General features: G+C 41.5%; 1 protein-coding gene across 1 annotated transcript; it reads left to right on the top strand.

Moving 5' to 3' along the window:
• Window positions 1–21,495: 21,495 nt before the first annotated feature.
• Window positions 21,496–53,504, top strand: LOC308363664 (LIM/homeobox protein Lhx8-like; the record flags this gene model as incomplete). The annotated part of the gene is made up of 7 exons (XM_080836489.1): window positions 21,496–21,619; window positions 21,803–21,924; window positions 22,135–22,355; window positions 22,622–22,725; window positions 44,324–44,419; window positions 46,192–46,375; window positions 53,425–53,504. The coding sequence occupies exons 1-7, from the start codon at window positions 21,554–21,556 to the stop codon at window positions 53,502–53,504; spliced, it is 873 nt and encodes a 290-aa protein (XP_080692615.1). The 5' UTR covers window positions 21,496–21,553.
• Window positions 53,505–72,089: the final 18,585 nt, after the last annotated feature.

The raw sequence follows: 72,089 nt of genomic DNA, 5'->3' as shown, positions 1-72,089 counted from the left end.
TCCATCAACGCAAAAGTTCTCATAATTCCCGGCATAACATCCCTGCCAAATTTGGTGAGTTTTCAATGGAATATCATGAAGAACGAGTCGTAAAAGTTTGAGGGTCTGCCACGCCCACACCTTTGAGAAATTAAAAAATTTGGTAATACAATTTCATCCCCCATGGCTGAAGAGTATCCTGACCAAGTTTGAAGTCATTCCCATTAAATCTGTAGGAGGAGTTCGATCAGATGCGAGGTGTGGGAACAGAGTAATGATTCCAACCACCAACAGGTGGCGCTATAGGCGTGTGGCACTATAGGCATATGTCTGCGTTCAGGCCGGGTCCAGCTATAACCCTGTGACGTTTGGTCAGGATCAGACAATGCAGGCTGGAGTTATAAGTGACTTTGCGTTTTGTGGCGAGCATCGGCGAGTCGTAAAAGTTTGAGGGACTGCCACGCCCACACCTTTGAGAAATTCAAAAATCTGGTAATACAATTTCATCCCCCATGGCTGAAGAGTATCCTGACCAAGTTTGAAGTCATTCCCATGAAATCTGTAGGAGGAGTTCGATCAGATGCGAGGTGTGAAACGGGCCAAAAACTGGTAAAAACGCACGTTCCGCTCAAAATTGCCAACTTCCTGTTGAACTGCCACCATTTTGTCAATACACTTTTTGGTGCGTCTGGGCATGACAAAAAAGTTGGCAGATTTCATTTTTTGCTGTGCCAAATTAACCCCAATGCATAGGGGTATTTGCAGTGTTGTAGGGGGTTGTAGGGGGCGCTACAGAGCCATTTTGCCCCGCCCGAAAATTCTTTGAACGCAAAAGATCTTAGAATTCCTGTCATTTTGTCGCTGCCAAATTCGGTGAGTTTTCCATGGAATAAGCGCAAGAAGAGAAAGAATAATTAAAACTGCAAGCAGTGATGAGCGGGCCTGAGCACGGCGCTGGTCGATGGCAGACGTGCACCGCACAGCCGTCCGTCAAGCGTGGAGTGAGCCGTGAGAATGCCACGTACGTCGGCACATCACAACAATACAGCGCAAAGAATAAAGAAAGCGACGTTCATACCACCAACAGGTGGCGCTATAGGCGATTGACATTATGGGCATATATCTGAGTTCAGAACGGGTCCAGCGTCCACCCTATGAAGTTTGGTCAGGATCGGAGAATGTGCAATGTTTCCATCCACCAGCAGGTGGCGCTATAGGTGAGTGGCATTATGGGCATATTTATGCGTTCAGGCCGGGTCCAGCGTCCACCCTATGAAGTTTGGTCAGGATCAGAAAATGTGCAATGTTTCCAACCACCAACAGGTGGCGCTATAGGGGAGTGGCCTTATGGGCATATGTATGCGTTCAGGCCGGGTCCAGCGTCCACCCTATGAAGTTTGGTCAGGATTGGACAATGTGCAATGTTTCCAACCACCAACAGGTGGCGCTATAGGGGAGTGGCCTTATGGGCATATGTATGCGTTCAGGCCGGGTCCAGCGTCCACCCTATGCAATTTGGTGAGGATCGGACAATGCAGGTAGGATTTAGAAGTGACTTTGTGGTTTGGCGAGCACTGGCGAGTCGTAAAAGTTTGAGGGTCTGCCACGCCCACACCTTTGAGAAATTCAAAAATCTGGTAATACAATTTAATCCCCCATGGCTGAAGAGTATCCTGACCAAGTTTGAAGTCATTCCCATTAAATCTGTAGGAGGAGTTCGATCAGATGCGAGGTGTGGGAACAGAGTAACGATTCCAACCACCAACAGGTGGCGCTATAGGCGTGTGGCATTATGGGCATATGTCTGCGTTCAGGCCGGGTCCAGCTATAACCCTATGACGTTTGGTCAGAATCGGTCAATGCAGGCTGGAGTTATAAGTGATTTTGCGTTTTGTGGCGAGCATCGGCGAGTCGCAAAAGTTTGAGGGACTGCCACGCCCACACCTTTGAGAAATTAAAAAATCTGGTAATACAAATTCATCCCCCATGGCTGAAGAGTATCCTCACCAAGTTTGAAGTCATTCCCATTAAATCTGTAGGAGGAGTTCGATCAGATGCGAGGTGCGAAAAGGGCCAAAAACAGGTAAAAACGCACGTTCACCTCAAAATTGCCAACTTCCTGTTGACCTGCCAACATTTCGTCAATACACTTTTTGGTGCGTCTGGGCATGACAAAAAAGTTTGCTGAATTATTTTTTTGCTATGCCAAACTAACCCCAATGCATAGGGGTATTTGCAATGTTGTAGGGGGCGCTATAGAGCCATTTTGCCCCGCCCAAAAATTCCATCAACGCAAAAGTTCTTATAATTCCCGGCATAACATCCCTGCCAAATTTGGTGAGTTTTTTCATGGAATATCATGAAGAACGAGTTGTAAAAGTTTGAGGGTCTGCCACGCCCACAGCTTTGAGAAATTAAAAAATTTGGTAATACAATTTCATCCCCCATGGCTGAAGAGTATCCTGACCAAGTTTGAAGTCATTCCCATGAAATCTGTAGGAGGAGTTCGATCAGATGCGAGGTGTGGGAACAGAGTAACGATTCCAACCACCAACAGGTGGCGCTATAGGCGTGTGGCACTATAGGCATATGTCTGCGTTCAGGCCGGGTCCAGCTATAACCCTGTGACGTTTGGTCAGGATCGGACAATGCAGGCTGGAGTTATAAGTGACTTTGCGTTTTGTGGCGAGCATCGGCGAGTCGTAAAAGTTTGAGGGACTGCCACGCCCACACCTTTGAGAAATTCAAAAATCTGGTAATACAATTTCATTCCCCATGGCTGAAGAGTATCCTCACCAAGTTTGAAGTCATTCCCATTAAATCTGTAGGAGGAGTTCGATCAGATGCGAGGTGTGAAAAGGGCCAAAAACAGGTAAAAACGCCACTTCCACTCAAAATTGCCGACTTCCTGTTGACCTGCCACCATTTCGTCAATACACTTTTTGGTGCGTCTGGGCATGACAAAAAAGTTTGCAGATTCCTTTTTTTGCTTTGCCAAACTAACCCCAATGCATAGGGGTATTTGCAGTGTTCTAGGGGGCGCTACAGAGCCATTTTGCCCCGCCCAAAAATTCCAACAACGCAAAAGTTCTTAGAAATCGTGTCATTCTGTTCATTCGAAATTCGGTGAGTTTTCCATGGAATATCGTCAAGAATAAAAAGAATAATAAACTATAGAATAACAATAGGTCTTCGCTGCCTACAGCAGCTCAGGCCCTAATTAAAACTGCAAGCAGTGATGAGCGGGCCTGAGCACGGCGCTGGTCGATGGCAGACGTGCACCGCACAGCCGTTCGTCAAGCGTGGAGCGAGCCGTGAGAATGCCACGTACATCGGCACATCACAACAATACAGCGCAAAGAATAAAGAAAGTGACGTTCATACCACCAACAGGTGGCGCTATAGGCGATTGACATTATGGGCATATATCTGAGTTCAGAACGGGTCCAGCGTCCACCCTATGAAGTTTGGTCAGGATCGGAGAATGTGCAATGTTTCCATCCACCAGCAGGTGGCGCTATAGGCGAGTGGCATTATGGGCATATGTATGCGTTCAGGCCGGGTCCAGCGTCCACCCTATGAAGTTTGGTCAGGATCAGAAAATGTGCAATGTTTCCAACCACCAACAGGTGGCGCTATAGGGGAGTGGCCTTATGGGCATATGTATGCGTTCAGGCCGGGTCCAGCGTCCACCCTATGAAGTTTGGTCAGGATTGGACAATGCAGGTAGGATTTATAAGTGACTTTGTGGTTTTGGCGGGCACTGGCGAATCGTAAAACTTTGAGGGTCTGCCACGCCCACACCTTTGAGAAATTCAAAAATCTGGTAATACAATTTCATCCCCCATGGCTGAAGAGTATCCTGACCAAGTTTGAAGTCATTCCCATTAAATCTGTAGGAGGAGTTCGATCAGATGCGAGGTGTGGGAACAGAGTAACGATTCCAACCACCAACAGGTGGCGCTATAGGCGTGTGGCATTATGGGCATATGTCTGCGTTCAGGCCGGGTCCAGCTTCAACCCTATGATGTTTGGTGAGGATCGGACAATGCAGGCTGGAATTATAAGTGACTTTGCGTTTTGTGGCGAGCATCGGCGAGTCGTAAAAGTTTGAGGGTCTGCCACGCCCACATCTTTGATAAATTCAAAAATCTGGTAATACAATTTCATCCCCCATGGCTGAAGAGTATCCTGACCAAGTTTGAAGTCATTCCCATGAAATCTGTAGGAGGAGTTCGATCAGATGCGAGGTCTGAAAAGGGCCAAAAACAGGTAAAAACGCACGTTCCGCTCAAAATTGCCAACTTCCTGTCGACCTGCCACCATTTTGTCAATACACTTTTTGGTGCGTCTGGGCATGACAAAAAAGTTTGCAGAATCATTTTTTTGCTATGCCAAACTAACCCCAATGCATAGGGGTATTTGCAGTGCTCTAGGGGGTTCTAGGGGGCGCTACAGAGCCATTTTGCCCCGCCCAAAAATTCCATCAACGCAAAAGTTCTCATAATTCCCGGCATAACATCCCTGCCAAATTTGGTGAGTTTTCCATGGAATATCATGAAGAACGAGTCGTAAAAGTTTGACGGTCTGCCACGCCCACACCTTTGAGAAATTTAAAAATTTGGTAATACAATTTCATCCCCCATGGCTGAAGAGTATCCTGACCAAGTTTGAAGTCATTCCCATTAAATCTGTAGGAGGAGTTCGATCAGATGCGAGGTGTGGGAACAGAGTAACGATTCCAACCACCAACAGGTGGCGCTATAGGCGTGTGGCACTATAGGCATATGTCTGCGTTCAGGCCGGGTCCAGCTATAACCCTGTGACGTTTGGTCAGGATCGGACAATGCAGGCTGGAGTTATAAGTGACTTTGTGTTTTGTGGCGAGCATCTGCGAGTCGTAAAAGTTTGAGGGACTGCCACGCCCACACCTTTGAGAAATTCAAAAATCTGGTAATACAATTTCATCCCCCATGGCTGAAGAGTATCCTGACCAAGTTTGAAGTCATTCCCATGAAATCTGTAGGAGGAGTTCGATCAGATGCGAGGTGTGAAATGGGCCAAAAACAGGTAAAAACGCACGTTCCGCTCAAAATTGCCAACTTCCTGTTGACCTGCCACCATTTTGTCAAGAGACTTTTTGGTGCGTCTTGGCATGACAAAAAAGTTTGCAGATTCATTTTTTTCCTATGCCAAACTAACCCCAATGCATAGGGGTATTTGCAGTGTTGTAGGGGGTTCTAGGGGGCGCTACAGAGCCATTTTGCCCCGCCCCGAAATTCTTTGAACGCAAAAGATCTTAGAATTCCTGTAGTTATGTCCCTGCCAAATTTGGTGAGTTTTCCAGGAGGTTTCGCAAAGAATAAAAAGAATTAAAACTGCAAGCAGTGATGAGAGGGCCATCGCCACACCGACACATCACCTTTGACAAACATAATGGGCATATATGCGAGTTCAGAACGGGTCCAGCGTCCAGCCTATGAAGTTTGGGCAGGATGAAAGAATCTGCAATATTTCCAACCACCAACAGGTGGCGCTATAGGCGAGTGGCATGATGGGCATATGTAAGCCTTCAGGCTGGGTCCAGCGTCCACCCTATGCAGTTTGGTCAGGATCGGAGAATGTGTAATGTTTCCAACCACCAACAGGTGGCGCTATAGGCGAGTGGCCTTATGGGCATATGTAAGCGTTCAGGCCGGGTCAAGCGTCCACCCTATGCAGTTTGGGGAGGATCGGACAATGCAGGTAGGATTTATAAGTGACTTTGTGGTTTTGGCGAGCACTGGCGAGTCGTAAAAGTTTGAGGGTCTGCCACGCGCACACCTTTGAGAAATTCAAAAATCTGGTAATACAATTTCATCCCCCATGGCTGAAGAGTATCCTGACCAAGTTTGAAGTCATTCCCATAAAATCTGTAGGAGGAGTTCGATCAGATGCGAGGTGTGGGAACAGAGTGACGATTCCAACCACCAACAGGTGGCGCTATAGGCGTGTGGCGATATAGGCATATGTCTGCGTTCAGGCCGGGTCCAGCTTCCACCCTATGATGTTTGGTCAGGATCGGACAATGCAGGCTGGAGTTATAAGTGACTTTGCGTTTTGTGGCGAGCATCGGCGAGTCGTAAAAGTTTGAGGGTCTGCCACGCCCACACCTTTGAGAAATTCAAAAATTTGGTAATACAATTTCATCCCCCATGGCTGAAGAGTATCCTGACCAAGTTTGAAGTCATTCCCATTAAATCTGTAGGAGGAGTTCGATCAGATGAAAGGTGCGAAAAGGGCCAAAAACAGGTAAAAACGCACGTTCCACTCAAAATTGCCAACTTCCTGTTGACCTGCCACCATTTCGTCAATAGACTTTTTGGTGCGTCTAGGCATGATAAAGGTGTGTACCGAATTTCGTCTAGCTGTGCCAAAGTAACCCCAATGCATAGGGGTATTTGCAATGGTGTAGGGGGCGCTATAGAGCCATTTTGCCCCGCCCTGTTATATCCTTTCCGCCAAAGTTCTTAGGATTCGTGTAATTATGTCCCTGCCAATTTTGGTGAGTTTTCCATGGAATATCGTACAGAACAAAAAAAAGAATAACCAGAAACAGTAGAATTACAATAGGTCTTCGCTGCTTAAGCAGCTCAGGCCCTAATTAAAACTGCAAGCAGTGATGAGCGGGCCTGAGCACGGCGCTGGTCGATGGCAGACGTGCACCGCACAGCCGTCTGTCAAGCTTGGAGCGAGCCGTGAGAATGCCACGTACGTCGGCACATCACAACAATACAGCGCAAAGAATAAAGAAAGTGACGTTCATACCACCAACAGGTGGCGCTATAGGCGATTGACATTACGGGCATATATCTGAGTTCAGAAGGGGTCCAGCGTCCAGCCTATGAAGTTTGGTCAGGATTGGAGAATGTGCAATGTTTCCATCCACCAGCAGGTGGCGCTATAGGCGAGTGGCATTATGGGCATATGTATGCGTTCAGGCCGGGTCCAGCGTCCACCCTATGAAGTTTGGTCAGGATCGGAAAATGTGCAATGTTTCCAACCACCAACAGGTGGTGCTATAGGGGAGTGGCCTTATGGGCATATGTATGCGTTCAGGCCGGGTCCAGCGTCCACCCTATGAAGTTTGGTCAGGATCGGACAATGTGCAATGTTTCCAACCACCAACAGGTGGCGCTATAGGGGAGTGGCATAATGGGCATATGTATGCGTTCAGGCCGGGTCCAGCGTCCACCCTATGAAGTTTGGTCAGGATTGGACAATGCAGGCAGGATTTTGAAGTGAGTTTGTGGTTTTGGCGAGTAGTGGCGAGTCGATGTTTGAGGGTCTGCCACGCCCACACCTTTCAGATTTTGGACAATCCCTCTATACAATTTCATCCCCCATGGCTGATGAGTATCCTGACCAAGTTTGAAGGCGTTTACATTAAATCTGTAGGAGGAGTTCAATCAGATGCGACGTGTGTAAATGGCGAGCACTGGCGAGTCGTAAAAGTTTGAGGGTCTGCCACGCCCACACCTTTGAGAAATTCAAAAATCTGGTAATACAATTTCATCCCCCATGGCTGAAGAGTATCCTGACCAAGTTTGAAGTCATTCCCATTAAATCTGTAGGAGGAGTTCGATCAGATGCGAGGTGTGGGAACAGAGTGACGATTCCAACCACCAACAGGTGGCGCTATAGGCGTGTGGCATTATGGGCATATGTCTGCGTTCAGGCCGGGTCCAGCTTCAACCCTATAATGTTTGGTGAGGATCGGACAATGCAGGCTGGAATTATGAGTGACTTTGCGTTTTGTGGCGAGCATCGGCGAGTCGTAAAAGTTTGAGGGACTGCCACGCCCACACCTTTGAGAAATTCAAAAATCTGGTAATACAAATTCATCCCCCATGGCTGAAGAGTATCCTCACCAAGTTTGAAGTCATTCCCATTAAATCTGTAGGAGGAGTTCGATCAGATGCGAGGTGCGAAAAGGGCCAAAAACAGGTAAAAACGCACGTTCCGCTCAAAATTGCCAACTTCCTGTTGACCTGCCAACATTTCGTCAATACACTTTTTGGTGCGTCTGGGCATGACAAAAAAGTTGGCTGAATTATTTTTTTGCTATGGCAAACTAACCCCAATGCATAGGGGTATTTGCAATGTTGTAGGGGGCGCTATAGAGCCATTTTGCCCCGCCCAAAAATTCCATCAACGCAAAAGTTCTTATAATTCCCGGCATAACATCCCTGCCAAATTTGGTGAGTTTTTTCATGGAATATCATTAAGAACGAGTCGTAAAAGTTTGAGGGTCTGCCACGCCCACACCTTTGAGAAATTCAAAAATCTGGTAATACAATTTCATCCCCCATGGCTGAAGAGTATCCTGACCAAGTTTGAAGTCATTCCCATTAAATCTGTAGGAGGAGTTCGATCAGATGCGAGGTCTGGAAACAGAGTGACAATTCCAACCACCAACAGGTGGCGCTATAGGCGTGTGGCTTTATAGGCATATGTCTGCGTTCAGGCCGGGTCCAGCTATAACCCTATGACGTTTGGTCAGGATTGGACAATGCAGGCTGGAATTATAAGTGACTTTGCGTTTTGTGGCGAGCGTCGGCGAGTCGTAAAAGTTTGAGGGTCTGCCACGCCCACACCTTTGAGAAATTCAAAAATCTGGTGGTACAATTTCATCCCCCATGGCTGAAGAGTATCCTGACCAAGTTTGAAGGCATTCCCATTAAATCTGTAGGAGGAGTTCGATCAGATGCGAGGTGCGAAAAGGACCAAAAACAGGTAAAAACGCACGTTCCACTCAAAATTGCCAACTTCCTGTTGACCTGCCACCATTTCGTCAATACACTTTTTGGTGCGTCTGGGCATGATAAAGGTGTGTACCGAATTTCGTCGAGCTGTGCCAAAGTAACCCCAATGCAAAGGGGTATTTGCAATGTTGTAGGGGGCGCTATAGAGCCATTTTGCCCCGCCCCGTTATATCCTTTCCGCCAAAGTTCTTAGAATTCCCTGCATAAAGTTCGTGCCAAATTCGGTGAGTTTTCCATGGAATAACCGCAAGAATAAAAATAATTAAAACTGCAAGCAGTGATGAGCGGGCCTGAGCACGGCGCTGGTCGATGGCAGACGTGCACCGCACAGCCGTCCGTCAAGCGTGGAGCGAGCCGTGAGAATGCCACGTACATCGGCACATCACAACAATACAGCGCAAAGAATAAAGAAAGTGATGTTTCATACCACCAACAGGTGGCGCTATAGGCGATTGACATTATGGGCATATATCTGAGTTCAGAAGAGGTCCAGCGTCCACCCTATGAAGTTTGGTCAGGATCGGAGAATGTGCAATGTTTCCATCCACCAGCAGGTGGCGCTATAGGTGAGTGGCATTATGGGCATATGTATGCGTTCAGGCCGGGTCCAGCGTCCACCCTATGAAGTTTGGTCAGGATCAGAAAATGTGCAATGTTTCCAACCACCAACAGGTGGCGCTATAGGGGAGTGGCCTTATGCGCATATGTATGCGTTCAGGCCGGGTCCAGCGTCCACCCTATGAAGTTTGGTCAGGATCGGACAATGTGCAATGTTTCCAACCACCAACAGGTGGCGCTATAGGGGAGTGGCATAATGGGCATATGTAAGCGTTCAGGCCGGGTCCAGCGTCCACTCTATGCAGTTTGGAGAGGATCGGACAATGCAGGTAGGATTTATAAGTGACTTTGTGGTTTTGGCGGGCACTGGCGAGTCGTAAAAGTTTGAGGGTCTGCCACGCCCACACCTTTAAGAAATTCAAAAATCTGGTAATACAATTTCATCCCCCATGGCTGAAGAGTATCCTGACCAAGTTTGAAGTCATTCCCATTAAATCTGTAGGAGGAGTTCGATCAGATGCGAGGTGTGGGAACAGAGTAACGAGTCGAACCACCAACAGGTGGCGCTATAGGCGTGTGGCACTATAGGCATATGTCTGCGTTCAGGCCGGGTCCAGCTTCAACCCTATGATGTTTGGTCAGGATCGGACAATGCAGGCTGGAATTATAAGTGATTTTGCGTTTTGTGGCGAGCAACGGCGAGTCGTAAAACTTTGAGGGTCTGCCACGCCCACACCTTTGAGAAATTCAAAAATCTGGTAATACAATTTCATCCCCCATGGCTGAAGAGTATCCTGACCAAGTTTGAAGTCATTCCCATGAAATCTGTAGGAGGAGTTCGATCAGATGCGAGGTGTGGGAACAGAGTAACGAGTCGAACCACCAACAGGTGGCGCTATAGGCGTGTGGCACTATAGGCATATGTCTGCGTTCAGGCCGGGTCCAGCTTCAACCCTATGATGTTTGGTCAGGATCGGACAATGCAGGCTGGAATTATAAGTGATTTTGCGTTTTGTGGCGAGCAACGGCGAGTCGTAAAACTTTGAGGGTCTGCCACGCCCACACCTTTGAGAAATTCAAAAATCTGGTAATACAATTTCATCCCCCATGGCTGAAGAGTATCCTGACCAAGTTTGAAGTCATTCCCATGAAATCTGTAGGAGGAGTTCGATCAGATGCGAGGTGTGAAAAGGGCCAAAAACAGGTAAAAACGCCACTTCCACTCAAAATTGCCGACTTCCTGTTGACCTGCCACCATTTTGTCAATACACTTTTTGGTGCGTCTGGGCATGACAAAAAAGTTTGCAAATTCCTTTTTTTGCTATGCCAAACTAACCCCAATGCATAGGGGTATTTGCAGTGTTGTAGGGGGTTGTAGGGGGCGCTACAGAGCCATTTTGCCCCGCCCCGAAATTCTTTGAACGCAAAAGATCTTAGAATTCCTGTTTTTATGTCCCTGCCAAATTTGGTGAGTTTTCCCGGAGGTTTCGCACAGAACAAAAAGAATAATAAACCTTACAATTCCAATAGGTCTTCGCTGCCTACAGCAGCTCAGGCCCTAATAATAAACCTTAGGAAAACAATAGGTCTTCGCTGCCTACAGCAGCTCAGGCCCTAATAATAAACCATACAATAACAATAGGTCTTCGCTGCCTACAGCAGCTCAGGCCCTAATAAACCTTAGGAAAACAATAGGTCTTCGCTGCCTACAGCAGCTCAGGCCCTAATAAACCATTGTTTTCTTGGGGGTGCTATGGGGGTGCTATGGCCAATCTAGGGGGTGCTCTAGCACCCCCTAGCCCCCCCCCTGGCGCCGCCACTGCGCGCAAGGGGCACGCAAGGGGCTTGCGCGGCCTCTTGCGCTTGCGCTTACGCTTACGTAACCGAGCATAAATCAGCCTTTAAGTGGAGTTACCCAGAGGAAATACCCCCTAATATGTTCAAACAGTTTGGCCAAGTAAGATGAACATCTCTCATACATCTGTAATTGCAGTTGCGAATGGGTAAGTATGATGTAGCATTGTGTTATCAGAGAAAAAAGCCACAAATTGTGTAATTGGCTACACCATTGTACTGTGGCAAACAAATTTACTTGTCAGCATCACCTTCACATAAATCATTTTTTGTCTGGTCTTGGTAGATTTTAGGTTTGCCATTTTTGAAAATGTACCTTCCCTGTTCAAATCTAGAGGAAACTGTCTGGACATGAAGTACCTACATAATGTACGCTGTTTCTGAGACATACCAGGAAACACTGTTGAGTGTGTGGCTGGAGATTTCATGAAGGAATCATCATGTGGGTTTTAGAGGAAAAGCTTGTTTGTTAAGTTTTCAGATTTGCTTTAGTCTTGCCTCAATGAAATAAATGAGTTCTCTTCAGGCTGAATCCTCGTCTCAAAGAACCAAAGTAATCGCTGCTCCTGCAAGAAAATATGTGTGTTATCCATAATCACCTAATTTGGCCCAGTAAAAAGCTCTGGTTTTAAGTTCTCACTCTGCAGACAAGGTGAATTACTCTCAACATTGCAGTAATTCTTAACTGGTACCTTCCATCATTATTGTTGTTACTGCAACCTGTCTAGATGTGGTTTCAAATATACCCAAGAAGATGTGACAACTGTGGTTTTCATTGAAATAAAATCTTTATTTTCAATTAAATTTGTTTAATATTCTTTCACTTCAATAAAATCCAGAATTTCCATAAAGCCGTTTCAAATGTGTTACTATCCTTGCCCGTCAGTTACCCAGACTGTTGTTTTCACTTTTCTAACAGTGACATTTCCAATTAATATTGGAGAAAATTGAATTTTAGGTGTTGATGTTGAAACTGTATCTCATTCTTCCAGCCATTGTAAGGATAATGAGTAGTCAGTGTTCTTGGAATCAATCTTAAGTAAATATCCTCCAGTCCCTTTTGCTGGAAATAGGAAAAGCATTTTGTCTTTAAATAATTAACTTGTTAAAAGGTTATATTTCTCTGCATATAGCCTTGTTTGCTCATATTTAGAAAAGGTGCCAGTATTAATAGATAGAAATGAAAATGATGTGTCCATCAATGAGTGCAATTGTACGGCTGCGGTCAGACATTCATGTATTGCACACATGTACACCTCTGGATCTCCTTACACTGGATACATGGAGTTTTGGCCCTACGTGAACTCTGCATCAAAGGGGGCTGTTGTTTAAAGATGGGGCCAGACAAAAAGAATAATTCATTTTCATTTGCCCTTTGCAGGCCCTTTCGTTTTGCATATCTGTAAGAAAAGAGACATGAAATTATTAGAATCCATCATATTATTATTCTAAGTAGTTAAATGTGTTTCATTTCTGGTTGTATAACTGTTTGTGTGTATGGTTTAAATCTTAATAGCAAACGTAAATGTATGCATGCTTACATGTCGTCTCTACATTTCAGTTAATATATCCTGATATGTGCTACTATTTATCTCTAATCTCTGAATTACAATGAAGTACGGTTACATTGTATATGAAGCTGCAATATTGTAATGTTCATATTTGACTGTAAGTAACTATCATAAATAATAGGAGAATAAATCCCAAATTAAATTGTGTGAAAGGCATTTGTTTCCATGCAAATACTGTGCTCCAGGTGCAACATTATAGCTGATATTTATATCTATGACTGTATACCTCCCAAAACACTTTACATAGGACAAGGAAGAAAGCCTTTGAAAGTAAATGTCAGCTTTTTGTCTGTTATAAAATGACAAGGTTTGACAGTTATTCGATGTTGTTTGAAGTCTATGTCGTTTAGCAGATCTTAAGTATTCCAGTCATGTGTGATCTACATCCTCTGGTGATGTGCCCTACTGCCATCAATTGTTTTAAGCAAATGATTATAAAGTCTTGTTTTCTTTTTTTCTATCCTGTTCTCAGGATCAGATTCTTGAGCTTTTCAAGTTGGGGTCGCAGGCACGCAATTGGCGGAAATGTTCTAAAAACCTGTTAAGTGATGGTCTATTTTAGGCCTGGCCAACAGTCAAACAAACACAAATAATGGAGTTTACTTCCAGGTTAGTCACAAATGTCACTTTGTTTGAACAACAGCTCCAGACTAAATGCTCAGAAACAGGAAGAGGATGTGAGTGAAATGAGATGATGCATGACAGATGTTGACAAGACATCAAAATGTTTGTAACCTCACATCTTGCTGTTTTTAATAATTTTGATAAGGAAATGATGTATTGTTGCCCAAAATGTAAGTAATTATACCAGGAGCTCCGGCAAAAGGATTTGGTAGATGAAGTACCGGAATTTTAAAATAATGTCACAATATTGTTTCACACATCCTTATGAATGATAGGCTGGTGATTTTGGTTGTCCTGAAGGAGAGAGTGAGAGAAAACCTCAAGCAAATGAGGGCTGTGGCAGTGGGGTTACATGTGTTCTCTTGAGCTGATCAAAGGCCAGATACACGGCCACAATCACCAATGGTCTCACTAAACCTGCAGGCAAGCCCGCTAAAACTGCATTACAATAGTCTAGAAATAACCAGGTCCTGCACAAGTACATTGTGTGAAAAAGAGTGTGATGTTCCTAACATTAAAGAGTTGTGTAGCACATTCTTTAAAATAGAGTGTGATCTTCCTGTGTGAACATTAAAGAGGTTGAGGTGTGTAAAGACTGATAGTGTGAAAGAGAGAAGAGATAGGTGTGTAAAGACTGATGGAGTGAAAGAGGAGAGATAGGACTGATGGAGTGAAAGAGGGAAGAGATAGGTGTGTAAAGACTGATGGAGTGAAAGAGGAGAGGTAGGACTGATGGAGTGAAAGAGGAGAGGTAGGACTGATGGAGTGAAAGAGGAGAGGTTGGACTGATGGAGTGAAAGAGGAGAGGTTGGACTGATAGAGTGAAAGAGGAGAGATAGGACCGATAGAGTGAAAGAGGAGAGGTAGGACTGATGGAGTGAAAGAGGAAAGAGATGTAGAAAGTTTGATAGTAGTTTTTATATGAAGCTTTAGAAACATGGATTCAAATAAGCCAATAGTTTTCGTATGACTTTGTATTCATCTGTATACTTTTTACCCAAAGATGTACATTAAAAGGAATGCAATGTATTTGTGTCTGACAAACTGTCATGATGGCAGATACAGCACTAAAGAACACCGATCCCTAACCACAATATAACACCCCGGCCCTTTCATACCAAGGTTCTACTGGGACAGTGTGATGGAGTGATAGTGATAGAGTGATAGTCTGAGAGAGATTGCGATAGAATGGTACAGTGATTGAGAGAGAGTGTGAAAAAATAAATGAAAGAGATGGGGCAGTTAGATATTAAAGAGAGAAATCTTATTAATTTGCTTAGTGTGAAATAAAACAAAATATGAGGGTTTTTTTCTATCGTATCAAAGAGAGTGAGACAGTATAGATTTTCTTTGATAAAGACACATTTATAAATCAGAACAAAATTAAATATAATCTGCATAATCTGATTAAGAGTTTGTTCTTAATACAGCTGTCCTCCAATTAATATTAATGGGTATCCTTGTCTGTAATGTCAAAACACCTTGCATGAATGTGTGTGATAGCCATATGCAAGCCCTCCCACTCAGACTGTCTGAATCTACTCCAACCCTAACCATTAGAGATGTAAAGTCACCAGTCTAGTAGACACTGCTCTGGCAATACAAACAAAACAAGATGGATGGAGTCTGAAAGACGCTGAAAACAGACCATGAAGTGGATGTTTTGGGGGTGTGATATCCGCATCAGAGCATTGTTGCCAATTGTGTTTCCTGTTGCCTGTGTGATAATGGTGGCACCAAGCCCTGTTGCTATAGGAGCAGTCCTGTGGTTGATGCATGTGAATGTGTAAAAGCTAGGCTTCAGAGCACTTCATGGAGTGCTTCTGGCTATGCCAACAGAGGGCCATCATTTCTTTATTTTAGGATTACAGTCTGCAATGACTGTTCATTACTATGAGGCATTTGAGCATCAAATACATTTTCATATGGTAGTAAATATAACAAATTTCTGACTTAGTTCTCATAAACCTGAGAATGTGATTTTTAACTGAAACTAAGGAAATGTCTGCACATGTAAATTAGTTTAATGCCAAACATCCTGAGCATATTTAAAATTCAAACCATTCTATTAATGACGTGATCCAAGAATCATACTTAATCTACAGCAAAGTTAATTTAACCAATTTATGAAACCCTTTTTTTGAGGATTCCTATTTTTTCTAAACACAGCAACATTTTCATTTTAATATAACAGTAATGTCATCATGTGACTTTATATTACCTTGTTGAGAAATCACATTACAACATAACCAAAAGCAGGACATCTCACAAACAACATTTCCTATTTGTACTTATGTACCATTTTTATATACAGAAAGTACAAAAGTATTCAACCACCCTGAAAGTCATCACCATTTTCAGTTTATTTTATTTTTTTTACAAAAGATATTTACACATACAGTCGTATGCAAAAGTTTAGGCACCCCTGATAATCTTTATTACTTTCATTTATAAATTGTTGGGCGTTTGGATCAGGAACTTCTTTGTCACATATATAATACTACATGGACACAGTGATATTTTAGAAGTGAAATAAGGTAAATTAGATAAACAGAGAATATGCCAAATGTATAATAACAGAATTAGACAGGTGCATAAATTTGGGCACCCCAACAGAAAAATCACAATAATATTTACTAGAGCCTCCTTTTGCCAAAATAACAGCCTCTAGACGCTTCTTATAGCCTCTGATGAGTGTTTGGATACTGGATGAAGGTATTTTGGACCATTCTTTCTTACAATACAGCTCCAGCTCTGTAAGGTTTGATGGGTGCCTAGCGTGGACAGCCTGCTTCAAGACATCCCATGTATTTTCAATTATATTCAAGTCTGGGGACTGGGATGGCCATTCTAGAACATTGTAGTTGTCCCTCTGCATAAAAGGCTAGGTGGATTTGGAGCAATGTTTCGTGTTATTGTCCTGCTAGAACACCCAACTCCGCCGTAACTCCAGCTTGGTTACAGATTCTTGAACATTATTGTCAAGAATTTGCTGGTACTGAGTTGAATCCATGCGACCATCAACTTTAAATAGATTTCCAGTTCCTGTACTAGCCACACAGTCCCACAGCATGATGGACCCCCCACCTAATTTTACTGTGGGCAGCAAGTGTTTTTCTAGGAATGCTGTATTAATTTGCCTCCATGCGTAACGCCTCTTGTTGTGACCAAATATCTCTATCTTTGTTCCAAAATGAGCCTGGCTTGTTCAAATGTAGTTTGGCAAACCTCAAGCTAGCTTGTTTGTGGCGTGTGTGCGGAAAAGGCTTCTTCTGCATCACTCTCCCATACAGCTGTTTTCTGTGCAATGTGCGCTGAATGGTTGAGCAATGCACAGTGACACCATCTGCAGCAAGATGACCTTGCAGATCTTTGGAGGTGGTCTGAGGGTTATTCTTGACCATTCTGACCATTATTCGCCTTTGCCTCTTTGTTATTTTTCTTGGCCTGCCACTTCTAGCCCTAGCAAGAACTGTGCCTGTTGCCTTCCACTTCATAATAAAATTCATCACAGTGGAAACTGATAGCTGAAACCTCCAGGATAACTTTTTGTAGCCTTCCCCTAAATAAAACTGATGAACAATCTTTGTTTTCAGATCATTTGATAGCTGTTTTGATGCCCCCATGTTGCCACTGTTCAGAGGAGAATCAAAGAGAAGCACAACTTGCAATTGGCTACCTTAAATACCTTTTCTAATGGTTGGATGCACCTTTCTATGGAATTGAAGGCTTGACGAGCTAACCAGACTAATTCTATGTTGCATTTTATCAGCATTGAGTAGGTACAGGTATTCAAATCAACAAGATTATGAGGGTGCCCAAACTTTTGCACAGCCTATTTTTCACATTTGATTTAATTTCACACCAATAAATACTGCTACACTAAATATCTTTGTCTGGAAAACACCCTAGCACTCAGTGATAACAACAAAATAAATATTTGACCACTGTGATATTTTTTGGTGAAGACAGAGTAAATTATCATGCAGCCTTAGAGGGGTGCCTAAACTTTTGCATACGACTGTATTTCCCCATAAATGTTTTCATGGTGAACACGTCTGCTTTTTAGTCTATTTCTTAGGGCTAAATGAGATTTTTTTCTTATACAATTAAGAATAAATACATTGAAAGTGAAAATATCATGCTAGTATTCAACCCTCATAGATGGGTACTTGGAAGATAACCCCCTTTGCTGCAAAAAGAGCCTTAGGAATAGGAAGTGAAACACTACCAGCTTTGAACATTGTTCTGAAGTGGGTTCCTTCATTCTTTTTGATAGAATTTATTTTTAGAACATTTAGATTGATGGGATTGCAGTGCTGGACTGTAGTGTCACAGATTCTCAGTAGAATTTGGATCAGGGCTTTGACCTAGCCATTGTAGAATATTCACTTTACTGTTTTTGAACCACTCCATGTTGCCACTTTAGCTTTGTGCCTTGGGTTAATTGCCCTTCTGGTATGTAATCCCTTTTCCAAGCCTTAGTTTTACAACTGACTCCAACAGTTATTTTGTAAAATGTTATTTCCATTCCTTCCAATTCTATTCTTTCCTTCCAATTCTAAAAAGTGACCCAGTTCCTGCAGATGAAAACTCTGCCCAGAGCAGGGTATTGCTACTGCCACATGTCACCATGACGATTGGTGTGGAGACATACACAGCGCTTTGGAGCGAGCTCTATTTTGGTCTCTGATCAGAAAAACCTTTCCGACATCTTAAGCAACCTATACAAGCTTTAGTGTGGATCTTCTAAATCAATGTCTTGTTTTTACCCGCCCTCCAAGAGTGCAGTGTTAAGGTTGTGGATCCTACACATCCTAAGGGTAAATGCTTGGTTTAGGGGTCATCAGCCTTTCTGAAAAGTATCTGGATGGTGTGATGCAACTTCCCTTTCTTCTTATGGATCCAATAGTGCTCAATTCAACAAAAAAACACTTTTTAATCTTGGAGTGTTTTCCTCACTTCAGCATTTGAATCACCTTGTCTCTTTAGTCTTTATTTACTCTGTTATTTCCCAACTTTAGATGACCCTTAGACAGAGTGTATTTATATCCAGCAGTAGATCTCTACTTTACCCACTCATAGGTAGTACCTAATTATGACCAGCTCAAATAAATGTTCAAATTTACTGTACCTCTTAACTTTACCTCTGTAGCCTACCATTTGTGTACAATTTGTCATCTGCTTTAATTTGGAATTCCAAAGCACAGGGGTTTGACTGCATATGCAATTGAGTATTGCAGTTTTTACATTGATTTTCAATGTTAGCAGACAAATAACTTGTATTATCTCCCTCTGGAACGAAATACTGTTTTCTGATTGGCTAATGGGGTGTACATTAAGTTCGTGGAACCGCACACCTTGGACGTAGTCCCAGTAGAAAAGTTAAATCGCCGTTCCATATCAATGCTCTTGAATGGTTACCATTGACAACCAACGTAACGTTTATTTTTTGACAGCTAGGATAATTTGAACCAAGATGGCGGCGTGTTGGGACAAGTTAGTGGGCAATGTTTTATGTCAATTAAGCTATCTACACGACTTTTTATATGTCTAAATTGACTCGGTTAGTTGTTTATGTTCTACACGAATGTTGCAGAGTATTGTAATTCTTAACTGAAAGTCTCGAATATTATTTGTAGGCGTCTGTTAGCGCTTAGAAAAAAAACCCATTGAAACAGATGGTAGCTCACACGGCTAACTAGCCGGCTCGATTGTGAGCCTTCGACCAAAATTACTAAACTTGACCTCCCTGTTGCTCTGTCCAACTTCACCATCAACGGAAACGTGGAGTTCAACTGTAAATAGTAAAACCTTATGAACAATACCTGTGTCCGTGTGTCCGTTTACTTTACAGAGGTGAGCTCATGAGTGTCACTTTGCAGCAATGCCCGGGGAAACTAAAGGTCCAGTTCCACGCACTACTTTCTCTAACGGGAGCACTAGGCTTCAAATCAAGAATTCATCAGGTTATTTTGCATATTAAACTGGACAGCTCGTCGGCCGTTATCCCTTACTTATCTCCCTCTGGAACGAAATACTGTTTTCTGATTGGCTAATGGGGTGTACAATAAGTTCGTATGGACACCTTGGACGTAGTCCCAGTAGAAAAGTTAAATCGCCGTTGCATATCAATGCCCTTGAATGGTTACCATTGACAACCAACTGAACGTTTTTTTTTTTTTTTTTTAAACAGCCTGTTCCAGGCACTACTTTCTCTAACGGGAGCACTAGGCTTCAAATCAAGAATTCATCCGGTTATTACGCATAAGTTTCCTAAAGATAAAGGAAATTCTAAATAATAATAATAATAAAAACATTTTTGGATGTTGTAAACGGGAGATAAGCGGGATAACGGCCTCCGAGCTGTACAGTTCTACAAAGATAATGGACTTCGCGGTGCTGCGCGTCGTGGTGTTCTTTGCCCCGCAGCGTCCATTATCTTTGTAAAACTGTACAGCTCGTCGGCCGTTATCCCTTACTTGCTTTTGGAAATATATACTAAAGCATACATTTTCGCCATAAAAATACTGATTGCTAAAATATGCTTAATTGTCTTTTTTAACTGTGAAAATTGTGATTATTTTTAGGGGGCTTTAATACCTTTGCAAGCCATGATATAGCCTACCATTTGTTCTCTTCAGACATGTCCTGTGACAATTTGTGAATACAAGAAGTATATGTTTGTATCTATGGGGGCTGTCCCCTGACACTGCATTTCTGCTTTCAAGAGCTTGGCCAAAGAAAGTTTTCCTGGGAGCAGGCTGAACTAGCCTGGCCATTACCAGCCTGTGACTCCATTTCATGAGCTTGAAATCAATTCAGGCGGAAATACGTAGGCTGGTGTCACCAGGCTAAGGCTGAACCAGAGACATAGAACTTTTCAAACTGATCAGTCAGTGTCCATTTGCAAATTACACTCCCTCTGTTGCATTGGTTAATACGCTACTGGGCGTTATCCATATACACCACATCATTTATTTCCGATTTCACTCTTTTAGATACATTAAGGAGACGTATTTATACATACAATTAATTATCGTAATTAATGCAAATAATACATTATTCAATGTACAGTTAGTAAATGTAATTTGAAAAAAAAAAACAGTGCAGGGCAGGCATTTAAAGGAAACCTAAATTCTAATGCTTGCAGTTCGTTTACATTTAGTTGAGCGAGACTTTTATGCCTATGAATTTTGTTTTTCTGACTTTTGATATTCCACATAAAAGCATAAAATCGTAAAAGCATTAGATACCAAAGTTAATAAATCAGACCAAGGTGGGTAAGGAGGTGGGCCAAGAAAATGCTGGGAAAAGTTCCTCCCCGTTCATGATCTCAAAAGTCATCAGACAATAAGTTCAAGCACACTCTGGGGGTACAATGTAGGCAACTTAACAATGTTTCGGAAAGGCGAGGAGTCAGTCGAACGCCTGCTGCGCGGTGGAAGTTTGTGGAAAGAGAATCAAATCAGTCTCCAAAATTACGGTATGCAACTCTACTGCTTAAAGCTGAGACAGGACACGTGCTGGAAATGATACGGCTTGAAAGTAATAGCCTACTTGAAATCACAAATGTAGTTCTGACGGCAAATGCTTAACTATAATTAGTATGGTCGATAAAGTGCTGTGGTTTTAAATGGCACCATGCATGACAGATTACAAAATAGACCTATGTACAGCAATTTGGGTTTCACTTCACAAAATAAATGCTTGCAAAGCAACATCTTGGAATGACTATGTGGCATTATTTTACAAAATTGCAGAATTTGTGTAGCCTTATAAACTCACTGGAATATAAGGATAAGTAGGATGTTGTCAACGCCCTTGTGATGAGCGCATACAATAATAAAAAAGGTTAATTGGGCTATTAGGAATTTCAAATCCGTGGTCTCGTATCGGGACACCTCAAATTGGCACAATGGTAGGCTAATGTGAGGTTTGCTGGTATAGGCCTAATTCTATTTATCAACGATAAATAGCTTAATTGCAAACATTTAGCCCCGGCTAAATGTTGGAGGAAAAATAGCCTACCACTTTGAATAGGCTGAGTGCGCATATGCCTTAACTGAAACGTACTTATTGTATGCTTCAGAACACCCCTTTTCGAAGACGTCTCGGGTTCTCTGTCTTCCTCCTTGAGACCATCGACCTTCTCCGTCATCAATGGCTGCAGAGAAAAAAATGTGTTCAAGTTGTGGTTGGGAGATAGTTGACAAATACCTGCTCAAGGTATGCGGCCGGACTCATTAAAAATAGCTCGGGGAAAGTCCCTGTGCATTAGACACATTCTACAAGTTCAGGGTCTATGGTTTTATTTAGGCTCTTTTAATAACGCATTATCTGTTAACTAAACGGAGCATTTGGTCAACGAAGCATTTACTTTAATCTAATCTGTTTAACCAAACATTTCAGGTGAACGACCTATGCTGGCACGTGAGGTGCCTGTCGTGCAGCGTGTGCCAAACATCCCTCGGTCGTCATGTCAGTTGCTACATTAAAGAAAAAGAAATATTTTGCAAACTCGACTACTTAAGGTATGAATTTTGACAAACTAATCAATTGATATTTTAGCTTTTGAAATGCTTTGAACCGACAGCTATATTATTGTTTGAGTCCCATGCAGGCAACCGAATAATAACCGCCTTTAGCCTTCTTTTTTACTTGAGTTTGTTTTGAGCTCAGTCTTCATTGTGAGACAAAGCGATTTTCACATAACTGAAATTCATGTAGCCTTTATGTTACAGGAAATATGGAACACGTTGTGCGCGTTGTGGAAGGAACATACACTCGCATGACTGGGTCCGGCGAGCTAAAGGCAACACCTACCACCTGGCTTGTTTTGCGTGCTACTCCTGCAAGCGACAGCTGTCCACAGGAGAGGAGTTTGCGATGTTCGATGACAGGGTGCTGTGCCGGGTGCATTACGACTATGTGCTTGAAAATCTGAAACGGGCTGAAGAAAATGGTTAGTTGGCTACATCTGCACAGATAGCCCTTTGGCATGACCTTCCGTCATGCCAAGCATTCACCCACGCTAAAGAGGAGTGACGAAAATAATTTCTCTATTGTAGTGCTAAATTACTCGTTCACTTGTTTCAGCACACTCGATATGAAGACCATTAGGTTTCTGTGATGGACGAGGGAGGAACTGGTCACAAATAATACTCCTGAAAGTAAAGACTAGGCCTACCGAGTAGATGGACTTCTCATATGTGATGTTCTGACATGCAGGCAAAGTAGTGAACGATCAGGGAGATGTACCCTCGGAGCAGGATACAAGCCAACCCAAGGCATCCAAGAGGGCCCGCACAAGTTTCAACTCTGATCAGCTTCAGGTAAGCACAACAACAAATTCCTTATCATACCTACTGGTTTAGGGAATAACCTAAGTGCTTGCATAGCTGTAGTACTTGGCCACTCACCTGCCCGGACTGCTAATTAAATTAAGAAACGTTTAAGCACCTAATTGCAAAGGCTACGTGTTAATTAGGCTACTTTACTTATTAAAGGCACCCAGTGCAACTTTATGTAGACATGCAATGAAAAATAAACATTCAATTTCTAGTCTTTTTTACACGTAGTAAGTTTCAATAACTCCATACCATTACATATCGACATTCAAGGAGCAAAGATGAGACGTCGTTGTGTGGTGAGAACTGATAGAAAATCGTAAACAACAACAATCGCCAGTGGGGAGAAGCCATTTTTCCATTGACTGGAAGCCTGCTTTATTTATTGTAGGCTACAAAATATAAAGAAAATGGCGGCGATTGTTGTTGTTATCGATTTTCTATCAGTTCTCACCACACAACGACGTCTCATCTTTGCTGCTTGAATGCCGGTATGTAATGGTATGGAGTTATTGAAACTTACTACGTGTAAAAAAGACTAGAAATTGAATGTTTATTTTCAAGCCTCGAAAGTTGCACTGGGTGCCTTTAAATACTCCACTCCCTTAAATACAGCATTGCATGCACAGTGGCCCTAGAACTAATCTGGACACTTAAGCCACACTTCATCATGAAGGCCTGTGAACTTTATTGCAATCGATACAAGTCGAAGCAAATGGCATTTTACAGCTGGGAAATAGCTGCACAACAGATGTCAAATGGTCCACAAAATAAGTTTGATTGGTCAAGGCTTGAGTGATACAAAAATGATATATATTCAATATATGGTTAAAAATTGTGCAGACCTGTTGGTAATTGTAATTAACACTGAAACAATATCTGTGGTGAAACTGTGTCCCATGTTCTAGCGCTCAGTTCATCCATGGTAGTAGAAAATCGGTTAGCTGATATGTTTTGGTTCATGGTATGCCTAAGGTGCTCTTAATTTAGGACAGAGGTATGCTTTGAATCATTTTCCTGCTGAAAAATCCACAGTTGTTGAATGAACAGCAGCAGTTTGCAGTTTGGCCGGCATCAGCATGGCTGCCCTCTGGTGTATGAACAATCAGCAGGTAACTGTGTTTTTCAGATTAGTATGTGACGGTGGTCAAACTGAGAACTGACAAACACTTCGATCACTTGTTGTTTATTTCCTGTTCATGCACAAACATCAAAGGTGGCTCCAAAACACCAACACTATTTACAACAGGAGAATTATGGCGAAACTCATTATATATACATTACATAGTTAAACAGATTTGTTTTATATATATAATTTGTATTATTGCATACAAGAGGCAATACAGGTATCAGCCTTTGTAATGTTTTACAGTTTATACACCTCCCTATGATTTTTACAACACTCATATTCACACATTCATACGTGCAACACAGACACTAAACTGCCCCCAGACACCCTCCCACCACTCACACTCACAGACAAACCCTCCCCCCTCTCAACACACACACGCACGCACGCACGCACAACCACACACACACACACACACTTGGTTCCCATCTCTCAGCCACCACACCAATTCCCTATTTCTTGGCTTTACAAGGTTTCATATAAGTCCTGCCACACCTTATTGAATTGTTGCCTTCTGTTCCGGTCTTCGAACATTGATTTTTCTATACTTAAATAGTATTTCATTAGACCCTTCCATTGCTGTAATGATGGGGCCTCGGAACCCTTCCAATCCTTCAGAATAAATGTTTTATACACCAAAGAGGCAAATATGACCATCCATCCAATGGGATGTTTAAGTGAGTCTGTATTCTGGAAAATACATCTCGTGGCTGTAAATTCAAGTTTGATTCTACAAGTAGTGGTCGTCCATTTTTTAATCTCTAACCATCCCTTGCGGACCTTCTCACATTCCCAGAAGGCATGTATAATTGTTTCCTTGTATATGCCACATTTGACACAAACTGGAGAGAAAGAGGCATCAAATGTATTTATTTTTGATCTTGTGATATATATTCTAGTCATGAGCTTGTATTGTATGAGCCGCAGATTTTCATTGGTGGTTATCGTGTTGGTTGTACTGAGACATTCCTTCCATATACTGTCAGAGTTAGTTAAGTTAAGATCTTTGTTCCAACCCTCATATATTTTATGTAATGAATAATTACTTTCCTGTGCCTCAACAAGATGTTTATACACTTTTCCTTTTAATTTCTTGTTTTCATCTGGATTCAAGAATAGTCTCTGAATAGCTGGAGGTTCCGAGGAGCTGGGTAACAGTTCAAAATGATCTGTTATCCAGTTCTTCAGTTGAAAGTATCTAAAGAGTTCCTAGTTAGTTAAGTTGAATTCTGTTACCAGTTGATTAAAAGGCTTTACGTTTGTATCTGAAATAATATCCCCAATAGTTTTTATTCCATTGTCACTCCATGAGCTCCACTTTAGCTTCTGCTTTTGGATGGTGATGGATGGGTTATTCCACAGGTATGTGGTCTTTGGGACCATGATTTTCATATCCAAAATTAGTTTTATTCTCGACCATGCTCTTAATGTGCTATTTGAGACAAAACTAACATTCTTAATCTTCACCTTTGTAAATAAGGCTAAAAACAGGTTTTTGCCCCTAAGCTGCTGATCCTCTATGTTTACCCAAGTATCTTCCTCTGATCTGTTTAGAATTTTATTAATGTAATAGGCCTGAGCAGAATAAAAATATAGCTCCAGGTTTGGGAAATTTAGCCCTCCCCTTTTTCTATTGTTTTGAAGTAGTTTTCTACTCAGTCTATTTGCCTAATGTGACCAGATAAAAGAGCTAAAAAGTGTATCAATAGTTTCAAAAAACGTTTTAGGAGGGGTCATTGGGATTGTCTGAAAATTGAACAGAAATTTTGGTAGCCATATAATTTTAAGCAAATTGATTCTGCCTATTAAATTAATTGGTAAGTCTGTCCATTTATCTAGACTAGCCTTAAGGCGAGACACTACAGGTGAATAGGGTAATTTTTTTAAATAATAGATATCACCATGAAACTTCCTCAGTTGATTACTTACACATGTATGAACAAAAAATGTATTACAAGTTTCTGAAATTATTATGTTTGATTATGCAAATGAGGCCTTATCTAATTAAATATGCGCAAATTTGCATATATTTCCGGTAGATATATCTGGACACACGATAAAGCCAGGTGATTATTTTTTTTTTCATTTTGTTTACACACAAGATGCAAACAAATTTACAGAGGGATTTCAGGATATCTGCTTTCATTACCTAGAAAATCAAAATATACTGTCTATAGCCTTAAAAAATCGATTTTCGCCACCTTTTTTTGATCAAAATGTCACATAAATCAGGCCAGGAATGATTTATTAACAAATCCCTCTGTAAATATCTTCAGAATACTGCTAAGTGTATAACTGGAAAGTTTGGTGTACATAGGTGCTACATAGGCTGAGAAGTATCTACCGGAGAATGACAAAAAACTCATTTTGAGAAAACGGCATTTAAAGATTTGAATAGGGGATTTTAATACATTTCTATTGGAAACAATTGCTCAAAAACAGAATAAATGCTCAGGCCCTTAGTAAAAATAATATAAAACATTTCAAACTCATGAATTAACACAGAACACAGAACAAGACCATCAGCTTTCTATTCTAAATGTCCATTCCAGCACCATATGTAGGTCCCTCTGACAGTTCTTGCTGGTGCCTCTCCACTTTCTTGGCTGTGCTCACCAATTTTCGTTTGCGCTTCATAGTTGCGGACTGAATGGCATTTGCCTTGGACACTCTGAGCAGGTCTGCCTGCTTGATTGAGTTCACTGTAATGAGTGTGCTCTCCAGCCATAAGTTGGCCATCACATTAAGCATAGCCGAGGCACCCTCATTAAAAGAGGAGATGGCCATGCTCGCTGCTGCCTCGACCCTGCTCTTACCAACAAAAACTGTTTTGGGGCATCGGGCCCATATGACCGAATTAAGGCACTCATTCACATTTTGGGTACCACCATGCTGCATTCTTTTAAGCAAGCTGTCGCTAGACATGCGGTGGTAGATGGGTAGAAGCTTCTCGCCCACCTCTCGGGTGAGGTAATTGGAAGCATGTCGTGTGTGGCTTTCGGGGGTCTCACCTTTATCCTCTGCCCTCCGATACCAACACCAAGACACATTGCACCTAGTATGCAATGGTGTCTCATCTGTTGACATGGAGTGGAGAAGGCCTGCCCATATTTCCGCTTTCATTGCATCCACAGACCCCTGATTGTTCAAAATAGCCCCCCTGTAATAATTTTGCATTGTTTTGCATTTTTTTGCGGTAAGTTTCCCCAAACCCTTGCCTCCCAATTTGCGCTCGGCACTAAATTTTCTGAGAGCTGTACCCATTCGCTTGTGAGCATGGTTTATACACTCCAGCTTCACAATTTCATTCCCAGGGTATGGGTTCAGTGATAGTACCTCCTTAAAGGCAGAGCTATCACCATCTGAGAGCATCTCAGTGTAGCGCAGCTGGTGGCGACTCACTGATCTGGCCCACATTCTCCTTGCTGCCTCCTGCTCCATTGCCTTACTCGAACCACTGAAATTCTTTGCACAATCAGTGTGCTTCTCCCTCCAACTGTCCAGTTCATCCACCGTCATCTTGCCCTCATTAACAGCACTTTGCTTTAAGACACAGGCATGGCAGTAAGAGGATAACACCTCAAAGTCAATGACCAAACCTGTGAGAATGTCTATACATATGCCAATCCCATAATGGGAAGTGAAGCCTCTTTTCTGCCATGTGCCATCAAAAGAGACACCGATGTTGATAACAGCATCAGCATCCTCCCTCAGCAACTCTGCCAACTCGGGGTCAACATCCGCATAGGCTTGCCTGATCTGCTCCCTGGTCTTGTGCAGTGACTCCAGTCCTCTTTCAATTTCCGCCACTAAAATAAAAAATGCCAAGAACTGTTACTTTATTGTTGACTTAGAGTGGCAAAAAGGACCAGGGAGCAGACTATGCAGCCATGTTGGGGCGGTGGTAGTATAGTGGTAAAGGAGCTGGGCTAGCGTGCAGTATGTAATGTAATGTCATAGCCAATTGGACAAGCCAACTGTAAATGACTATAAAGACTATAAAAGGCCATCCTATAATGTTATACTATTACAACAGGTATAACATAATAGTCTCTCTCTCTCTCTCTCTCTCTCTCTCTCTCTCATAAGGCTGCATTATTTCAGTGTCCTTTGTTTTTGCCACTGAACTGAAAACTCAAGTAAAACTGACCAATACAACACAATGTATGAGATGACATTTTATTCTACTGTTACAAATCCATCCTTGTTCCATCCATGACAATATGTTCGCTGTTAGAGTCTACAACAACACCATAAAATGTAACAGGTCATTAGACCTCCAAAATCAACATCCCTGTACCATCCCTGTTTCTATAGCCTACCTGTCACTCTCTTGTCATGCCTCTGGTATGTTTTCAGGTGAAGGGAAGGGATCCCCAACCGTAACTGACCTTCCTCAGAGCAGCATATCCCATGCCTAGTTCATGGGCCAAAAGCACCATGCGGACATTGACGTCAAAAGCGACGTCCCCTCTCGTCTCGCTTTGAAGCCGTGTGGATGAGTACACGCTCCGCCTATACCTGCTCTCTCCTTTGCAATTAGTGCACTCTAAAAGCAGACTACTGCAAAAGCCATGATTTTCTGGATCAATCTTTATAAATAAACCTGACGCAGTAGCACAATTGGGGCACAAGAGATCATAAATCAATTCATTCAGACGTGTGACATGTACAATTAGCCACTGCTGTGTCGCACAGTCAGTGGCACTGTCATTATCCCCCCCTCGGTTTCCCAACGACAGCTTACGATCGGATGTGCTGCTTGCTGGTGTTTTAACAGCTAATCCAGTAGATCGCCTTCCCTTTCCACATCTTGCTATGCCCAATTGTTTTTTTCTCTCCCTTGTCATTTGCGGTGGTACCGGCATTTTGGAAGCTCCCGCGGTAAGCTAAACACGGAAGTGTCAAAGTACACCACGTGACGCGTCTGAGCGAATCACGTTAGTAGAAATCAGCAATAGCCAATGAGATTTCGTCATTAGCTTTAAAACCCCGGTTGGACATTCACGATTGGTTACTGATAGAAAGGAAATGCCCTTATTTGGAGAACAGATCATTGTGCAGGGGACTCTACGCTTTACAAAGATACCGGACATGAGAGTCTTCAGTAAACAGGCGAAACTCGGCATGTCGCTTTGGAATGCTAACTTCTTGGTAAATTCGGGAGTAACTTACTGCTGCAAGTAAACAAAATGTATTAAAATAAACATCTTTGTGTACATTTTCAACGTTTTATTTATAGTAGCTTGAAAGAACACATATTGAAGGAGTAAACTAGCCCAAAATCTCAAAATTGACCACTGCATGAAAAATCGATGTTTTTGCCTGCCGTGTCTCGCCTTAAGATCCTTTATTAATGGAGAGAAATTGTCTTTAAAGTTTTGTTTTATCTAAACTGATACGACACCCTAGGTATTTAATCCTTTCCTTTTGCCATTTAAAATTTGTATTTTAATAAGTTCTCAGTTTTTGGGTAAAAACCCTGTTGTTGATAATAGTTCTGTTTTTTTCTATATTCATTTTGTAGCCGGATATTTTTGAATACTGCTCAATAATTTTCATCAGATATGGGATAGATTCTTCTATATTAGTCAGATACAACATCAAATCATCAGCGTACAAACCAAGTTTATAGCATTCCCCTCCGATGTTAATCCCACTTAACTTGTCTGATTGGCGTATTTTCTGAGTCAACGGCTCTACAGCCAAGGCATATAGTGATGGGGATAGGGGACATCCCTGCCTTGTACCTCTAGTTATCTGAATTGCATCTGAAAGAATACCATTAGAGTAGACGTATGCCTTAGGAGACTTGTAGACCGTTTTAATCAATTGTATTATTTCCTTTGGGAAGTTGTATGCGTCTAAAACCTCATACAAGTAGCTCCACTCTAAGCGATCAAACGCTTTTTCTGAGTCTACCGCCATCAGTGTCACATCTACTTTTTCTTTTTTAGCAAATTGTGTTAGAGATATACAAGCTCTAACATTAGTTTTTAACTGTCTATCCTTAATAAACCCAGTTTGATTAAAATGAAGGATTGATGGAAGTATTTCAGTAATTCTATTATTTATAACTTTTGTAATTATTTTATTATCAGCATTAATCAGACTTATTGGTCTGAAATCAGAAGGTTTACTGCACTCTTTACCTGGCTTAGGAATAACATTGATAATGGATTGTACATTGAGGATGGCAGGGTTTCATTTGTAGTAAAGTATTTTATGACTTCCATGAAGAGAATATTTATTTGGGGCCAGAATGTTGAATAAAACTCAGTTGGTAGCCCATCCATCCCTGGAGCCTTGCCTTTTGGGAAGCTGTCAATTGCCTTTTTGATTTCCAACAGGGAAATATCTTTGTCCAGAAAAGCTTTGTTTTGCTCCGACAGCTTTTTACTGTTTACTGATTTTAAGAAATTGTTTTGTTCTTGTGTTTGACCTCCAATTTCTGTAGAATATAGTTTTGCATAGAAAGAAGCAAAATTTTGGTTAATACGTTGGTTATCCCTAACCACAGAATTTTTCACTGGATCCTTTAGAATAGTCTCTTTTAGACATATTTTATGTGGACAACTGCTTCCCGGTCTAATTTGATTTGATTTATTCATGTTATACCTAACTTTATTAGCTTTTTCTAGCAGCAGCTGGTAATATTCTAGCTTCAATCTTTGCAAGTGTTCCATATCGTACTTAAGACAAGATTTCTTATGCTGGTGTTCAGCTCGACTGATATCAGTCTCTATTTGTTTAACTTTTTTGTTTAATTCTGTGTTCTTTCTAGACGAAAAGGAGATAATAATCCCCCTTATATATCCTTTAAAAGCATCCTATATAATATGAACAGGTGGCTTTTCCTTACTATCAGTAACATTTATTGTTATGAATTAATTAATGTTTTTTATTACGTATTTAATAAACTCCTCATCTTTCAGATATTTTCTATTCATCCTCCAGATTCTATGCAGTAACTTATTTGATGGGGGGCACAATAATGCAAGTAACTGCTGCGTGGTCTGATATAACTATGTCATGTATCTTAGAAGTTATTACATCTGCTTCTCCTTCTTTGGATACGAAGATGAAATCTAAGCGGCTATAGCTGTTTTGTGCATGAGAATAATGTGTATAATCTTTGTCTTAAATGCATTTGTCGCCACACATCAGTTAGGCCATATAATGCAAGGAATTCAAGAAGTTCCTTGGGAACATTAGGCTTCCTCTTCAAGTTAGAACTATCATGTTCATTAAAAACTTGATTTAAATCTCCGGCAAAAATAATTCTTCCTGCTGATATGCTATTGATTATTGATTGAATATTTCTAAGATACTTCATGTTAGCTGACGGGGGAGAGTACATATTTATTAGTGTATATTTATCTCCATGGATTTCACACGAGACTATTAAATATCTACCCTCTGGTTCAGAGTGTTCTGAGATTAAATGGAATGGTAAGAATTTACTTATTAGAATACCTACTCCTCTACTTTTAGATGTATAGATTGATTCGAATTCCTCTCCCACCCACTGTTTTTTCAGGAGTTTAATCTCACCGGCTTTGAGATGCAGCTCTTGCAAAAAAACTATATCCGAAGACAATTTCTTTAGGTGTTGAATAGGGCTGCCGCGATTAGTTGATGTGGTCGACGAAGTCGGCGGTAAAAATGCGTCGGCATCAATAATTTACGTCGATGCCTCTTTTTTTTTTATTTTATGAATTTACCTTTTCAATTTCTAAAACGCTTCAGTTCAGTATAACGACTGTGCGTCTTCCGTATCACTACGTAATTGCTGCGTGCCTGACGTCAGTCTTTTTTGGCACCGTCATTGGTCGCCTTCAGTCAATGCTTCAGTTTTAGTAAAATCATGGCGGGCGGCGGCAGCGGAGTCCGACCTGGTGGGCTAAAGAGACGGAATCTACACGTTTCCAAAGACCAAAGGCGTCAAAAGTATGGGAGTTTTTCAAACAAGCACCTAACAAAAGGGTGGTTTGTGCACTCTGCAAAGTGTCTGGCTTATCACAGCAGCACCACCGCTATGCGCGAAAACCTCAAACGAAAACATACAGGCGCCGTTGTGGAAGTATTGTCTATTCATGTTTATTAAATTGCCGTACGTTTAAATATCTTTTGTCATTGTAGCTGCTAAATACACGCATTATTAAAGCCATAAAGTTGTCTTCCTGCGACCTTAGAATTTCCATTGAATACGTTTTTACGTTTTAAATAACAGAAAATGTGCAGGCTAGATCTGGGCTTATTCTACGTTGATTGACGGTGCCAGTGTTTGTTCGTGCTTGTTGATAATGTACCGTATCGAAATATTTTATTTCTGCCATTATTTGAATTATAACAAGTCCTCTTTTTAATTTTATTTTTTATCATGTTGGGAGTTGCTAGTTTAAACGTGCAGTTTAGCACTTCAATATGTCAGCCTTTGTTTACATTTTGTTTTGTGCTGCATTATGTAAAAATAAAATGAATGAACTGAGCTGAAATGGTGAATTTTTTTTTTTTTTTTAGGAAAATGAATCGTTTAGATTAATCGACTAATCGATAAAATAGTCTATAGATTAATCGATAGAAAAATAGTCGTTAGTGGCAGCCCTAGTGTTGAAGGACTTTTTGTTGCTTTACTCTGTCTTCAACCCCATTTACATTCCACGTTGTATCAATGAATTTATTAGGGTTAATTTTAATCTGACTGCTATCCAACATTTTGCATGATGGACATGCGGGTAAATCTTAGCCAAGCTCTAGGCTGGTGTGATAACTTTAATAGGGAACCAAACACACACACCCCATACTCACTCCCACCACTCATTCTACAAGTAAAGGACAGGTGGACAGACAGGCCAAACACACTCTCACTCACACCCCATAGCATACATACACCCCTAACAAACAAACATAAATCCATTCATACCTAATTCTACCTGCTTGTAAAGCATGCTTTTGGTAAGGTCAGTTGCTCCTTTTTTGCTGCTAGGGCACTGATCTATTTCAAACTCAAATATTTTCTTTCAACAATTGGTTATATAATTTACATAAATTACACCTCACACCTCCAAGAGGGACAAAACTGAGAAAATAAAGAGAATGAGAGGAAAAAGGGGGAGGAAAATAAAAATAATAAAGTAACAATACAAATAATAGTAATACATAGAGAGCCCTCCTCTCCCACGCCCCCGGTCTCACTCACTGCTTCACTCATTCCACGTCTTCACACACACATAAACGCAGAGCAGAGCCAGAGCTTAGACTGTGCATAGATGGAACATCCATCAAACAAGTTAAGGTAACCAAGCTATTGGGAGTCACCCTAGATGATAGTCTCGGTCAAAGCATATTGACACTATTGTCAATAAAATGGGCAAAGCACTAGCTGTAGTCAGACGATGCAGAAATCATCTTACACCCAGGGTGGGAAATTTACATATTTTTTAGGGGGCAATTTTTGCCCCCACTTACTGAAATCCAGGGGCATTTCACTAAAAATTGGGGGCACTTTCAGAAACTTGTGAAAATCATTTAACCTTTGTTCAAAATAATAAACACACTTATTTAGGCTTAAAGCAGCAATACGGAGTTCTGTTCCAAAACTAGTACGCTAACTACCTAAAAGGCATGCAAAAACCTTGTAACCACCACCAACAGCCCAGCTGACAGTAATAGAAGCTTGCCAATACACTAACTTGGTGTCTTTTTGCAGTATACCTGGCATGTCATGCATGTGAAAGCTTTTCTTCCATTTTTGCAGGGTGTTCCAGCCCGTTACACAGAACTACATAGGGCATATCTTGGATGGCTAGTGGGAAAGACACAGGTCTTTTATCTGTCCTTCACATGACCGTATGCGATCAAAAATAATTAGAGGATGGTACCAAAACTAGTTGCCTATAGAACCATACCTCAAAAAGTGTCAAATTGTTGCATAGTGTTACTTTAAAGTATATGAGCAATTGTCATCAAATGGCAATAATAAGACTATTAGGCATTAGTCTACAAATTCAAAGTGCTTTCTTAGATTTTTTGAACAAAAACCAAACAGACAACGTAAATTAGACAATCATATTCACGTTTATTCTTATTTCTTTGTGGTTATGAGTTGTTATGACTACATTTCATTATTCAACTATTAACAATCATTTTTTTCTTTCTTTTTTCATAATAATAACACATTATATTTATGGATTTTTGTGTTAGGCCTACCTTTAATCATGTTGTACCTACCATAGTAGGCCTACAGGAAACAGTTAAGACTAGTAAACTAGCTTGCAAGCAAGCCTATGTAGCTAACGCACTATCAAAGATAGCTAACGTTAGTTAGCTAACTAACATTAAACTAGCTTAACCGAACTAAATCAATTCTAAAAGTATTATTACCAGTTATCATTCACCGTAGGCGATGGCGTGTTGCTTGGCGCCTGGTGACGAAAGGCCATGTATTTCTGTATGTTTTCGCTCCCCTTGATGAATTCAGCAGAAAAAAAATTGCCTGTGCTGGATTAACAACGACTTGGGCAAGTCGTTGTCCACAAGTCCGACATGCCTGGGAAAAAAAAAAATCAGGTGTTTTTCTCGTCGTCGTCGTCATCCTCCACCCCAGGCCATTCTAACTTAAATTTGTTGACAGTCGCTGGGTGTGTGAATTTTATCTATTAGGACCTGAGATGGTGAGAGAGACTGCGCTGATCCTCATTTCTCCTCACTCTCGCAGTCACAGGTCTGATTAGGAAGCGCTCCAAATATCTTTTGTTAGAACGTTCGGTTCTTCACGCAACAATCAGTCAAGGCGAAAATCAAAACATTTGATGGCAACTGACCGGGTCATTTAGGCTACGATGTTTGACACGTTCATCAAGTTATTATTACACAAAATTATGGGGGCATTTTTTGCCCCTCTCCTAGTAATTTTAGGGGCAAAACTATATTTCTTAGGGGCAGTTTTGCCCTTTGCCCTCGTTAATTTCCGACGCTGCTTACACCTGATATAAGAAGACTGGTAGTTAGCTCTCTTGTTCTGTCACAGCTGGATTATTGCCAGATAGTATTGGCAAATGCCACCAAGAAAGACCTGAATAGACTTCAGCTAGTACAGAACAAGGCTGCACGCTTTGCTTTACAGTGTCCTTACAGAACCAGCATACAGAGTTTGCATGCCAGTCTCCACTGGCTAAAAATTGAAGACAGGATGGCTGCTGCACTTCTTTTGTCAACATGGTGCCTCTTGTAGTCCAAAACACCAGCATATCAGTATAGGCAACTAAATAAAAATGTAGCTTCACATAACCATGCCACTAGACGAGCAATAGAAAGTAGGTTTTCACTCCCCAGAGCTAAGACTAATTTCCTTAAACGCACTGTGGGATACAGAGCCATGAAGTCTTGGAACCTACTACCAACAGAAATCATGAATGTGACACATAAATGTACTGTATGTTCAAAAAGCAAATAATGAAACACTTGGGTACAGCATACTTGTGACACTAGATGGAGATGCACTGTACATAAATGGGTTGTGCTTTCTTACAGGGTTCGCAGTTCTCGCTTGAAATGTAAAATTGTATGATCATTATTTTTTTGTATTTTAAATTGTATGATCATTATTTGGGTATTTTAATTTTTTATATTGGTATCGTAATGTATGGTTTAAATGTTAGACATTGATATTGTAATGTATGTTTTAAATGTTAGATATTGGTATTGTAATGTATGTTTTAAATGTTTTGATATTTGTACGTAAGTCTTAAATGTGGACCCCACGAAAAGTAGCTCTGTCTTAGGGTAGAGCTAATGGGGATCCTTCTAAATAAACAAATACACGCAGTCTCACTCTGCTTCGCTCATTCCATGTCTTCCCACACACACACACACACACACACACGCGCGCAGTCTCACTGCTTCACTCATTCCACGTCTTCCCACACACACACACACACACACACACGCACACGCGCGCAGTCTCACTCTGCTTCGCTCATTTCACGTCTTCCCGCACACATTCACGCAGTATCTCTGTCACTCCCTCATTCTCTCACAGGTGGACAAAGCAAAACAACCCACTAAACAAACTAAAACAAAAACATCCTTAGGCTATTATCTCAGAGCTACATTATCATCAGACTTGGCGCATAAGGTCCACAAAGTTCAGTTCATAGGTGCTTGCGATAGCCCCATACCAAAAGGGAAAGTCAAGAATGTACTTTGATATTTGCGCAGCAAAGCCCGTAGGTAGGCTATTTAATGTTAGTAAATCCATACAAAGAGTAGATAGTCAAATAGGAGTCAAAGTGATATTCCAAATAATAAATCCATAACCTAGAACTCTTCTCAACTAACAGTAGCCTACACATCGAAATCCTGTGTCATTATCAACAAGACCTTTGCCAACACAAACAAGAGAAGGGAAACAAAAATCCTCAGGTTGAGATAAAAACGTTAAACGGAGGATGGCTATTATGCAAGCTAGATTATTTTAGTCATCTCCCGTTAGGAAGAAGCAATGGTAACAGATTCAATTTATCTTATCACCGCATCTTGTCCATATCCAACAGATTACACCGAACTTGGATATCTTATGTTCATTTCAGTTTCAGCTTCCTCTACCGATGAAAACTTCCACTCCTTTTCACTGTCCACAACAACCAACATAGCCGGGTACTTAATCCTAGTTGTTATGTCCAGTTTGTGGAGTCTTTCCCTTAGAGGCCAGAACGCATCCCTCTTTTTCCTCACTAGGACCGAGCTATCGGGAATAATCCGGAATCTTGCTGTTAAAATCGGCGTTCTTTGAAAGCGTGCAGAATCTTCAACTTTGTCTGGAAGTGTTGTACTCTGAAGATGATCGCTCGCAGGCGACGTGATTGCATTGACCCCAGGCGGTGAGCCTTTCTCAAAATCCGTCAGGTTTAACGTCAGGCCCCACTGGGCCTTGAACAGATTCACCAAAAAGGGGATCATTCCAAGTGGATTTTCCGACTTCTCGGGTACGTCCAAAACTTTAAGATTCTTCTCCCGTTGCCTGTTTTCGAGTAGGTCGATATGTTCCACTGCCTGGGCGAGATCTTTCTTCAATGCCTCGATTGTAGTTTGTTGAACATCTATTTGGACTCCATGCTGATGTACCTCGCTAGTAATTAATTCCACTTTCTTGTCGCTGGAGTCTAATCGTTTAACTAATGATGCCATAAGTGTATTTGCTGCTGTTTGCATGTCCAAAAGTTTATCCATCTTGGACTCCAGATCGTCAAATCTGGCCGCACTTGTAGGCATATCTGTCTTTTTACTTGATCTGGTGTTCATATGCCAGAAATTGACTTCCTTTTCTGCGCAAAGTAGAGTAATTGACGGATGAGGTTTTAGATGAGTTTCAATTTATATATTTAGGTTTATTGTGCTCACAGCATGTAGAGCTCTATCCTCTCCGGTCTATATATCTATATATATATATATATATATATAGATATATACAGCCGCGGAAAAAAATAAGAGACCACTTCAGAATTATCAGTTTCTCTGGTTTTACTATTTATTGGTATGAGTTAAAGTAAAATGGACATTTTAGTTGTATTCTATAAACTACTGACAACATGTCTACCAAATTTCAAATAAAAATATTGTCATTTAGAACATTTATTTGCAGAAATATGACAATTGGTCAAAATAGCAAAAAAAGATGCAGTGTTTCCAGATCTTGAATAATGCAAAGAAAACAAGTTTGTATTCATTTTTAAACTACACAATATTAATGCTTTAACTTAGGAAGAGTTCAGAAATCAATATTTTGTGGAAAACCTTGATTTACAATCACAGCTTTCATGTGTTTTGGCATGCTCTCCACCAGGCTTTCACATTGCCGTTGGGTTACTTTATGCTACTCCTGGCGCAAAAATGTAAGTAGCTCGGCTTCTTTTCATGGCTTGTGACCATCCATCTTCCTCTTGATCACATTTCAGAGGTTTTTAATGGGATTCAGGTCTGGGAATTGGACTGGCCATGACAGGGTCCTGATCTGGTGGTCCTTCTTCCACACATTTACTGGCCTGGCTGTGTGGAATGGAGCATTGCCCTGCTGGAAAAAAACACTCCTCAGAGTTGGGGAACATTGTCTGAGCAAAAGGAAGCAAGTTTTTCTTCCAGGACAACGTTGTACTTTGCCTGGCTGAGGTTTGTAAAAGACCATAAGGATTGAACCAAAGCGGACTGGAGGTCATTTTCTAAGTTCATCTCCTCTGATGAGTCCAATTTTCAACTTTGCCCAACACATGGTCATCTGATGGCTAGACGGAGACCTGGAGAGGCCTACAAGCCACAGAGTCTGGCACCTACTGTGAAATTTGGTGGAGGATCGGTGATGATCTGGGGGTGCTTCAGCAAGGCTGGAATCGGGCAGATTTGTCTTTGTGAAGGACGCATGAATCAAGCGAGGTACAACGTTTTCCTGGAAGAAACCTTACTTCCTTTTGCTGTGACAATGTTCCCCAACTCTGAGGAGTCTTTTTTCCAGCAGACAATGCTCCATGCCACACAGCCAGGTCAGTGAAGGTGTGGATGAAGGACCCCCACATCAGGACCCTGTCATGGCTAGCCCAATCTCCAGACCTGAATCCCATTTAAAAGCGGTGGAATGTGATCAAAAGGAAGATGGAAGGTCATAAGCCATCAAACAAAGCCGAGCTGCTTACATTTTTGCACCAGGAGTAGTATAAAGTCACCCAACGGCAATGTGAAAGACTGGTGGAGAGCATGCCAAGACATATTAAAGCTGTGACCTGTAAATCAAGGTTATTCCACCAAATATTGATTTCTGAACTCTTCCTAAGTTAAAACATTAGTATTATGTTGTTTAAAAATGAATATGAGCTTGTTTTCTTTGCATTATTCGAGATCTGGAATCACTGCATTTTTTTTTGTTATTTTGACTAATTGTCATTTTTCTGCAAATAAATGCTCTAAATGACAATATTTTTATTTGAAATTTGGTAGAAATGTTGTCAGTAGTTTATAGAATGAAGCAAAAATGTTAATTTTACTCAAACACATACCAATAAATAGTCCAACCAGAAAAACTGATAATTTCGAAGTGGTCTCTTAATTTTTCCACGGCTGTGTATATATATATATATATATATATATATATATATATATATATATATATATTATAATAATACTACTTGTAACGGAGTTGAATAATCTGTTTAACTATGTGATATATATACTGTATAACTGGGAGCATGAGCGGCGTGAGAGACCGGAGAGGATAGAGCTCTCAATGCTGTGGGCACAATAAACCTAAATATATAAATTGAAACTCGTCTAAAACCTCATCCGTCAATTACTCTACTTTGCGCAGAAAAGGAAGTCAATTTCTGGCAATTTCTGGTCAATTTATGGCATTTGTCCAGTCAATTTATATATACTATATAGTATGGAACCCACCGGTAGCATGTCTCCAAGGATCTCCACCCTTATCCCAAGCATTTGTATATTCCTGTACAGTAGGCCTTAGTGGACTTTGGAAAAACCTTCATTGAGAGCCTCCAAGAACTTCAGTTTATATATAAATTGACTGGACAAAATGATTGGCTAAGGGATAATCCCACGTGTGTTGTTGCCTACCCCACTCGGCCTCCGGCCTCGGTGGCTATGTCGGAACACCACCCGTGGGATTATCCCATACCTACCCCACTCCCACTCGTGCTATATTGCTTAAATGTTGTTGTTGTTGTTGTTTTTTTGATATGTAGGATACATGGTTGTGCAGGAAAATCATCATTTGATTGGTTTTATGCAGACTCTGTGTCCCTGAGCCTTCTATCGTCCGCTGCATGCCTTCGAGTCTGCTTAGAACATGGCATAGCTGTACTCAAGGAATTTAAATCCCAAGCCCAAATCGGGTCTCGAGTATTTTGAAGGCAAGTCTATTGTCACTAAGAGTGCGACTTAAGTGCAACTCGAGTCCAGGTCGCAGACTCGATTCCCCATCTCTGGTTGCTAGCTTTGAGGCTAACTAACTTTAGTTAATGTCATCAGTACAGCAAGAGAATGTTTCGGACATGACAAAGGAGAAAATGACAAGACCATAGGTTTGTTACACACTACAACATTAGTGTTTCACAAATTAACCAACTGGAATACTCCTGTATACTCCACAGATAGTGGAACTTGGTGCCTTGTAGTGGACTTGAATACTTTAGTCTAGGATATGTACCAGGGTTTGGGGCCTGCCTAGTTGCCATAGTGAACAATCCCCTGGGGATGCTTGCAAGGGAACCTTTGCATTTTACACCTTGGATCAGCATGTAGCCTTGAGTCGCATTGAGTTCAGTGAACCCTGAAATCAATATTCGCTGTGTTGGATTTTCCACCATTTTGGATTTTATCTAAGTGTTTCTTAGCTACTCCTAAAACAAACACATATTTCACAGGATATCTTCACACAGCCTCATAAAATATTTTTGAAAGCATTCACCCAGCTAACAACCAATCAACATCGGTGACAAAGCTGCCAAACAGAAGGTGAACCCTAGCCTGGATACCAGCCCGAACTCCGCCCACAAAAAAATTTGGACGGGAAGTTCGGTCTGGCTCTTCGGCCGTTGGGGAGACATTTTTCCTGGTAGAAAACAGTACAGCCAATCAAAGTGCCAGGGCGGGCTTTATACGATGATCGACAGATGATGAACAGTAACGTAATCAACCACGTCACCAAAGAGCGCTCAGTTCAAATTCGTGTTCAACAAACATGGCTGCCGCTGGAGAGCTAATATGTGTAGATTCTGCCATTGAGTCGGTTTTAGAAGACCTCGACAGCCCCTTAACTTTGAAAGAGGAACAAAGAAACGCAATCAAGGCATTTGTTGATCGTAAAGATGTTTTTGCCGTCCTTCCTACGGGATCCGGTAAAAGTTTAATGTATCAGATGGTCATAGTACGTTGCTCTGATTAGTTCTAGGTATCCAATTGAGCGAAGAGGCATTTTCTTTCCTGGTTCGTTGAAACACGCCCCATAATCACAACTCAATGGAGCAGACTCAGACTCATATTCTGACTAGAATTATGAGTATGACATCGTCAGGCTAGGTGAACCCATATCTCAGGAGCTCTTTTATGTATCTAGTATCTACACCAAGAGAGAGAAAAAAAAGCCCCATTTAACCAGTTGGGGGCGCTCTTATAATCCTTTTTTATATACTGATGTGCCTCATTTATAAAACTTACTTACGCACAGATTTGATCTTAGAGTGTGAGTGCGATCAAATCCACGTCAAAGTACAGATTTATAAAAACCGCCTTAGGCGTGGAAAAGGACGTAGATCTACGTCGGGTTCTAGTTTGTGTAAGTACATTTCCTTGTGGCAATACTGGAGTACTGCAGGAATTTAGAACTCTTCAAAAACCGACAGCCGACACGCAGTTTCATCATCATCGTAAGCACCACCGTCACCATTAGGGCTAATGGTGAAAGGCCATATTAATGTTTTGCTCAATAAAATCAATGAAACTATTAGAATTATTCACACATGAATGAGATTTATGTCTTATAGGTATTCTGTTTTAATTTCACAAGTGTAAAACATTTTGCTCAAACTATCGCCTATAAAAAGTCTAATAGTGGCTTATTTTTCAGGAGGAGATATGGCTGCATTGGCCTTGTTAGAGGATATTGCTAACTGCGCAATAAGGAGAAAAAGGGTTTTTTCATGATCGCGCAGACTTTTGTCACAGGATGACGTATGGCTGATAAGCAGGTACCGCTTGCCGAGAGCGTTATGCCCAAATGGCCTCTCATTTACCACCAGATGCAACCAGGCCATACATGTTCAGGTTTTGTCTGTTCTTGGATTCCTGGCTACAGGAACATTCCGACGAGAAATTGGAGACCAGTCGAGCAATCCCCGTCATCATTAAGCAGAATTTTGCCCGATGTTCTTCGCAGTATTATCCCTCTATATGCCTGCAATTTATTAGATTTCCATACAGTGCCCAGGAACAGCAAAATGTGAAAGAGGATTTCCTGCGTAAAACAGGGTTCCCAATGTATTCTCATCCAGATTGCGCAGACTCAGACAGCCTAGGAAGCCCACTTCAATACAGCACATGCCCGTGCGCGGTCGGTAGTGGAGCGCACCAAAGTCATGGTGCTGCTGCCGCAGATGCGGATTCTGCTGCTGCTCGTGCCGCAGGTGCGGCCGCTGGGGCTTCGGAGACGTGTCTACTACATGTCAAATACTTAGCTTTTGCCATTACGCCACCTGACAGGCTTTCTAACAATGTATTGGCCCGCATCTGCTCTTTCATCAGCAGAACGTCGATGTCAGCATCACTTTAATTCTTCTGTTTACATGTTTCTTTCTTGCTTGCCATTGTCACAGAGAGTTTGTGCATTGAGGATGCGCTCTGTTTGTGCATTGAAAATATGCTAATTAGATTAAATAGGGGCGTTTTGAGGGTGGAGAGTCAGTTGCGCACAATTCCACGATCATTTGTGATTTATAACCGAAGGATTGGCGTACACATGTTTTTTTGTGTGTACGTTCGTTTTCTGTGGATCATTTTAGAAAATGTCCCAAAATGTAGGATGGTTTCTATGCAACTTTATAAATGAGGCCCCTATGTCACAACATGTTGCCATTTCCTGTTCTGAGATTGTTTTTGACAGCAACGCTTGTGTTGCTACCTTAAGACAAGAGTTGGGTGCGGGAGTCATGACTGTGCATGGAGGTGAGAGCTTGAGAGCAGTGTAGAATAAGATCTACTGTAAAGGGGAATTAAAGTGGGACCAATAGCTGGGGGTTTCTTGACCAGGTCAGGGGTGTAGTCCAGGTGAGTATTATGTTACAGGAAGTGATCTGGGGTGTGACTTTAAGTAATGGCTTACGTTTGAGTAAAGTTTCAGTCTAAATCATAAAATGAACAAATTCAGTTTGTATTATACCTACAATTTCTCCCGGGCAGCCTAAGTTCTTAATTATATGTGTACTGTCTGCAATTTGACCGTACCAATGAGTGCATGATAACAATTAATTCACATGACCAGCAGAACAATTATAAGACCATTCACAACGCAGAATTGTTATCACAGTTGTTGTTAACGCTTAACAAGACATAACAAAGGACATGTGGTTAAGTTTGACAATCAGAACTTGGACAAATACTTTTTGTTGCCATTTGGAGGGGTATGATTTATTTCAGTAGAACATATTTCTTTGAAGTTGTGTTAAATGCGATTTTCTGTGTCTCCAAATTTTACATTTGATATTGTAAACCTATGAATGTCATAGAATGTTTCCTGATTGTTTAACTGTTCACATGGGCCACTGTAGGTGCATTTCCATACCCTGTTTTAATGCGCATTTTCTCTATGTATCTCTATTAACTTCCCCAATGCACATAGAAATTTGATTCGCCAGAGGAAGGTGGCTTAACTAGTTATTCCAATTTATTTAATGCGCTTAACGTAGATGGAAATAGTTTATTCAAGCGATTCGCGTCATTTGTGTTTTATGTTAATGTTCGCAGTTGGACTGTAGACTACGTCCTGTCGCAGTGAGAAACAACTGTGCTGCTGGCTTCCCCAAATGTGATGTCCCTCTACTGCTTCTCAGTCTGCCAGCTAATACACCACACCTCATGCAGCATATGCAGTTGCTGTTATATACTAGTATAATATATCTATGATTGCTGTGTGTTGTTTCCCCTCATTGCCCATGGGCACCTAGTTTATTGTAGGCTAACCGATTAACTTAATTTACGTGCAAAGTTTCGAAGTGCAAACTTTGACGGTATATTGTTTAACTGTAGCCAACTGCATACACACATCTATGGCCAGTGGTCTTGCTTACGCCAAAACGTTCTCCCACAACACGGTATTCTGCGCAGGTTGCGAGTTTATAAAGCGCTATAGCAAGGCGCTCGTCTGTGGGGACTAGGGACTGGAATTTGCAGGGACCTCCCGATACGATACTATCACGATACTTAGGTGGCGATTCGATATGTATCGCGATTCTGTGGGTATTGCGATTTTGCAAGTGATTCGATATAACGATTTCTTGCAATTTCTTTTGGTTATTATTTTGTTTAAACTGGACCATGGAAAACAGTTGAATGATGCATTCAATTACAACACAGTCAAATTCACTTAGAGTGAATTTGACCTGCGGCCTCTGTGGCTACGGCCGAACACCACCCGTGGGATTATCCCTTACCTACCCCACTCCCACTCGTGCTATATTGCTTAAGAGCTCAATAGCTACAGCATTGATAATTCTGACTTCGGAAAGGAGGGCGTACATTATAGCCTTCTAACCTTTCCTCCAAATTAGACTAAGCACTCAGGTGATTGGAAACGGTCGCTGATGCGCATTTGGTTTGTGCGAATCACCGTGAATGTGCATAGCTAATGCGAACAGGCTTAATGGAAACGCACCTTGTATGTGTGTGTGATTTCAGGTAATGCAAGCTCAGTTTGTCCAGGATAATAACCCAGATGGTCAGACTCTACAGAAGCTGGCAGAGAGGACTGGACTCAGTCGCAGAGTCATTCAGGTAAGACTTCATCATGATGATGATGATGATGAAGGGGCCCATATTTTGACTTCTTTTACCACTGTAATGTTTGTCAGGATTCAATTCCTTCCTGCAGATTATAAAGTCATATGAGGTATAAGCATATGAGGTCAGAGTATAAAGTCATAAGTGGTATGTGGCACAAGCATATGAAGTGGTGCTCGAGGGTCATTTGCAGTCATTCAGTCATTAGGTGGAAGCCAGGAGAAACTTATTTGGACCTGGGGCTCTAAGGTTTTTACATTTAGACAACTTAAGGAGTTGGTTATCCTGGAACAGTAAGGAAATGGTGTCCCTCATTACATCAAAATATATCTTAATAGTCAGGAAGTAACTGCGATCAGGAAGGCTGCCATGTTGGCAGATTCATATGAACTTGCACACAGAGAATTGGGAGGAAGGGAGAGGACTGGAGGGGGTAAGAGAACGTGAGTAGAGAACAAGAGGTAAGATGGGGTGAGGTTGGAGGCAGGCCCACAGTGACTAGATCTCATTGTGGAAGCTGGAGATCCTCTAGACCTCCCCTTCAAGAGATGTTATCTACAACATTACTACTGTATAGGGCAGGACACATTCAATCTAGTTGTCCATTCCTGGAGAAGAAATGTTCCATCAGACATGATTCTTTCAAGACTGTTGCCCTTGTTAGTACAGACTGTTGCCCTTGTTAGTACAGACTGTTGCCCTTGTTGGTACAGACTGTTGCCCTTGTTGGTACAGACTGTTGCCCTGGTTAGTACAGCCTGTTGCCCTTGTTAGTACAGACTGTTGCCCTTGTTAGTACAGACTGTTGCCCTTGTTGGTACAGACTGTTGTCCTTGTTAGTACAGACTGTTGGTAAGTTGCCATGTGCTTGGGACCTCCCACAGTATTAGCAGACATTATTTAATCAGGCTTGATACCCTTCCACGTGACCCTAGTGCTACCCTAAAAGTGTCTCTTCCTGATCTAACTAAATCAGAAAATTGGAAAATCAGCTCACACAGAGAAGTGGGAGGAAGGGAGAGGACTGGAGGGGGTAAGAGAACGTGAGTAGAGAGCAAGAGGTAAGATGGGGTGAGGTTGGAGGCAGGCCCACAGTGACTAGATCTCATTGTGGAAGCTGGAGATCCTCTAGACCTCCCCTTCAAGAGATGTTATCTACAACATTACTACTGTATAGGGCAGGACACATTCAATCTAGTTGTCCATTCCTGGAGAAGAAATGTTCTTGTTAGTACAGACTGTGGCCCTTGTTAGTACAGACTGTTGCCCTGGTTGGTACAGACTGTTGCCCTTGTTGGTACAGACTGTTGTCCTTGTTAGTACAGACTGTTGGTATGTTGCCATGGGCTTGGGACCTCCCACAGTATTAGCAGACATTATTTAATCAGGCTTGATACCCTTCCACGTGACCCTAGTGCTACCCTAAAAGTGTCTCTTCCTGATCTAACTAAATCAGAAAATTGGAAAATCAGCTCAAAATCCAAATGTTTTAAATTGGACAATACGGAAAAAATGTTTTTCAAGAAGTTGTTCAAAGGTTTTCCTCCTTAATAAGCAAGGATGTCTGCTGCATTCCCTCTTTTCTTTTCTCTCCCTGATACTCTATCAAAATGCCACTCTAATTCAGATATCACCCCGTAAACCCAGGAACAGAGTGATGGTGGGAAGTTTGAGAAGAGGGAGGAGTGTTTTTACTGTTGTTTTGTTGTTGTTGCATACTTTTGCGAACTGCGAACTTGCCCTTATAAAAACGTTTTTCCATTCAGGTTTGGTTCCAGAACTGCCGAGCCCGGCACAAGAAACATGCGAGTCCCAGTCACACATCCTCTGGTCCACTGTCTGTCCTCCAGCCGGCCAGGCTGACCCCTCCTCTGGGGGATGAGTTGCCGTTGAGCAGCTACTCTACAGTGGATTCGCCCATCCTGACGGCTCTGCATTCATACATGGATGGTGAGGAGGCAGCTCTATTATTCTTGGTGCCTGGTTTCACTGCCTACAGATTACAGCAGGTAGCTACTGAAGAAAATGAGGTTGCATTTATTAACCACTCTTCTGCTGCTTTTACAAGGGGTCCCATTTGCAGAGCAGGAGAAACATACAGTGGGGAAAATAAGTATTTGAACCCCTTGCGATTTCACAAGTTTGGCCACTTGCAAAGAAATGTGTGATCTATAATTGTAATGGTAGGTGTATCTTAACAGTGAGAAACAGAATATCAACAAAAAAATCCAGAAAACTGACTGACAAAAATGTCTTAGTGCTAGTTGGTCACCAGGTTAACAAACATCTCAGGAGGGATTTTGGTCCACTCCTCTTTCCAGATCCTCTCCAAATCTTTAAGGTTGTGTTTTCAATGGGAGGGAATGAGGGAATGAGGTTCAAGCCCAATATTCCACGTTACATGGCCCCATCCATAGTCCCCTTGATGCGGTGGAGTCGTCCTGTACCCTTGGCAGAGAAACAGCCCCAAAGCATAATGTTTCCACCTCCATACTTGATGGTGGGTATGATGTACTCTTGGGGTCATATTCAGCATCCCCCCCCGTCAAACACGGCAAGTCGAGTTGATGCCAAAGAGCTTGATTTTGGTATAATCTGACCACATTCTGTCTCCCAATCTTCCCTAGAATCATTCAAGTGTGCAATGGTAAGCTTCAGATGGCCCTGTACATGCGCTTCCTTGAGCAGGGGGACCTTGCGAGTGCTGCAGTACTTCAAAAAATTACGGTGTGGTGTGTTGCCAATGGTTTTCTTGGTGACTCTGGTCCCAGCTGCCTTGAGATCATTCACAAGCTCCCCCTGTGTAGTTCTGGGGTTATTCTGCACCTTCCGAATGATCACTGATTCCGCACGAGGGGATATCTTGCATGGAGCCCCAGACCTAGAGCGGGTGACAGTTGTTTGGTGTTGCTTCCATTTATGAATAATCGCACCAATAGTTATCTGCTTCTCACCAAGCTGCTTGCCGGTGGTTTTGTAGCCCATTCCAGCCTTGTGCAGGTCTACAATCTTACCTCTGACGTCCTTGGACTTGCCCATGGTGGTGAGGTTGAAGTATGATTCTTTGGACAGGTTTCTTTTATACAGGTCACCAGTTGAGATCAGGTATACCTTGTTAGACCTAATGAGGACTAATCTGAGTGCTTTTTGGGCACATAACTGGCCATTGGGAGCCAGAATTCTTGCTGTTTGCTTGGGGGTTCAAATACTTATTTTTTGCATCAAATGCAAATAAAGTCATAAATCTTATAAAATGCAGTTTTCTGGATTTTTTTGTTGATATTCTGTTTCTCACTGTTAAAATACACCTACCATTAAAATTCAAGATCACACATTTCTTTGCAAGTGGCCAAACTTGCGAAGTCGGCAGGGGTTCAAATACTTATTTTCCCCACTGTAGATCCTAGAACTAAGCTAAGAGGAATGAAACTAGATTGATTTTAATAGTTTTGAAGCTTGATACAACTATAGTGAAATGTGAACTAGGTGTGGGTGGGGAAAAGCAGTAATGGCTTTTGAAATTACTAAACCAATCCAAACACCTGTTGAAGGAGAATACAACTAAATAAAAAATAAACTTTGGCTAAAAGCACAAGGGCATACAGAGGTTGATGGTGGGTCTTCTAGGAAAAGCCTGTAAGCATGTCCTTGTTGATATGCTTGTATTCCACAATTGAATTGGCTCCTTCAGTCTTTGTGTAGTGCAGAAAAGCTCTTTGTTCTCAGTAGCTTTTCAGGAGGATGTCTTATTATGCTTGTCTTGTTTCTTATTGTTGTTAAGACTGTTAAGATTGGGAGAAACCTATAGAATCTTCACTGTATCTGGTGTCCTGGTTTGACATTTTTAAATCAGGATTTTGAGTTATACCTACAACGTATAGTTTGATGTCATAATGTCGTATTCGATCTGCATTTGGGGCCCTGTTTTGACTGCAAAAATGGCTGGCGGACACAACCTTCTACCCCGGGTGGGTTGTCTAAACTCCAGCCTTCAATGAAGCTTTCTGTTGAGGCATGGATTTTGGATTTCGGCATGGTGACTATGGAATTTTGACAGGGAATGTGCCAATCACAAACCATCACCGCCCAAGTCTGATTTACAGTGGGGAAAATAAGTATTTGAACCCCTGCCGATTTCGCAAGTTTGGACACTTGCAAAGAAATGTGTGATCTAAAATTGTAATGGTAGGTGTATTTTAACAATGAGAAACAGAATATCAACAAATCCAGAAAACTGCATTTTATAACATTTATGACTTTATTTGCATTTTAAGCAGAAAATAAGTATTTGAACCCCCAACCAAACAGCAAGAATTCTGGCTCCCAATGACCAGTTATGTGCCCAAGAAGCACACAGATTAGTCCTCATTAGGTCTAACAAGGTACACCTGATCTCAACTGGTGACGTTTATAAAAGAAACCTGTCTAAAGAATCATACTTCACACCTTCAACCTCACTACCATGGGCAAGACCAAAAAGAGTTGTCCAAGGACGTCAGAGATAAGATTGTAGACCTGCACAAGGCTGGAATGGGCTACAAAATCATTGGCAAGCAGCTTGGTAGCAGGAAGCAGACCACTATTGGCGCGATTATTTCTAAATGGAAGCAACACCAAACAACTGTCAACCGCTCTAGGTCTTGGGTTCCATGCAAGATATCCCCTTGTGCGGTATCAGTGATCATCCGAATGGTGCAGAATAACCCCAGAACTACACAGGGGGAGGTTGTGAATGATCTCAAGGCAGCTGGGACCACAGTCACCAAGAAAACCATTGGCAACACACTACGCCGTACTATGATGAGGCCATGTAACATGGAATATTGGGCGTGAACCTCATTCCCTCATTCCCTCCCATTGAAAATGCAACCTTAAGGATTTGGAGAGGATCTGCAAAGAGGAGTGGGCAAAAATCCCTCCTGAGATGTGTGTAAACCTGGTGACCAACTACAAGAAAGGTCTGATATCTGTGCTTGCCAACAAGGGTTAATCCACCAAGAACTAAGTCATGTTTAGTTAGGGGTTCAAATACTTATTTTCTGCTTCAAATGCAAATAAAGTCATAAATCTTATAAAATGCAGTTTTCTGGATTTTTTTGTTGATATTCTGTTTCTCACTGTTAAAGTACACCGACCATAACAATTTATTTTCCCCACTGTATCTATCTGGCAAAGAATATCACGTTCCCTGTAACGGAAAAGTAGCACATTATGCCTGCATATTCTGTATTGCTAAAGATGCAGGAGCGAACCAGTGTTTTGGGATTAATACAATGAATATATTTGAATATGGGCAAAGTTAACACATATCCTGGCAGACTTTTAAGAAAGAATATAATGTTTGTTTTAAAAAGTTAAAGACTCACACTGCACGAAAAGCAAGATTATCAGGCCCTTATACGCTGTGATACAGCCGCGAATGATCACCATTCCTGGCTGATCGCGGACATTCCCCCGAAATATCCGTCTGTCGCATACGGACGGAATTTCCCGGGAAGGAACCTGCGAGGGGAGGGGGCCGATGTGTTTAGCATTCTCACCTCCCGCTGACAGAGGTGCGAAATGCTCTTATTAGCATATTGACTGTCAGCAGTCTAGCCACGCACACCCTGCTGCAGCCATTGGTTGAAAACGACAAGGAATTGAATTAAAACGTCTTGTGATGAGACGGAATGAGATTCTGTCTATAGGTCAGCTTTCAACTGACAAAACGTATCCCCTCCCATTTACAGCTATTGCCCCCATAAAAACGAAATAAAAATCTACACGATAATAATTTAATTAATATTCTGTCTTTAGGGTTTTGCTCCAGGGTTATCACATTTCTTGATTCACCTTCCGTTTTCAGACTACTGTTTTTAGGGTTTTAATTTCGGGGATATCACCCTTCTTGCTTTGCCTTTCAGTTTCAGAGTTCGAATGTTCCCATGTAGCCTACTCATATTCCGGAGCTTCCTCTCTGTAATGTTCTTGAGATTCACTTTTGGCATGTAATTATACAGAGTCGGGCTTACTCTGATATTGAGATAGTCATTTCGCAACTTGGGACATGTTTGCCACTCGTACATATCTAACCTGTGTCTTTTCAGGTAGATTTTACGCGAGCTTCGTGAGATTTGAACCTGCGCTCTTCAGGTTAGTGGTACGATGATAGCTAGTCGGTGCAAATAAGTACCTGGTTTATCATTCCTCCCCCCTCTGAGGTATTTCTCTTCTGTTACTGGAGCCAGCGAATTGGGAATTGTTTAGTGGACTTATGTGACGTTTTAATTATGTTTATGTAAAGGCGCCCGAGGCAACATTAGAAACATTAGACTCGAATAATAAACGTTCAATTTCTAGTATTTTTTACACATAGTAAGTTTCAATAACACCATACCATTTGACCATCGACATTCACAGTGGTGTAGTGGTCCCTGGAGAAGTGGGTATACTCTTTATTTATTCATACAGCACAGGATAAACACCCTGTTTTGAGAAGTGGGTATACCCAATGCTGACTGAAAAATAAGTGGGTATACTCCGTATACCTGCGTATACACTGGACTACACCACTGGACATTCAAGGAGCAAAGATGAGACGTCGTTGTGTGGTGAGAACTGATAAAAAAAATCGCCTGCCTTCTGTTTTCCACGGTAGATCGCATGTTATGGTAGAAATGGCTTAGCATGGGTGGGATGGGGAAAGATAACACCTTTCCATCCAGACGCAAATTTAGCTAATCGGAATCTGTAAGTGGTTTCCAGATATATATAGTTGATCTCTCTTATTTGACGAAGCAGTGAGTTAGCTGTCTTTCAATGTCTCTTGTCAAATTATCTCACATGTTTATGGTGGTATGTGTTTAAAAGTTTTAACTTAGGTTATGTGTAATGCTCCTAACTTATATATTATTATTTCACCTTAATGTTCTTGAGATTCGTTTCTGGCATGTAATTATACAGAGTCAGGCTTACTCTGATAACAGTCATTAAGAGTCGTTAACAGTCGTTAAGCAACTTGGGCCATGGTTGCCACTAGTGGGGATCGAACCTGTGACTTTCAGGTTTTTTAAATCAGTGAAGCAGTGACGGGTAGGGATGAGAACCTTTACGATTTTAACGATTCCGGTTCCTTATCGATTCCTGCTTATCGATTCGATTCCTTATCGATTCTCTTATCGATTCTTATTGGGTAAGGGGTGAAAAAAGAGCACAAACGGGTTTTTTACATTAATGTTCTTTTATATAAATTTCTAGAATGCTGCACACACCATAAACAGAATGTTTACATAAATAACCAAAAACTTTTATTAAAAAACAGACATTCTTGCCACTAAATATAAAACAACAATATTGAAATGCATGTGGTGAGAGTGTCAACTCTAAAGCTATACATTGACATTGCAGAGCACTGTTGATTGCTATTTCACTCATTCACTCATCTATTCTGTATAGATGAGTGTATGAGTGAATGAGTGAAATAGCAAACAACCCCTATACAACCCTTCCTCTGCTACCTACTGATCTTTCTTTTCCAGAGCAGATATACCTCAGGAAATGTCTCATAATTGTTGGAACATTACAATGCATCCAGGTTTAGTTTAAGTTAGTCCAATCTAAACCCCTCCCTCATTGCGCTCTTGAGATAAACTAAATCTGGCACTAACAAAATCGTTGAATTTTCTGATCTGACATGAAGCCCTTGTTATTGAGTAAAGGCGTTGTTTTCAATCCAGGTCAATTCAATTAACATAACAAAACCAAGGCCTGGCCAAGGGAAGGGGTGGGAGGCTTTCACATCAATGTGGGCTTCTACGGCAATACACAGGGTCGAAGACTGTCGTAAATCCCACATTTCATGCAGTGTCAAGCATTTCGGGAAGAGGTAGTATAATTTGAGTTAAATGCTCAATCGGCAGTAAACCAATGCCATCCATGATGGAAATACACAATAATGACATATCTTGTCATTTTTATGCTGTTCTTTCCCTTTCAGTGGCATATCTCATGTCGTCAGTACAGTCACCAGGAGCCTCCTTTTACACAAATGAATACCTTGATGTCCACTCTCCCGTTGATCTGATGCTTAGCTAAACAGGCTTTCACCTATGGGGCACCAAGTGTGACGCACCCTGTTCTTTCAAATGCATTCATTTATTCCCAAACCATGTAACACTGTAATTCATTTTGTAATGCCTTTTGTACATGAAAAGCACAAACGCATTGGCATTGGATCCATGGAACATTAAAGGGAGCACAATCGTTCCTGCTCAGAACACGACTGTGCTCACCATCCTTTCGCTCTATATGTGGAAAATCCATCTATGGACCAGCGCAAGAATCTGAGATTAGAAATTGCCAGATCAAAACATCATTGGCTATCTTAACTGCTACCCAGACATGGGGACATAGGGAGCTGCACAGTATATTTGCCTTGTCATCCTATGCTATCCTATTGGGAGTGACAATATGTGAGATTCAGTGTCATGTACATGAGACATAAGAAATGTTGAAAATCCATGGCCCTTACTCCTCTATCCAGCAGTTACAGACTTTTGTATGGACTATGTAACATTTCAAGGTACACTTTGCCTTTTGGAATATGATTCTGGCATGGTACTTAGTTGGGCTTGGGTTTTTCAAGTTGTTTGTGGTAAAAATACCCGCACTTACTTTATGGCAAAGCCTTTTATCACGGTAAACCATTTCAGAAACAAGGATTGAGCCAGTGTAAGTCAATGACTTTGATTTGGTTTCTGAAATCCCTGCCAAATAATACTGTGAAAAGTAACGTTTTAGTCATGCTGGAATGTGTGCCAAAAACGTGTTACCACAGTGACCAAATCTCAAAAACATATTATTACCACAGTGAATAACTCTCTCTTAAGCGCCACATGGAATCCGCATGCTTGATTAAGTCAATCACCTGTTTTTCTCCCAGTAGCAGATCAAAAATATTTTCTTTCAGCGTATCCTTGTGTGTGTTTGATGTTTATCTTTCTTTGTTCTTTCTCTAGTGCACCCTCCTAGTACATCTCTACTTTTCCAGCCTCTTCTCGCCCATTCGATGACACACCTGCCAGTCAACCACGCCTGAACCTCCCATCCAGTGTGAAAGACTTGCCTCCAAGAGGTCTTTTGAGAACCACAAGAAAAATGATAGAAATTGGAGACTGATACGTTAGAGCTCATGACTGATATGGAAAAAAATTGACCAAAACTGGATTTAAGTATCTTTATTGTTTAATATAAAATATTTTGTTTTGTTTAATATATCTATGTTGATAATGTATTCCCTTACATGTATTTTTACGAGAGCACCCTCTTTTAGAATGTTTTGGTTTAATATTTTAGTCTGTTTTTTTTTGTTTTCCCCAGTCAATGACGGCTTGTTTTGTCGATAGTTCTCATCACTTTGTAAAAAAAATCTAATAAAACACATAAAGCAATGCATTAACATCTGCTTTTAAAATTATTATTGTGTTTATATTTATTATTATTATTATTATTATTATTATTATAGACAGACTGGTTAACAACTCAGCCAATAAGGAAGTAGTTTACATTAGACATTTTCACTGTTCTTTCTGGATTGGCTCCACCAAATTTAACAAATAACGCCTTATTTTAAAGACAATTTACCTTAGATACCGATATACAGTGCCCTCCACAAATATTGGCACCCCTAGTGAATATGAGCAAAACAGGCTATGAAAAAATATGTGTTTGCTGTTTAACCTCTTGGTCTTTCACTCAAAATATTCACAAAAATCTTACCTTTTCATTGAAAGAAAAAAAAAACTGTTGACATTAAAGAAATATTTTTCCCCAAAACATGTGTGCCACAATTATTGGCACTCCTTAATTTAATGTTTTGTGCAGCCTCCCTTTGCCAAGATAACAGCTCTGAGTCTTCTCCTATAATGTGTAATGAGGTTGGTGAACACATGGCACGGGATCTGAGACCATTCCTACATGCAGTATCTCTCCAGATTCTGAGGTCAACGTTTGTAGACTTTGCTTCAGATCATCCCACAGATTTTCTATGGGGTTTAGGGTGGGGGACTGTGATGGCCAGGGTGTGACGGACCCAGCCTCGGTTGCCGTCGAAAATGTGTGGGTTTGGCCCGAAAGCTCAAAGACAGAGTGAGGGTTCAAATATAAAGTTTTATTAGGCTTCAAAATACCTAGGAGAACTGCTAAGCCTCACAAACATACTGAGGACAAACATAAAGAGCAACAGTCTCACCTGCTCAGCCTCTAAATGGGGTAGAGGACACAATGCAGCAGTACATCGCTCAATTAAAATACCTGCTAAGCCTCTAAATGGGTCAAAAATCAGCAGTCACAAAAAAGATCCACATACAAGACAAGACTAGACTTACTGAACTAGACAGAACACTGAACATATATACATGACGGCCAGCACCATATCCACACACTTGGGTAGACACAAAAACCAAACAATTCAACAATGTCAAAACAGACCCTGAGACACAAACATAGTATATCTTCACTATCATCAATCAAATAAATAACTATGTAATTCATAAATAATGTCTCAACAATCAAATAAATAACTATGTAATTCATAAATATTGTCTCAACGGTTTGTTAAAAACCACCTTATTCAAGTGGTATGGCCCATACCATTTAAGATGTCCCCCCCTGCCAGTCTAGGCAATTAGCAGTGTCCATGAGCTGGATCCAATTGTAATCAGTGGTATGAGTGTGTGTGCGTACGTGTGCAAACTATGGGCCTGATTTACTAACAGGATTGCGCCCATTTCTGTCGTAAAATAGCCGTCATAAACATAAAACGGTATTTACTAAGGGGGCGCAGCGCATATTAACGCCTGTGGGTGTGAACAGGGGAGGTTACGTGGACGTGGGTGGTAACGTAGGCGTGAAGCGGACTTTAATGGGAGGAGAGAAGGTAAGTGCGCCTAATGATGTATTGCGTGGTATCTACTAAACTGCCTGGTGAGCGCAAGTCTCTGATTTGCGCGCTAATTCTCTGCCTCGTAAAAGCACGTCTTAACCAGCAAGCGCATTTCCATTGAGTCTGAAAACGTTGATATGGCAGCAGTGATAACAGCAAGGCGAAGAAAGAAGACAGAGACAGCGAACATAATTATTTCTTTCAACACATTTTCAGTTTAATGAACCACAAATCATTAGACGGTACAGGCTAAAAGCCACGCAATACTTCAATTACTGAACCAGATCAGAGACGACATCTAACACTCCAACCGGAGATCACATTCCATTCAATCAGTTGGTAGACTCTGGACAACATTGCAAATATTGGCATCGGATCATTTCAAACAGTTATAGCATCAGTTGGTATATCTCAGCCTTCACTCAGCCAAATATTCACCCAGGTACTCGACGCATTGCTACGGGGCACTGGTCAATATACATTTCCCCACTACGATAGCTGAAATTAAACTTTCCGAACGTAATTGGAGCCATTCATCGCACCCACATGCAAACAGCCCCATCCTCAATCCACGAACACGTTTAACGAAACAGAAAGCACACATATTCAATGAATGTCCAGGTCATATGTGATGCCAACATGACCATTACTTACGTGGTAGTGGTCTGTCCATGACAGTTTTATCTTCCGGAATAGTGCCATCTATCCATGATTGAGCAACGGTGATTTTGGAGAGGCCTGGCTACTTGGTACATTTATTTGTTTCAGTGGGGATATATTGTAGTGAACCCATGTCCCTTGTAGAACGTATTAATCTCGCCATGTACACATCTATATTGTTATAATAGACAGTTTATGCATTAATGCCACCAATAGCATATTATTTATAATCGTGTTCTTTTCAACATCTCGCTGTAGGTGATGGCGGGCAAAACAACAATATAACCCATTGAATCAGGTTCAGTGATTGAGCGAACGTGAACCAATATATCTTTCTCCTCTTCGCTGAACCTTAGTTTTTTCTTCCTCGAATCTCCATGGTGGCAATAACTTGCAAGCAATTTCTCCAGTCTTTTAACGGTGCGCTAAATAATGATTGCCCATGCAGCGCGGATCTGGCTTGATAAATATCACGGAAAATGTGGGGAAACACTGTGCGTTAATGTGCGCCTCGCAAAGGCGCAGATTAAGCTGCGTTCGCAAATCAATGTAAGTAAATCAGGCCCTTTAAAGGGCGGAGTAAGCACCCCAGTGCCCAGCGCAGATGTGGTTTGATAAATACCACGGAAAATGCGCAAAAACACTGCGTTAATTTGCAAACGCAGATTAAGCAGCGCACGCATATTAGTAAATCAGGCCCTATGTCTGTTGGGTGCGCTTGTGGTTGCAAAGATAGGGCAGGAGTGTGCTTGTCATGTGCGGTCGCACCACGACCGTCACACATGGCAAAACCTTTATTTTGCGGTCGGTCAACCATTTTTGTGTTGATTTTGAGGTGTGCTTCGGATCATTGTCCTGCTGGAAGGTCCCACGGCCCATTTATAGCTTACTGGAGGGGGCTATTAGGTTTTCATTTAATATCTGCTGGTATTTGATGGAGTCCATGATACCATGTATCTTAACAAGATGTCCAGGGCCTTTGGAAGACAAACAGCCCCACAACATCAAACATCCGTCACCATACTTCATATTGGGTATGGAGTGCTCTTCTGTATGGCTATCTTTCTGTCGACGCCAAACCCACCTTTGATGTTTGTTGCCAAAAAGCTTTATTTTGGTCTCATCTGACCATATAAGGGTTTGAATACACATAAGGGTTTTTTTTAAAACGGGACGCTAGAAAATGCATTGATTCCTATGGTTTGGCGCGCTTTGCGTAGGCACACACGCAAAGCGTGCCGTACCATAGTAATCAATGCATTTTCTAGCGTCACGTTTTTAAAAAACGCTTATGTGTATTCGAACCCTAACTCTGTCCCATTGAAAGTCTGACTTACATTTGGCAAACTGTAGGTGCTTTTGTTTGTTGTTAATTGACAGCAGAGGCTTTTTTCTGGCAACCCTCCAAAACAACCTGTGGAGATGTAGGTGGCGTCTGATGGTAGTTTTGGAGACGTTCTGACCCCAAGACTCAACTAACCTCTACATTCTCCAGCTGTGATCCTTGGAGATTATTTTTGCCAGTCGAACCATGCTCCTCACGGTGTGTGGGGTCAATTTACAGACAGGTCCTGTTCCAGTCTGATTCCTTACATCTCCTGTCGCTTTAAACTTCTTAATTATTTCCATGATAGTGGAAATGGGTATTTTCAACTGTTTAAAGATTTTCTTGTGGCCATTTCTTGATTTGTGCAGCTCAACAACTTTCCGTCACAGATGGTCACTGTGTTCTTGGGTCTTTCTCATAGTGCTGAATGACAAATGGAATTTGGCCTGTGTTACCTCATATTTGTACGCCAGTGGAACAAGAAGTCATGGTTGACCTTTAGGAGTTCCTTATCAAACAGGTGAACTTAAAAATGTAAAACATGACTGGAATTATACTTCAGTTAGATTTTTATTACAAGATTTTTCTAGGGGTGCGTTTAATTGTGGCACACATGTTTTGGGAGGAAATATTTATTTAATGTCAACTTTTTTATTTGTTTCAATAATTTGTACTTCGATGAAAAGGTAAGATTTTTGTAAATATTTTGAGTGAAAGACCAAGAGGATAAACAGCAAAGACATATTTTTTCATAGCCTGTTTTGCTCATACTCACTAGGGGTGCCAATATTTGTGGAGGGCACTGTAGATAGAATACCCAATACAATATTTTATTTTTGCAACACCGGACTGATTTAGTCCAAAGTAGCTGAGCGATGCCTACAGAGTTGCAGCACTGGGAGAAATAAATATGTGAGATAAAAATTACACTTTTTTAGTTAGTTTGTTTAAGATTTGCTGTCTGTGGGTAATTCTGACAGTGGTACTTTGGGTATTTCAAGAAAACCAGTCATGTAAAATGGTCATTTATGTCAACACTTTAAGTCATCACTGTCGAGTCTGTCTATAAAATGGGGAAGAGGGGGTTTCGGAAAGTTTACCCACAAACCTCAAAGGTAACTCAAAAGAAGACTCCGTTTGGATATTTTCCTCATTGAAGTTACTGATTTGAGTATAACAGTGCTGTGTCTCCCTTTCGCCTAGGTAAAATAAAATAAAAAGAATAAACAGGCAGCTTGGATACGTACTTTGTAGCCTGGTATTCTCCGCTTGACTTTAGTCTATGATTTGCTCCCCATGAAGGCAGTTACGCACCAAGCACCACTACAAGGCGAAACATAGATATCTTATAAAGGCTAGATAACTTTTCTGGGTTTCGCGTTTCTGGCCGACGGAGTCGAATGTCCGCACATGGCGGCCATTTTGCGTCAGTATAGCTCGCTCACCCTTAACAGTCCAACGTCAATCTAAATGATGAACCTAAAACTGAACGTGTAACAGTTTTGTTGCAAAGCACAGTCTTATCGCGAAATTAGATCTCGTGTTTGTTGAGTTAAAACCGATGTATTGTTGTATGATCATAGGCAGCAGAATAGCAGGCTAACAAGAGTTATACCACCAATTAACATTAGCCCTTCATCATTACATGGATACCGTAATCAAACAGAGAGAACATAGTTGCATACCTTTATGTTTTGCTCGTTTCTCCTCTCCTTCTTTTCTTTTCCCCCCGTCCCCCCACTTGTCCGTTCCAGTTGGGAGACACATGGCTGAACTTTTCCCCTGCGCTCCCTTCCCCCTTTTCACACATAGACGGCAACTTCTTAGCAAGCAGGGGCGCAAGCAGGAGCGCCTGCAGCTGCAGGGGGCGCCAATTTGCCAATTCCCCACACAGTGATAAGATAATAGAAAACCGCTTCGCGGCCCAGATTATTATTATTTTTTTTTTTGGTCGTGCCGCCCCCCACGTGACTTTAAAAAGTGCCGCCCCGGGCAACCGCCCGGGTCGCCCGTGCCTAAAACCGCCACTGAGTGAAGGAATTGAATTGGACTATAGGAGGTGGACTCCGAGCTGTTTGTGAGTATATTGGTTGTTTTATGTGGTTCTTCTTTTGTTTCGGTTTTGCATACACTTGTCTTCAAGTGGGGTTGACACTAACTTTTTGCATGTTTGCTGCGGAGTGGAAAGGGGAACAAAATTGATGAAGGACTTTCCTGTATGCCCCGTGTGTTGAACGAATTGCTAGAGTAAGAGAGACTTCTGTTATAGTTTTCATGTTCTTGGAGCGCTCAAGGCTAAATGTTAGTATATTCCTGTTCATCTTCCTATCCCAATGAAAGGGAATGGATAAAAGGAAGGGTAGTGTTTGATTTTTGAACGCTAAAGGTTATAAGCAAAGAAAGCCTGTTGCCATTAAAGGGTTAGCGCGTGCTATATGGAATATAAGCACTGTTCACCTCCTTCGCCTGGTGGTTGGAAGGAAGGGTATCGTTCGTTTTGGAAATGATAAAGGTTATATATAAGAGCGCTGTACACCTCCTCTGCCTGGTGGTTGAGAGGAAGGTGTCATCTGAAGTTGAAAACTTTCTAGGCCTATTTTCTCCGGATATTTCTATATACATTCCTGTTCGCCTTGGATGAAGGGAACACACTTATCACGTTCTGCTTTCCTGTTGGGCCTTCTGGTAGGCCTCTTGGTGCATTGTTAAAAAAGAAAAAAAAGGGCTATAAAGAAGGATATAGTCTGAAACGTATAGAGACATACCTGTCTAGCCGGAATTTAACAATAAGAGAAAATGGGAAACAAGGGATCTAAAATGGATGACATATCCCAGTTAGAAGGGGACATGAAACATATGGCAATACAAGGAAATGCTGACTGTGTAATGCACAGACATATGTGACCAGGCATGGCTAAACCAGCCACAAGTCGTTTTGAGACATTTTGAGTTATTCACAGATTCTGAAAGTGTAAGTGTAAAGCTATCCAATGATGTCTCACTCATGTAAATCTGGTAATATTTGTATAAGTTGTGATCATTTGAATGTATACACCTCTGAAAAGCTTTTGTTGAGAAAAGGCACCTATAAGATTGTCTGAATCACCTCACCTGGGACAAAGGGAAGACAGTTGTGCTCATTTGCATCTCACTGGGATTAGCCCTCCTCACAGATGTCACACTGACATCTGGTATCTGTAGCCCTTCCCCCTAGGTGTCACTGAAGACTCAATAATTTTATCGTAGCCCGACCTATTATCCCGCAAGCGCTGGTACACGTTACTTAATATTGATTTCGGTGTCATCCAGGATCCCGGCTTCCGGAAAACTTAAGTCCCTGCCCAAAAAGGGTATTTAAATTAGCTTTGTAGCAAAAATGGCACATATACAGCGTATTGAAGTGTATAAGATAGTGTTGTAATACTGCGTGTACAAACCAGCCTGATACAAATAGTAGAATTTTGATTTTGCGACGTTCGGTGTAAATTCTTTTTCTTGTTGAGCTTTATTTCCAACGGCATTTTAAATCAATGCGGGATAATAGGTCGTCGTCAACTTTGTTGCCATTTTGCGACTGTACAAAACAAATGGGAAAATACTGTAAGAAATGTTCCTGCTGAGAGTCAAACAAGACTGCATACATTGTCTACACACCTGTCACTTCTGAAATATGTTGTTTTTGTTTGTAATAAATAATCGAATGTGATAATGAAGTACGTTAGCCTACGCAGCGTCTTAACTGAAGCGCAACTCAACCAGCTAGCTTGCCGCTAACACTAACTGAAAACACTTTGGAACACATAGTGGCTAGGTAGCTAGCTGCTAATAAGTAACATATAAGCAGGGTGCGATTTGCCGGGGGGGATGGGGGGGATTTACCCCCCCTCTGGTTTTTACATCCCCACCTCAGCTGGATGAATTTCATACATGGGGGGGATAACCCTCAATTATTAAAAAAACAATGAAAAAACAGACAGGTTGTGACAGCGTTTTCTTACACTTGCTTACATCGCTGGCACTAACGTTCACCTTACCCGAACTGTCGGCACTCTCAAAATTCGCTGGCTTTGCTAATTTCCGTGTATAGGCTACTTTACAATGAATATGAAAATATTTGTTCACTGAATTATCGAGTTCTGTCCAAAACAGTTGCGTTTCAGTTTCAAAGTTTCAGTTTCGGTTTCAGTATTTCAACGTGAATGAGAGGGAGCACAAGAACTGGAGTCTAGCAGCGATTATCATATCATGATAGACATATATGATGCATGTATATGAAGAGAATTAGGCCTATGTAGGCCTATTGCTTGTTTGTTTTTTTCATGATAAAAAAAAAAAAAAAACATCCCCCCCTCTGGTTTTTGGACAAATCGCACCCTGCATATAAGTAACACATCAGCAGTAATGAATCAAGTGTACTGATATTAAATGTACTACTAAATGTACTACTAGCATGCCATTCTCAAATTAAAGCCAGTGACATGATGGTTAACGATTAATGAGTTAACGATGGATACCGACAGTTAGCAAACCTAGCTAGGTAGCATTACCATTGGATTTGAATGGTAGTTATGCTAGCTATGGCTATCCAGACAAAGGAGCCTTGTTTCTGGACACGTTTCACTTGACGAGCGGGGGCAGTCATCTGGAAAGTTTAAAATGATACTAAACGAAGGGAAATCTACTGTATGGAGATATTTCTGCTAAGTAGACAATGCAGATTGTAATTAGGCTGGTGGATATGTCCAATGTAAGAAGTGTGACGTTTTAATGAAATATGATGCAACTGTGATGATGCAACTTTCCACAACAACATGGATAAACCTCGCTGGGTGGATGTAGATAGTTTTCAGAACGAACGTCTGTGTGCAAAAAGATCTTCAATGGTGAGCCTCTGTTTGTGTCTCATAAAATGTGAGTTTTATTAAAGCATAGCGTGTGTAATGTGTAGCTATTTCATTCCGTTTGTTAACCTTTCCTGCTGTCTGTCTCTGAACGTAGAGATTGCAGGGGAGTAAAATGCTCCCGAAGTAGATTACATGTTTTTAACTTCGGATAATAGTGGCGTATGATGCTGTATAAGTAGCCATGTGTATCGCTTGTAATGTACAGCTGATTGGTCGGAAAAAAATAACAAACGCGATTCAGCAGTTCATATGGAAATTAGGTAACACCCCCCAAGCGCGACGAGAGCGACGCTGAATTTAACCAAACTGTACCAACTTCAACGACAAAATGTATAATTTTAAGGTAACCAATACTGTTATCTGAAACATGGAGTGGCTTCTTCATGACTTCAACTTGCACATTCTGCAAAAAAACCAAAATCACTAATTTTGAAAAAAAAAAAACTTCAATTGTGTTTTACTCGAAATCGTCTCGGCCGACTTGTTCCCCCTTTTCGCGTGCCGGGTCACATATGTGGAAACAAGATTTTGGATTAAGAGTCTCCTTAAGAGATAAAGAAAAAGAGTCAGAGATACTCTAATATACTAATACTTGTGTGTTATTTTTCTGTGGGGTTGAGACAAACTTTTTACAATGGGTAAAACCAGATAAATATAGTAATTATTTATGTAATTAAAGATCTCGCATTACTGAGATGCCTTGACCCGGAACCAGTAGGGGACTGATCACCCCAGGGAAATTCCCTGGCCTCAACCTCCTCACAAAACGAGTGAGACGGAGGACCTCTGGTCGGGCTCGGGTTGACTCAGCATTGCGATCTCAAAAACAAACTATGAGAGTCTGAAAATAGAAACATAACTAACCCTAATGTGAAGAATAAACTAACGGTAATTTAAAAGGTTTCAATATCATTTAAAGGAGAAATACATAAAATAACTTTAATAAATGGGGAAAAGTGCGTCAAAATCAGAAGACGTACATGATAATGGCAATAAGAGGTGGAATAAAATGTCTACAGCAAGAAGAAAATTGTAAACACAGATTTCAAAATGTTTTTGCATTATTGGTTGCGCTAAACTACTTTTTTTGTTTAGTTTTGTTTTGGCAAGAAAGCCAATGATTTTTTGTTTTGTTTTATATGACTCAGATACCTGCCACGCAGTAATTAGAGAATTGCATGCACAGAACAGAAGAAGAAAGAGACATCTAAAAGGAGTCATATACATAACCCATTACTTTTAAAGAGCCTTAAACAGGATAGATATTTAAAATGCATATTATGTTTAAAAAAAAAATTAAATCCCTACAAACTTATTAGGAAGAGATGTGATGTGGGTTGAGCATCAGAATTGTTCCTACAATACATGGGTTTGAGAATAAATTAAAAAATGGTGTCCCAAAATGTTATTATGTATAGAATATCTGTTTAGCCAAACACACATTTAAAGAGAAATGTAAGCCTGCCACACTAACTACAATAACCTAGATTGATGCATTGGACTAACACAAGATGGGTGGGGGCTGAGTGCTGGCTCAAAAGACTATATTCTCACAAGCCATGAGCTCAAACTTAGCTACAGTTCGAGAGACAGTCAATTGTTGTTGAACATCTTGTGCTGTTCTCCAGATAAGAAGATTTTAGCAGAAACAAGGCCACAAAATTAGCAGCTGTGGTCCACTAAAGTAAAACTATCTTTAAAAAAGCACCTCAGCCACAGACAAAAAAATACTGTACTGTACTGTATTGTACTAAACAGACACTTACACTGAAAGTTCCACATGCTTATTTTTTATTTATTTTTTTTTGCTCTCACAGCCTCATATCACTTTTGAGCACTGCGTGACATTTAAGCCAGCTACACTTTTAAGTACAGCCAAACAGATAAAAACTATGGCAGCCAGAGCTGACCTACAAGATATGCCTATTCCAAAAGCTGATTTAATCATTGTTGATGATTCAAGCAAACAAACCTTGAACACATAGCCACTACTTCCACACTATTCCGCACAGGCAGCGGAACTGATTGCCCTGATTGCGCACACACGTGCAAAAGAGTTGCATTGGGAAACCACAAAGCAGACAAGGCCACTAACCAGGCAGAAGGTTTTATTTCTTTTATTATGATTTTAGTCATCCAAGAAGCCTATTGTAACATCAGGTTCTGATAAGATGTTGACCATTATTTTACTCCATGTATTGCTATTGCTGCTTGCTTTTATTGATTTTTATGTAAAACACTTTGAGCTGCAACAACCATCTGAGACACATACACATTTGAAGAATTAAAACACACAATACTAAATGATATGCTGCAATATTGAGCCATGGTGAAAACATGCCTCAATAAGTGGGGATAGTAAGCATATATTTTTAGTTCTTGTTTTTATTTTATAAGAAAGAAGGTTAAACATTCATCATTGATTTGATATTGTTTTACTTCTTATTCAATTATTAAGTTTGAAGGATGTTTAAACATTCATTTATAGATTTTATTGAGTTAAATCCCAACGAAGAAAGAAATATTGTCTAGCCATAGACAATCACTGCTCATACAACCCCCAGTCAGCAGGACTGGAAGAAAAGAATGAACCGACCTATTAAAAGCAATTTGAGAATCTTAGAGTGAAACTAGAATGCGTTTCGTGAACGAACTGCGAGAGTGTGCTTGCTCTGTGACAGAGAGAACAAGTGCCTATGAATTAACATGTATTTACATCTACTCAATCAGTGTAGTGGGGCCTTCTTCCAATATATTTTAGCAAGCAACCAAGCTCAACCATTATATTTTGGCTCCACTGACGTTTAGACATATGAGGGTATCTCAGAGTTTCGTTATACTGACTTACTGAGCTAAGTGAATTGTTGAAATTGCTATTTTGGTAAAAGGAAACATCTCTGCAACAATATTGGAATGAATGCGGTTACATAGCCAGCTTTACTTAAACGGTGCAAATCCATACAAGCGATCTGAGCGACGCGATCAAATTCCATTGCTTTGAGTGGGCGTGTTCTTTCTCTGAAATGTTGGCCGCTGCCGGTGAAATATCGCTCCTCATTTGCATAAATTTGAGCATGTTCGAATTTTCATCAGGCGCGTCGCTCAGATCGCTGGTTTACGTCACAATGGAGCTGGCTCCCGTTGAAATGCATGGGGTCGCCCAGATCGTGTCGCCCAGATCGCTTGTATGGATCTGCACCGAAAGTTTATTGTAAGATAGGCCTATATGTTAGACTTAATGCAGTTAGAGTTAGACTGTAGGTCTAGTATCAAACGTAAGCAACACTTTTACTGTATAGATAGAGAGCACGTGTATCACATTGGTTTATAGTCTGTCAAATTAGTTCTAGTTATTGGTGTTTGTTGGCATAAAAAGTAAGTCTTCTCTTATAAGCCTAGGTAGTACATCTGATTAGAGCTAGCAACCATGAATTGCAGATTAAGGGGTCCCCTATCTCAGTGTTCATTTTAGCAGCTATTTTTAGATTCAGTCTTAAGACAAAAATGCATATTAGTTTAAGTCACATTTAGTCATAGTTATCCTTCTTAGTTTCAGTCTAGTTTTCGAAAACTCATTACAATTTAGTCTAGTTTTAGGCACATTTAAAATTCCATATTATAGCCACATTAAACTCCTTCCCTTCCCTTCTCAGGCCCAGGGACCTCCTGTGTTGTGTCTACTGCATAGTAGTCTAGCTTGCAGTACTTAAATTGTGGATGCAATTAGTCTCCAAGATACAGATCAGCTGAATTCCAATTAAATCAATGTAAATAATAATTTAAGGCAATACTTGATTAACAGAATTGTCATTCAAATATATGAGAATATCACGTCTAGATCAAATCAACCACATATCCTCCATATGAAATGCTGTGAAATGTCATTACCAACAGATTTAGCTAGACGGATAGTTTTGACAGTTGAAAGTGGTGTCAATGATTATAATAACAATTGCCCAAATAAACAAGGCTATTCAAACCAGTCACATATTCATTTATTTTTTGCTTGATTAATGTTTTGCGTAGCCTGTCCGAAATTGTTATCTTGGTAAAAGGAAACATACTGCAATGAGTTTACTAGCTAGCTATCAAAAGCTAGTATAAGTTGGGATATGCTACCTCATTGTTAGCTAACGTTAGCTAGCTAAACGTTTACCGAGGCTAACGTGAAGCTTCAATCGAAAATGATTAGCTAGCCCTGTCCTTAAGCCCATACTGCAATGAGTTTACTAGCTAGCTATCAAAAGCTAGTATAACTTGGGATATGCTACCTCATAGTTAGCTAACGTTAGCTAGCTAAACGTTTACCGAGGCTAACGTGAAGCTTCAATCAAAAATTATTAGCTAGCTTTCCAAGCTAGCTGACACAACCTAAACACTCGACTGCCCCTTTGAAGTCAACTTAACGTTGGCTAATATATTCTAATAACTAGTTATCATTGACAGTTACAAGCTAATTTACCAAACTCCTTTCTGTCCTAAATTGAGCAGTTGCTGGTGTGAGCTACAATATGGGAGCTAGCAAAGCCATTTCTAGCTCTACTTCACAATACTGCTGCCTAGTGTAATAAGTTAACGTAAAACATAAATGTTTATAAAGTATCAGACATAAACAGGATACAACACACCAGTTACCAATTGATATTATGTGTTTATATATACCGAAAATGTCAGTAAATCCAGATGATGATTATGCTGCTGCTGCTGTTGGTCCCGTCGAAAACCCTGGAGTCGCGACCCTGTCACTTGTTTCCATGTGAAATCAATGGAATGCTTCACTTTTTGGCGCCGTATTGACAACTGTCTGTCACTCGCACACTGTGCTTGTAAATTATTTTTCAAGTTTGCACGTACCTATTTATGCGAGTGAAATACTCGCACTGTAGAGCCCTGGAAGGTGTCTCTTAATATTCCTACAGTTAAATGGAGAGCGACTGATAGAGCGGGTGACGTCACAATGGCTCAACCTTCCCCATGTTAGTCAATGAGAGAAAAAGGTGATGAAAAAGAGGAATAAAAAAGGAGTGGCAAGTAGTACCGCCACGAAAAGTCATAGCAGGTTGTACCGGATCGAGCCGGACATTTCGGTGTTTGAATGGCGTCTCTATCTCAAACGGGCGAGGAGTAGTTAGCTGCAAGAAAATCGGGCAGAATAAATAAAGAAAACTTAACGATAACAATACTGTGCTTCCCTTCGGGCAAGCACACTAATTAGTGAAATTGAACCAGCATGTTGTTATCACTGTTGATGTATGATGTGTGAAATGATGAATGGAAGAATCTACACTGCCTAAACCATTTGCTAAAACAGACAAAGAGATTGAAAATACATGGCAAAGATGATGTTTGAAACTAAATGCTCTCAGACTTCTCTCCCCTACACAGGAACACTGTGAGGCTGAATTCAAGGTTGGACCAGGAGATTGGGTCCTAAACAACATTCTCAAAAGAAAACACTTCCACTTGCCCAAGTGGGACAGAGCATACCAAGTGCTACTGTCAACATTTACCACAGTCAGTCAGTAGCGGAGAGAGCCTCCTGGATACATCTAACAAACTGTAAACATTGTAAACGAGAAAGCCTTCCTTAGAAAGAGACAGAGGAAAGGAGCTGTCTTCCGCTACAGTTTTCCTAGGCCGGTCTACTGTTGTCAGAAGTCCAGCTACACAGGGGTTACTTTGCCTGTGCATAGTTTCGTCTCAAACCTGGTGAAGAAAACAACACTGTCCAGTGGACTGCCAGTGGTGCAAAAGAGCCTAGTGGAGACTGGGAGGGAGAAGCGGTCCTATCTCTGTGAAGCCTTGGGGAGTTACAAGGGAAAAATGAAACAATGTGGGGAACTTTTGATAATAACTGTACTGCTCTACATTTTGGTACTGTTAACATTTTGATCATACAGGCACCGGCCTTGGTCAAATGTCCGCTATGGGGCATGGACAAAGATCATCCGTGATGGGGGAACCAGACTGCCCAAACACACTTTCCACAAAGAGACTGTTTACGTTTTCCTGCCCAGTAATATTCAACAACCGATGTGATCTGCAGAATGCCTGATGGGGAATGGGGCCTTCAAGGATGCAGCAATGACCTTGTTTGAATGTTATCTGTAGCCCAGGCGAGCTAATGAAACACACACAGTCGACATTCACTATGTTGGCCTACAAATGCAAAGTATTCAAATGTGCGATGAGAAATATGATGACATTTAGAATGATTGACTGATGATGATATGGAGTGATGTTCAGTAATGATCTCTGTTCCGAAAATCCATTTGATAAAGCTCAGAATGATGATTTTGAGGTTATTCATTGAATTGATAATTGACGAATTGACGGATTAAGAAAGATGATTTGTGATTTTGGTTGTGTTTGTAATTTGAATTATCCATTGAAACGGATAAAAAGGAGGGATTGATAGAGATTATTTCCAAACACTGTTAATGACTTAAGAATATAATAATCAAGTGCCTTGTATTAATTTATTCCTTGTATGAATCATGTGCTTATGAAAGCAGTAGCATGGCTTTTCTCTGTGTGTGTGTAACTACAATATTAGGTGCCACTAAGTCTGCATATGAACAAGAGCATGTTTAGACCAGAGGAGATAAGAAGGGAACTGTGGTTCTTCCGACCTTTTGCAAAACTGCCATCCTTGCAAGACAGGGAGCCTCGGACATGAGAAATCCACCACGTGGATACCCCTGCTGAAAACCAAACTTCTGTCTATATAAACCTTTTGCGAAGGGTTTATCCTTGCCTTCACTGTCAGCCTTGTGCTGGCAGGGGAGCCCGATTGCAATTGTTTTTGTTTGTCTGTCTAATAAATATACTTACATGCAGCTCCGGAGTCCTGAACTAACTAGGGTGAATTTTCACATATAGCAGCATAAGTTACATAAAGTGAGGTTATGTAGTGCAAAAAAAGGGCAATTTGGTACAGTGAGTGGTGTTACCATAAGTGATAAAAGTGCTGAAGCAGTTTGTTACAGAGTCCTGAGTGATTTTAGGGGGGGGGGGGGGGTGGGGTGGGGGAATTTGGATATGGCTGGGAGGAGTGAGGGGAGAGAGTTTAGTGTCCTGACAGCTTGGTGAATGAAGCTGTTGCTGAGTCTGGTGGTGCGGCAACGGAGGGTCCTGTACCTTCTTCCAGAGGGTAGTAGGCTAAACAGGCTGTGTGCAGGGTGGCTGGTGTCACTCGCAATTGAGGTGGCTCTTCATGTGAGCCGGGTGGTGTATGTGTCCTGCAGGGAAGAGAGTGAGGCACCAATGATCTTAGCAGCTGTGTTCATTATGCGTTGCAGTGTGTGTACAGTGTGCAGCTGCTGCCCCACACAGTGATGCAGCTGGACAGGATGCTTTCAATAGTGCCCTGGTAGAAAGTGCTCAGGATTGGTGTCGGTGCTTTCCGATCTTGAGCTTGCGGAGGAAGTAGAGGCGCAGCTGGGCTTTCTTCGCCAGTGATGCAGAGTTGGTGGCCCAGGAGAGGTCCTCACTGATATGCACCCCCAGGAATTTGGCGCTGCTCACTCGCTCCACAGCAGCACCATCTATGGTCAGTGGTGGGTGTTCAGTGTGGCTTCTCCTGAGGTCAACCACAATCTCCTTTGTTTTGCTGACATCAGCAGGAGGTTGTTGTCTTTGCACCACGTGGTCAAGAGGTTGACCTCCTTCCTGTAGTGGGTCTCATCGTTCTTGGTGATGAGACCCACCAGAGTTGTGTCGTCCGCAAACTTCACCATGTGGTTGGTGCTGTAGGTTGGTGTGCAGTCGTGTGTCAACAGGGTGAAGAGCAGGGGACTGAGCACACAGCCTTGTGGGGCCCCTGTGCTCAGTGTGATGCTGCTCGAGATGTTGTTGCAGACCCGTACTGCTTGTGGCTGCTCACTGAGGAAGTCTAACACCCAATTGCAAAGGAAGGTGTTGAGCCCCAGCTGGTCCAGTTTATAGATGAGTTGTTGTGGTATTATAGTGTTAAAAGCTGAACTAAAGTCTATGAAAAGCATTCTCACATGTGAGTCTGCTTTTTCCAGGTGGGTGAGGGCTGGGTGGAGAGCAGAGCAGATTGCGTCCTCTGTGGAACGTTTGGCCCGGTATGCAAACTGAAAGGGGTCCATGGTGGGGGGGAGGATGGACTTGATGTGTGACATGACTAGCCGTTCAAAGCACTTCACTATGATGGGGGTCAGTGCCACAGGGCGATAGTCATTGAAGCAGGATGGAGCCGGTTTCTTTGGCACAGGTATGATGATGGAGGTCTTGAAATGTGATGGAACAGCAGCTTGACTCAGAGAAGTGTTGAAGATATCCGTGAAGATATCCTTAAGCTCCTCTGCGCAGTCCCTCAGTACACGGCCTGGGATGTTGTCTGGGCCTGTTGCTTTTCGGGGGTTGATAGTGGAGAGTGCCCTCTTCACACTTTCTGCAGACAGGCACAGAGCCTGGTCGTGGGGGGGCGGTGGAGTTTTCTGTGGGCTTGTATTGTTGGTTGCTTCGAACCGTGCAAAGAAGCTGTTGAGGTCGTTGAGCAGAGAGATGTTATCGTCGCAGGTCTGTGATGCAAGCTTGTAGTCTGTGATGGTCTGGATGCCCTGCCACAGGCTGCGCGTATCTCTCTACTGTCCTTGAAGTGGCTCGTTATCTTTTTTGTGAAATCCTGTTTTGCTGTTCTGATGCCACGGGACAGGCTGGCTCTCGCTGTTCTTAGGCCAATCCTATCCCTGGCTCTGAAGGCTTTGTCCCTGGCCCTCAGCAGCTGATGGACAGCTCCTGTCAGCCATGGCTTCTTGATAGGTGAAAAATCACCCTAGTTACCTCAGGACTCCGTAGCTGCATGAAAGTATATTTATTAGACAAACAAACAACAACAATTGCAATTGGGCTCCCCTCCCAGCCGAGGCTGACAGTGAAGGCCCTGATAAACCCTTCGCACGGGGTTTATATAGTAAGAAGTTTGGCTTTCAGCAGGGATGATCACGTGGTGGATTTCTCACGTCCGAGGCTCCCTGTCTTGCAAGGGTGGCAGTTTTGCACAAGGTCGGAAGAAGCACAGTTCCTTTCTTATCTCCTCTGGTCTAAACATGCTCTTGTTCATATACAGACTTAGTGGCACCTAATATTCTAGTTACACACACACAGAGAAAAGCTGTGCTCCTTCTTTCATAAGCACATAATTCATACAAGGAATATATTAATACAAGGCACTTGATTATTAATGACCTTAGAATATAATAGTGTTTGGAAATTATCTCTATCAATCCCTCCTTTTATCCGTTTCAATTGATAATCAAAAATTACAAACACAATCAAAATCACAAATCATCTTTCTTCAGCGTTAATTATCAATTTCAATGGATAACTTCAAAATCATCATTCTGAGCTTTATCACATGGATTTTTGGAACAGAGAACATTACTGAGCATCACTCCATATCATCATCAGTCAATCACTCAAAAATGTCATCATATTTCTCATCACACATTTGAATACTTTGCATTTGTAGGCCAACATAGTGAGCGTCGACTATGTGTGTTTCATTAGCTCGCCTAGGATTCAGATAACATTCAAACAAGGTTTCTTTGCTGTGTCCTTGAAGGCCTTCTGCAGAACACATCGGTTGTTGAATATTACAGTGGGCAGGAAAATGTAAACAGTCTCTTTGTGGAAAATGTGTCTGGGCTGTCTGGTTCCCCCATCACGGATGATCTTTAGGTAGTCCCCATCTCTGGTGTTGTCAGGGACATGTGTGCAACATTGGTCAGTACCAAGCATGACACAAATGCCTCCATTCTCGGCAGTGAGGATCTCAAGCACAGCCGTGTTTTGCTGTGTTACCCTGGAGTTGGCGTGTAG

The sequence above is a fragment of the Sprattus sprattus genome, assembly GCF_963457725.1.
Source record: "Sprattus sprattus genome assembly, chromosome: 4".
Lineage (NCBI taxonomy): Eukaryota > Metazoa > Chordata > Actinopteri > Clupeiformes > Clupeidae > Sprattus > Sprattus sprattus.
The sequence above is the reverse complement of the archived record's forward strand: the minus strand, read 5'-3'. Positions and strand labels throughout refer to the sequence as shown.